The 62381-nt window shown below is 42.6% G+C and overlaps 2 protein-coding genes and 1 non-coding gene across 6 annotated transcripts; all 3 read right to left on the reverse strand.

Moving 5' to 3' along the window:
• Positions 1–5420: 5420 nt before the first annotated feature.
• Positions 5421–12024, reverse strand: LOC109876609 (40S ribosomal protein S17). Its single transcript, XM_020469010.2, has 5 exons — positions 11973–12024; positions 11018–11169; positions 9086–9191; positions 8481–8546; positions 5421–5805 (listed from the first exon to the last, which is right to left on the reverse strand). Exons 1-5 carry the CDS (start codon positions 11973–11975, stop codon positions 5728–5730), a joined length of 405 nt encoding a protein of 134 aa, XP_020324599.1. The 5' UTR covers positions 11976–12024; the 3' UTR covers positions 5421–5727.
• LOC116359684 (small nucleolar RNA SNORA71) lies at positions 8638–8765 on the reverse strand. The gene has a single exon (XR_004206741.1). It is a non-coding gene; the product is annotated as a small nucleolar RNA SNORA71 (small nucleolar RNA).
• Positions 12025–12959: 935 nt separating the features above from the next.
• Positions 12960–53504, reverse strand: LOC109876610 (casein kinase I). Of its 4 annotated transcripts, XM_031812716.1 has the most exons (14): positions 53460–53504; positions 42796–43160; positions 39622–39662; positions 35819–35888; positions 26847–26998; positions 26248–26482; positions 25778–25863; positions 25606–25690; positions 25214–25362; positions 25007–25114; positions 22624–22731; positions 21457–21563; positions 19293–19316; positions 12960–17198 (listed from the first exon to the last, which is right to left on the reverse strand). In XM_031812716.1, the coding sequence occupies exons 2-14, from the start codon at positions 42968–42970 to the stop codon at positions 17144–17146; spliced, it is 1395 nt and encodes a 464-aa protein (XP_031668576.1). In that variant the 5' UTR covers positions 42971–43160; positions 53460–53504; the 3' UTR covers positions 12960–17143. The 4 variants fall into 4 exon arrangements, with proteins under 4 accessions (XP_031668576.1, XP_031668579.1, XP_031668578.1 ...); XM_031812719.1 differs by lacking the exon at positions 22624–22731 and having other exon boundaries at positions 53460–53503; XM_031812718.1 differs by lacking the exon at positions 19293–19316 and having other exon boundaries at positions 53460–53502.
• Positions 53505–62381: the final 8877 nt, after the last annotated feature.

Genomic DNA, 62381 nt, shown 5'->3' on the forward strand with positions numbered 1-62381 from the left:
GCATGTATGGAGAAATTGACAATTTTAGCTAGCTAGCCACTGGAGAACACAATTTTTCCCCATTTATTAAATACATCAATTTACATTTACATTATACAAAACAGAACACAGGTATTAACGGAAAAATACTAAACATATCAAATAAAACTATTAGTGCAATATTAATCACGCAGTCTTTTGATTCAGGAAAATGTTATTCTTTACTATGGTTAATGTTTTAATAACAGTTACATTCAATCAAGAAAGTGTAATTTTGGCCACAAAAAAAAATCACAATCATTTCAATGGTCTTATTGCAATAGCAACATATATCCTTCAGATCAAAAACATGGGTAATGTTCATAATGGTGAATAAGTATTTTGCAATGTTTTCCCAAAATTCGGACAAATTTACATTCAAAGAACAAGTGTGAGAATGAATGAACAAGAATGAAGATTTTCATATTTATTGCAACATGATTTCTCAAGTAAGCCCACACCTTCCAATCTGAGTTCTGGATAAACTTTGATCATTACCAAAGCTAAAATGAGTTTTCATTAGTGTAGTTAGACCACTGGGAACGGCATTGATCACAGAAATGAACTCTCTGAAAGGTATGAAATTGTTCATATGTGAGAATATTACCCCTGTTGCAGAAACGCCAAGAACAAAGTCAATATTCCTCTCATGCCAACTGGGGTAGAACAATGACTTACAGTTGTCTGAATTATTCCACAAAAGAGCTTAATTTGGGGAAAAATTGTGCGGGAAACATTTTCCAGGCCATTAAGGCTTGTTGGTGAAACCTATCCAATTTAGAGGGTCATTTTTCAGGAATATAATTACATTTCAGTCAATTGAAGACCACCCTACTTATTAAACACATTATTTGGAATGAAATACCATATATAATTAGTATTGATCAAACATCTTTTCAAACAGTTGATCTTGAAAGTGTTTGTCAACATAGTCCAACACTTCCAGACCGCCTTCAGCTCTTTTATTAGAAAGGACTGACTACTTTTAGTTTGAGACTCTTTGATCCAGATGAAGTCAAAGGTCTTGTTTATCTTTACAAGTAGCAGGATTTACAAATAAAGATAATGAGCGGTACAGAAAAGGAGACAGTCTCTCTGCCTTGGACAGAAGTACTCTCCCAAGTATAGAAAGATCTCAGCCAATTATTAAATATATTTCATTTTAGAAGAGAAATTCATGTTTAAGTGTGTTTGACAGATTTATTCCTAAATATTTAACACTTTCTATTTATCATAGTCAATCACGTAAGACTGACATTTAGAAACATTGAGTTTTAATCCTGATGCAGTTAGAGCATTAAGGACATGGGAGACCTGGTCTTCGTCTCTTAAGAAAAGAGTATCATCAGCCAGTTGGGAAACTTTGATTTCTTTGTTAAAAAGGGTTAAGCCATATAAATTTGCATTATTCAGAATATCTAGAGATAGAAGTTCCACAACCAAAATGAATAAAAATGGTGAAATTGGGCAACCCTGTCATAGACTTAAGTTGATATGGAATCTTTTGGAACTATTAAGGTTTAGTAACAACTATTTATCTTTGTAAACATGCAAATGACTTTGATAACATTTTTGGATTCTGTGAAAATTTTAAGTGACCTAAAGAGATTCATGTTCAATTGTGTCAAAGGCTTTACAGAAGTCCCAACAAATATTACATCTGAATAATCTATAAGGTCCAAGGCTAAACGAATGTTAGAGCTTTTGTGACGGCCATTCATAAATCCTGTGAGTCTCATTAATAATGGTATCTATTCCTTTCTTTAATCGTTTGGCATAAACCAGAGCAATTAATTTGTAATCAATATTTAAAGTAATTGTTCTCCAATTGTCAATGAGAGAAGGGTCTTCATCGGGCTTCGGAATCAATGAAATAAGGCTCTGTTTCATAGTGGAGACCATTTCCCCACTTTTGATGCATTCTTGAAACATATTACAAATCAGGTATTCTAGTGACTCCCAAAACGGTCTATAGAATTCAACTGTCAGGCCATAAGGGCCAGGTGATTTCCCTTTTTTCATTGAATTCAGAGCCTCTCTAATTTCTCCAATTGACACAGGTGAATTGCAAGCTGAGTGGATATCATCCTCAATTACAGGGACATAATTCCGAATGTGGCAAATGTAGCTTTTACAACCATCTCCCTGAAATTGAGAGCTGTAAAGGTTTTCATAAAAGGAATTGACAAAGGATGTTATTGTAATGGGATCTTGCACAAAACATTGTTAATTTTGAGTGCAGTTATAGATTTTCTTTTGTAGTTTCTTTTCAAGTGCAAAAAAGTAACTAGTATTTCTTTCCCCCTCTTCATTCCATTTTGCTCTTGACCTTACAAAGGCACCCTTTACCATCTCTCAAACCCCTAGCATTCAGACTTACGATATTGAGTGAGTTGAAAACGAACTATTGCATTGAAAAGAGAAAGAACACAAATGACATAACAGAAGTAGTAACGTGAACAATAATAAAACAGTGAACCTTGAGGATGCTTTCTCCTGTGAGATATTCAGCCTCTTGTGAACTGAAGGAAAATGATGAAACAGAACAAAGATACATTTTTGGGGAAGCCTGGCATCACTTGGTATCCATGACTACACAAGAGCTGTGCCTGGTTTTGGAGCTTTGCATTGAGGCCTAAGTGTTACATTGGTAGTCTCAGACCAGTCTTTTGCCTTATGAGCGGTCTTTCATGTGCCTTTTTCTCAGGAGTGACTTGTCTGGCCACTCTCCCATCAAGCACAGATTGGTCAAGTGCTGTAGACGTTCTCCCATCTCAGCCAAGGAACTCTGTAGTGTTGTCATTGGGTTGTTGGTTACCTCACGACCAAGATCCTCCTTGCTCGATTGCTCAGTTTGGTCGGACAGCTAGGCAGTCTGAGTAGTTCTATTTTTTTCAATTTTCCAATTATGGAGTACACTGCTCTTGGAAACTTTCAACACAATAGTTTTATACCTTTCCCCAGATATGACTCATCACAATTCTCTCAGATCTAGGGACAGTTCCTTGTACTTCATGGTAGTTTCTGCTCTGATATGCACTGTCAACTGTGGGACCTTATACTTGTACAGACAGGTGTTACTTTATAAATCATGTCAAAACAATTGCATTGGCTACAGGTGGACTCCAATCAAGTTGTAGAAACAGCTCAACTAGGATCAAAGGAAATTGGATGCTCAATTTGGAGTGTCATCGTAAAGGGGTGTGAATACTTACATAAATGTGAAGACATTTCTAAAGACATGTTTTCACTGTCATTATTAGTTAGTGTGTAGATGGACGAGGGGAAACACTTTAAATTCAGGCTGTAACAATGTGGATTAAGTCTGAAGGCACATCCTCTTCTAGATAATGAGATGGATCCTCTGAGGGTGTTTTCACATAGTCCTCTTCAGAGGACTGAGATCGGTTCTTTTAAAGTCAACTCTTGAGGGGGATTTTTTGGGGAAAATAGCTGTTCTCTCTTCACACTGCCCCTGACTTTGAATGACAACTCTTTTGCCAGTTCACTTTGTTTTTAGGTCAGTCCTCTTTGCATTCACATTGCTATGTTTAGAAAGGAACATGCACTCAATGCACTCGTGGTTTATACAAAGTGCAGGACAAGTCATTCCATCAGAACGTGTTATCGGACAGCTATATATATTAACCTACTTATGTTGCAAGCTAATAGATTGCATTTAGTTAAGATGCAACAATTGTAATCAGAAGATACTATTAACATTGGCAACAAATATAATAACTGCAGATTCAATAATGCTGTAATTGGGTGTACAATTTTCAATCTAGGCTACTGCCCCTTTAAGAGCCTGAATTGATTTCGTACCCTAAGTTCTGATTCTCACCAAATATATGTTGTCTTCTCACACTATTCAAACCCTACAATCTAATCAGCTTATGAAGCTCTCAGCCTATATATAAAATATTCAAACCATTTTGGACAACAATTCTGCGTGTGAGGGGTTATGGCAGGGAAAACAGTAGTCTAGTGTGAGGGGTTATGGCAGGGGAAGCAGTGTTACAGTAGTCTAGTGTGAGGGGTTATGGCAGGGGAAACAGTAGTCTAGTGTGAGGGGTTATGGCAGGGGAAGCAGTAGTCTAGTGTGAGGGGTTATGGCAGGGGAAACAGTAGTCTAGTGTGAGGGGTTATGGCAGGGGAAGCAGTAGTCTAGTGTGAGGGGTTATGGCAGGGGAAACAGTGTAGCAGTAGTCTAGTGTGAGGGGTTATGGCAGGGGAAACAGTAGTCTAGTGTGAGGGGTTATGTCAGTAGTCTAGTGTGAGGGGTTATGGCAGGGGAAGCAGTAGTCTAGTATGAGGGGTTATGGCAGGGGAAGCAGTAGTCTAGTGTGAGGGGTTATGGCAGGGGAAGCAGTAGTCTAGTGTGAGGGGTTATGGCAGGGGAAACAGTAGTCTAGTGTGAGGGGTTATGGCAGGGGAAACAGTAGTCTAGTGTGAGGGGTTATGGCAGGGGAAACAGTAGTCTAGTGTGAGGGGTTATGGCAGGGGAAACAGTAGTCTAGTGTGAGGGGTTATGGCAGGGGAAACAGTAGTCTAGTGTGAGGGGTTATGGCAGGGGAAACAGTAGTCTAGTGTGAGGGGTTATGGCAGGGGAAACAGTAGTCTAGTGTGAGGGGTTATGGCAGGGGAAACAGTAGTCTAGTGTGAGGGGTTATGGCAGGGGAAGCAGTAGTCTAGTGTGAGGGGTTATGGCAGGGGAAGCAGTAGTCTAGTGGGTGGTGCGGGAATAATGACAAGCCAACCTGGGGAGCTGTGTGTTCACATTGCCCTAAATAGGGGAACTGGACTGAGGAATTCAAGTGAACCGAACTCGAGATGGTCTCAGTTCGGTTCACTTTTGAGAGGTCTGAGTTCCTTTGACTTGTTCACACTGGACAAAAAAATTAAGGGAACCGGCGGAGTTCACAAACTGTCTGAAAGGGACCCAGTGTGAAAACACCTTTAGACAATATTGAGATGGAGGCAGGCTGTGTGATTGTTTTAGCCTGGGATTCAATCCGATCACAGGTAATAGACATTGCAGCTTTAAGGTAATGTATCCACGGAAAACGCTGCATAGGTCAGTTCAATGGGAAATTACCTGTAAAAGCTGCAACGTCTATTACCCACAATCGGATTGCATCCTGACCCTAGGGCTGTATTCAATCAGATCCGCATTAGCCGACATCCACATAGCGGTTGTTGTGGCAGAAGTGGAACTGCTTTAGAGCTGTCAAATCCACAAACGGACATGGCTATCGGCCTCTATGGAGTCGAATGAAGAGAAATCCCATGCAGCTCGATAATCTATACATCCCAATTTTTCTATATATCCTACACTTTCTCGTTCTGAACTTAACGCTAGTGGGACGAAGCTGCTCAATGATTTGACGGCTCCAACACACTTCTTCCTCCCGACCACTTTATTTGTATTATATTTGAGTCATTTAACAGACACTTATCCTGAGTGCATAATGATTTGATTTCCCTTTTCATACTAGTCCTGCGTGGGAATCAAACCCACAACCCTGGCATGGCAAGCACCATGCTCTACCAACTGACCCACAAGGGAGATCTGCTATTGTTGGTTAACATTTGATGTGATTGAATCCCAGGCTTCGAGTAAGATAATGTGTGATTGTGACCTTGCAAAAGAGACCGCTACAGTGTTTCCTTTCCACTTGTCTTTATTGACAGCGATATGAAACGTGTCTAGACTCCCCTGGGTGTTTTGAAGTTCATTCCAACGGTAGGCTGGGTGACCTGCAGGTTCGACAGGTTGCCGAAGTCCTAACAGAGGAAAGATTTCAGATTTAGTCAAACAATTCCTCACCTAGCTTTAATGAGCATTACATTCTGAGGTCCATCATAGGAAGATAACACTGACTGTGCCCAGCAAAGAGGGGAAAGCTTTCCAGTGCCCTACTTGTCCTCAGTATTGGGAAAGCTACCAATTACTTGGCAGCAGAAGTAGTTGAGCTACAGTAATACAGAGCAATATGTGATCAACTATTAGACACTATCAGAGAAACAGTGCTTAACTAAAGTAGCTCACTACATCAAAACTAGTGTGGAAAATGATCATATCTAAATCTGATAGACGCATTTCTATTGCCCACGGATGATATTGTGAAATCTCCCTTGTAGTGGTGTTAAAACAGCAGGAAAAGCAGTCTTTAGGTCGGAAGCGATTTATTAACGTTCCAATGCTGCACTAATCACTATGACCAACCCAGTGTGTGTGTTTACATTCTGCCCAGTGTGTTTACATTCTGCTCTGTTATGCCCAGTGTGTGTGGTTACATTCTGCTCTGTTATGTCCAGTGTGTGTGTTTACATTCTGCCCAGTGTGTGTGTTTACATTCTGCTCTGTTATGCCCAGTGTGTGTGTTTACATTCTGCCCAGTGTGTGTGTTTACATTCTGCTCTGTTATGCCCAGTGTGTGTGTTTACATTCTGCCCAGTGTGTTTACATTCTGCTCTGTTATGCCCAGTGTGTGTGTTTACATTCTGCTCTGTTATGCCCAGTGTGTGTGTTTACATTCTGCTGTTATGCCCAGTGTGTGTGTTTACATTCTGCTCTGTTATGCCCAGTGTGTGTGTTTACATTCTGCTCTGTTATGCCCAGTGTGTGTGTTTACATTCTGCTCTGTTATGCCCAGTGTGTGTGTTTACATTCTGCTCTGTTATGCCCAGTGTGTGTGTTTACATTCTGCCCAGTGTGTGTTTACATTCTGCTCTGTTATGCCCAGTGTGTGTGTTTACATTCTGCTCTGTTATGTCCAGTGTGTGTGTTTACATTCTGCTCTGTTATGTCCAGTGTGTGTGTTTACATTCTGCTCTGTTATGCCCAGTGTGTGTGTTTACATTCTGCCCAGTGTGTGTTTACATTCTGCTCTGTTATGCCCAGTGTGTGTGTTTACATTCTGCCCAGTGTGTGTTTACATTCTGCTCTGTTATGCCCAGTGTGTGTGTTTACATTCTGCTCTGTTATGTCCAGTGTGTGTGTTTACATTCTGCCCAGTGTGTGTTTACATTCTGCTCTGTTATGTCCAGTGTGTGTGTTTACATTCTGCTCTGTTATGTCCAGTGTGTGTGTGTTTACATTCTGCTCTGTTATGTCCAGTGTGTGTGTGTTTACATTCTGCTCTGTTATGTCCAGTGTGTGTGTTTACATTCTGCTCTGTTATGTCCAGTGTGTGTGTTTACATTCTGCTCTGTTATGTCCAGTGTGTGTGTTTACATTCTGCTCTGTTATGTCCAGTGTGTGTGTTTACATTCTGCTCTGTTATGTCCAGTGTGTGTGTGTGTTTACGTTCTGCTCTGTTATGTCCAGTGTGTGTGTGTTTACGTTCTGCTCTGTTATGTCCAGTGTGTGTGTGTGTTTACATTCTGCTCTGTTATGTCCAGTGTGTGTGTGTTTACATTCTGCTCTGTTATGTCCAGTGTGTGTGTGTTTACATTCTGCTCTGTTATGTCCAGTGTGTGTGTGTTTACATTCTGCTCTGTTATGTCCAGTGTGTGTGTGTTTACATTCTGCTCTGTTATGTCCAGTGTGTGTGTGTGTTTACATTCTGCTCTGTTATGTCCAGTGTGTGTGTTTACATTCTGCTCTGTTATGTCCAGTGTGTGTGTTTACATTCTGCTCTGTTATGTCCAGTGTGTGTGTTTACATTCTGCTCTGTTATGTCCAGTGTGTGTGTTTACATTCTGCTCTGTTATGTCCAGTGTGTGTGTGTGTTACGTTCTGCTCTGTTATGTCCAGTGTGTGTGTGTTTACGTTCTGCTCTGTTATGTCCAGTGTGTGTGTGTTTACATTCTGCTCTGTTATGTCCAGTGTGTGTGTGTTTACATTCTGCTCTGTTATGTCCAGTGTGTGTGTGTTTACATTCTGCTCTGTTATGTCCAGTGTGTGTGTGTTTACATTCTGCTCTGTTATGTCCAGTGTGTGTGTGTTTACATTCTGCTCTGTTATGTCCAGTGTGTGTGTGTTTACATTCTGCTCTGTTATGTCCAGTGTGTGTGTGTGTTTACATTCTGCTCTGTTATGTCCAGTGTGTGTGTGTTTACATTCTGCTCTGTTATGTCCAGTGTGTGTGTGTTTACATTCTGCTCTGTTATGTCCAGTGTGTGTGTGTGTTTACATTCTGCTCTGTTATGTCCAGTGTGTGTGTGTTTACATTCTGCTCTGTTATGTCCAGTGTGTGTGTTTACATTCTGCTCTGTTATGTCCAGTGTGTGTGTTTATATTCTGCTCTGTTATGTCCAGTGTGTGTGTTTACATTCTGCTCTGTTATGTCCAGTGTGTGTGTTTACATTCTGTCCAGTGTGATATAGGAGGCTACATTGTTGCTGGATGAGGTCAGAGTACTCAATCCACAAACACGTCCTAACAAGAAAACATCACATTTAGACTAAGACTATAGGTAGGCAGTGAGATCTGAGAAGTGAGGTATTGAACATACCAACAGCTTCAGCATCTCCTTGGTGTCGGGATCCACCTCGATGATCTCCTGGTCCAGAGCAGACACCTACAGACACGAACAAAGACCATCAGCTTTACAGTGGATCTCATAGGAACCTATCAGGAGCCAGTGTTCTCAAGATAGACCCGAGCATGAGTGTCTGAAAGATACAGGGTTTGAGAGGGATAGACGGCCCAACAAACACAGGGAAAATCTGTCAGTTCCATCTTCCTGCATTATCAATGACCTGACAACAACCATGCCACAGCCACTTTCGATACAGGTAGGCCCAAATTACAACCTTATAGATATCATCACAATCAGCAAGGACATTTCTCAAGTTATCTGAAGCAAAATGAAGGACCAAACTGCAAGGTAAACCTGAGCCATATATTCAGAGAGTTGGGACAACTGTTCTTAATTGTAGACATTCAGTTAGATAGTATTGTTTAAACATCCCTCATGTAATATTATTAAAGCGGAGGCTAACGTGGCTACCATAGAATGTTGTAGTGTCATGTAAATGCATCGTAACGCAGGAACCTCAATGTCCCAACTCTCTAAATGCACGGCTTGGAGGTAAACCACCGAGGAACCCCACTGACCTCTGGGACATAGTTGTCCCTCCTCTCCCTCTCCTCCTCCTGCAGCTTGATGGAGATGCCTCTGACGGGGCCCCTCTGGATACGCTTCATCAGATGGGTCACATACCTAGGGAGGTGACACGCATGGGAGAATTACAGACCATACAAAAGGGGAATTTTACACAGACGATACAGTGAGATTTGGGCTCATATATGACTCTATTTATGCTTAGGAATACTTGGGAAAAGATTTCCTAAATAAATAAATAAATCACTGAGCTGATTTCCTGGTGATTTTACAACCTGTTATGTCCAACAATGACAGAGATAAGCACTTGAGGGTGTACTGTACACAGATGGGTACTTAGAACAGAACAGTATAGAGTAGATGGAGGTCAGTAAACTAGCGCATGGATTTAGGGCATCTTTTTATTTTACCTTTATTTAACAATGGAAGTCAGTTAAGAACAAATTCTTATTTACAATGACGGTCTACCAAAAGACAAAAAAGGGATGGGGGCTAGGATTAAAAATACATTAAAATATAGGACAAAACACATCACGACAAGAGACACAACACAACACTACATAAAGAGAGACCTAAGACGACAACACAGCTTAATTCCTGGCTTTGAAAACTTTGAAAACAATACACATCTGACTCTAATAATCCCTTAATCATAGTTTGACGAGTGACATAACTAAGACCGAGTCCGTAAAACAACCTGAACATGTTTCATGATGTTTGATTAGACAGGGAGGCCTTGCAGTGGTTTACTGACATTGTATCAATCAGCTTTGAAAATGATCTGATGTGAAAAAGACCAATTAGTGGCAAAAAAAGATCAGAATTGGGTTGCCCAAGTGGGCACCAACAGACACTACAATTTGAGAGTCTCTTTCCAATCCCTTTTATTGGTAAGTGGCAAAGATCACCGACTATGGTCAACAGCCACTAGGTCTACACCTACAGCACAGGGACAGTTCTCAAGCAGATGAGGAATGAGGCACAGGGTCTCATGTTGCCAAGGCAACCTCTCACCCCAGAAGCAGGCTGGGTCAATTTGAGAAAAACAAACAAAACAATGCCACAAACACTCAGATAATCAGAATGAGACTTCAATCAGAAAGGCTTTTACCTACTTGTATATTTGCAACAAGAAAAAAAGCCAATTTCTGCATGACGGCTCAGGAAGCAAATAACCTACATTGGGATCAGACAATTATTAAATGTGCAACAAGCCCAATATTGAAAAAACTTGTCTACAGTCAGGCCAAATATCTCCGACTTTGACATGGAGACTAGAGGTCAACTATCACTGAGAATGAAGTGAGCACAAGTGTTCAACTATTGAGCCAATACTAGTCCTTTAAATAATAGGACTACACTTATAAACATCTTAAACCACTGAACAACCGATGTGCACAAACATACAGGAACACAACACATCTATTACAAAGAGTTCTTCAAAGCAGTTCACAACAAGTATATTATGTTTAAGATATCCATGCAGGAACTGAATCCAGTCTTTCAACCTTGACATTGCCAGCATCACGCTCCAGCTCCAACCAACTGAACCAAGAATAGCAGCTTACTCTTTCTTTACATTATTCTGTCTGTAAGACAAAGCAAAAAAGTCCCTGATTTAACACAGGAATGTTGGACATGGAGCTAAGAAGCCTGCCGTGGTTCAGCAACACAAGCTCCTTGAAGCGACAAAATAGTAAGCCTTCATTTGGTCAGACTTGCACCCTTCTAAAAGTACTGCACTGGCCTGGTTATGGATACGCCAGACGCTGGAACTGTGCTGGAAACTACAATGTGTTAAGAAAATATCTGAGCAAGCGTAGTACGATTTGGGTCAGCAGGATCATGTGACAGAGGTATTAGGTGGTTATTGGGTGGTCTGAGGCCTGAAAGTGACCCAAGTTTGTATTGGAGCATTCACTCACCCAGAGATCTTGTTGCGCAGCTTCTTGCTGGGGATGATGGCTATCTCCTCACATACCCTCTTGTTGACGTGGAAGTCACTGCCCAGCCGGGTGTAGTACTTCTCAATGATGACCCTGGCGGCCTTTTTTACCGTCTTGGTCCTGACTCGTCCCTGTTGGGAAGACCATCAGCTTGTTAACGGCAGAATCACACCAGTTTCTTGAGACAATACCTCTAAATTGCATATCTGTAACTACTACACATCATCACTGCAATTATTCATGTTCACTTGGAATTGTTTCAACCTGACAACTGGTAGCTTAATGCAAACTAGCCCAGCAAAGCACAAATACAGGAACAATATTCAACAGAATATGCATAGCTAGTTAGCTAGATGCATAGTGCCAACTGTTTCTTCTGGACAGCAGAGAGCTAGCTAGAACTCCTTGAGTGACAAGTAACTGAATTTGACATCAACCAACATTAATTCCTGGCTGGCTAGCAGACCACCACAAGACAATTGACATAAAATAACTTTAGTTAATAACTACACGGGTATGAATGGCAAGATAGCTAGCTAAGCAGCTAGTTAGCTAATAACATTTCTAGCTAAACAATCTTAGCTATATCCAGCTAACTCATTCTTACCAGACGCGAGGGACAGATAGACTACGTACTACACGACCCGTAAACACAACTTGCCAGCTAGTTGATATAGTGGTGCCGCTCGCTAGCAGACCAGTGACTAGATTGAAAGATCTTGTGCTAGCTACCTACCGGCAAGCTAGCTTGCTACATTTACAAGCTAGGCTACACAATAAACTGGTAAATAAAATGCAACAAATCACAAATAAATATCTGTGAAAATATGTCGTATTTTAATTAACATTTGATATGCTTGTAGACGTCTCTGGAAACGATAAGAGACAAGGATTGAGACAGATTGTGATGTATTCAACTTTGTTAAATACCCACCATGTTGGCTTGGGCTGGCGGAAAAGAACTGGGGAAGTTGTGACCGGAAGTTTATCTACGAAGCAGGAAGAAAATGCTGCAGACATTTGTTTTTGTAGCTTTGCAACACTGCCCGCTACTGGTTGTCTACCTTTGACACACAAAAACATTTTGTGCATTGAATTTTATACAAAATGTACTGATCCAGTCCACTTCGTAGTACAATAGGCTCCCGAGTGGCGCAGTGGTCGAAGGCACGGCATCTCAGTGCTAGAGGTGTTACTACAAAACCCTGTTTCGATTCCGGCCAGTATCACAACCCGCCGCTATCGGCGCACAATTGGCGCAGCGTCGTCCGGGTTAGGAGAGGGTTTGGCAGCGGTAGGACGTCATTGTAAAATAATTATTTGTTCTTAACCGACTTGCCTAGTTAAATCAAATTTGTTTTAATGGAATTTAAGATTCACTGAGTGTAACAATGTATTCTTACTGGTGTGGAAGTAGTAGGCTGGCTATACATTATGTTCAACGTTTTGTCAACACTTAATGATTACGTGAATCACATGTTTTCTCAGGTTTAGGCCTACATAGCATGACATTGCAGGAACTGTTGCAAAAATGTTCTGTATTAAATTATACAGCGTAGTAGTCATGTATGATCAAGGGTATGGCCCATGAAACCTTGAAAGCTGAAGCAGTGTAGCTGCAACCTTGCAGGGAAAAGTCACAGGGAGATTCAATTGTGAGTCCTCTCTCCTCAAACCCCATTGGAGAAAGTCGGAGGGGATGAACCTCTGGCTCTCTCTCATTCAATAGGTTTTAGAGGAGACGAGAGGATGTAAGGAGTACGCAATTGAGATTATCCCATAGGTTGAAAGTGACCTGAGAAGATGTGACCATAAAAATATTATTTTCTATAGGTGACATGCTTTCTCAGCAATTCTAAGATTGCTCATTATAATGTAATGTGACACTGTACTGGAAAAAAAAGACCCACACTCACAAGAAAAAGGTTAAGAGAGATTTTTTTATTTAAAAAAAAAAGGAAAAAAAAAAGGGTGCAAACTTGTGTTTCCCCTTTAAAGCGGAGGGAATAAAAAGTGAATTTGTCAGGATACACATGTGACACGTCTCACACGAATCCCTTGGAAAATAGGCCTTTCAGATAAAGTCTGGTCATTTATCTTTCTGTACTTAAAATTAAATTATAATAAAAAGAAAGAAATCAAAAGATGGGTCCTTCATTCATGAAGCCCTTAACCTAGGTTAAACCATTCAAATAGATTTGAAGTAACATTCATATTTCAACACAATATTCATAATACAGTTGTAGGATTCATTTCTTAAATCATAGTTTTGAAAATAAATTGCCAGAGCAAGAGTAGGGGGATAAACTTGTGGTACTGTACAATTCTACTTTCCACAGTTTGAAAGAAAAAACATCTTTATATTCTTTAACAGAATCCAACTGACAAAAACAAAAAATATATAATGGTGAACTCTGTAAAACCTAAAAGAATTAAAACATTGCAGTCATGTGTCACACCCAACTTCTCTCCCAGACATATACAACCAACCCAAGACAACTCTACAGTACAACGACAGGAAGAAAGTGCCAGAGAACCCCCCCCCCCCCAAGAAAAGACTCGCCATCTCTTTCCATTCATCCTCCTCTACGCTGCTATAAGGATTTACATGCCATTTGGACATGCAGGAAATAAGATGGTGAATAACACAAGACAAGTCAATTGAAAGCAATGAGGTCTGACTGACAGGCAAGGTGTAGTACTGTATAAGCAATGACACCTGAAATTGGAATGTGCTCTGGGTAGGACTTATCAAGCCAATGGGAGGACTTTGTAGAGCTCCATTATGCCCAGAGAGAATAACTTTGTACGGGTGGCTTAGCTTCATACGTCCACCTCAGGAAGCCTTGCCATTAAAACAGGCAGACATCTGCTCCAGATAAGCCATGCAAATACACACTATAGCAAATATTCCTCATTCTAGACAGGCTGTGGAAAGGCTTGAGGAAACTAGAATGCGCATATCAATTTGTAGTATTCATGTTTATCAGCTGTAAAGCCAAAATTGCAGGAAGGAAATGAATTTCAACAGTGATACAACACCTGCATTAAGACCACTGTTAACAGTAGGATTTACAGATACATCAAAGTATACAAGTGACGTTCCACTCAAAAATAAAATGGTCCACTGAAATGGAAATGTACGGTTGAGGAGTTAATTAAAACAATTATTAATTGACAAGTGGTTCAATAATTATGGTATTACTCTCAGCCACCTTAAGAACACAATATAGACTTTAAATCGCGAGCTCCAAACCACAATGTTCACTTTCAACATTACAGACGGGTGAAACTAATATATAAAAAAAGGGCGGTGGGACACGAGGTGTTCGAGGAGTTCTAGTTGACATTTTCCTGGCACAGGTGACGGATAGTAGTCCATAGGATGGCATTAGGAACAGAAGGGACCATTCAAGGCCTTTCTCTGGATGTCTGTCTCACTAGATTCAACAATACCTTACACTTTCAAAGTGAACTGGTATGTCACAGTGTAACTGTAATGGCTAGTCTACTGTGGGTCAACTAAAAGTAGTGCTTCTCAAAACATCCTCAGGAGACAGCCAGAGGATGCACATTATTGTTCCAGCCCTGCACTAACACACAATGACTCCAATATTCAAGGAGTTGGTGATTGGCTGAATGAGGTGTTAGCGCTGGGCTACAACACCCCACCCCCCACCCCGAGAACAGACTGAGCAACACTGGATTGAAGTCCTGACAGAAAAGCCTTCATACACCCAGCAGGTGGAGCCATTCTGCTGTCATGCTCGACATGAACCCCCGACCCTGTTGTGCAGCAGCGACTGATGTCCCTGAACGACAGAATGCCAATCCAACCCTAGGCTAAACCACGAACCCAGAGACATCCAACAGAGGCAAGTTAGACAGCAATGCTAAACCCCTCCCTCAAAACACCCATTCAAGAGGCACTATGAGGAATATCCGTCATTCAAAAACACCTTTTCCTCACCAGTTATTCCCTCAGACATCTCAGAGGAATACCATACTGACCTATAAAACATAAAAGACAACAGAAGAAGTCCAATAGATGTATCATATTCGAGTACTCTCAACACAATAACTTACACCCCAGAGGAACGAGCTCAAGTCACAATGGTGAAAAACAAAAAATATATATATATACACAATATCATTATGCACATACAAGCATGCCTGCTCATAGAGGTCTGTAGAGCCGGTTGGCATCCCCTCAGGCATTGTGCCTCCATATGGGACGACCAACCTGGGTTATGTTCAGCAGGGAGAAAAAAACGTTTGCCAAAACGAGAGGTACTACCTGACCTTGTACAATAACACAGCTTATTGATTACGGTTGCAAAACGTTTGGCAACAGTGTGCCCTACTGAACATAACCATGGTCACTAGGACATCAGTATCCAACACCCCACCAGGAGGCGACATCACATAATACATTAATGTCTAGGGTGTGTATGACTGTGTGGGTTTACATATGTCATGGCACAGGGGTTAAACAAGGAGGGGGTTTAAAGACAGAATTGGTTAAGTGTATTGTTAGAACAGACCTAGCACACAAGGCCGCTACAATTAAGTATATTGAGCACATCCATCAACACAGTACGGGGAATGCAAGGTCTTAGGTCAATAACAGTGGGTCAACAAATGTAGTGCAGTCAAAAGTCTAGCTTTTTGTCCCCCTCTGTCCGTTTCTCATACTTCATGGCTATTTGAAAGAGAAAAATACATTTGCTCACATTTGAAATTCACATTAGCTATATATTTAACAAAAAATCTACATAATTACATAAAACCCAAAAGTCACTCCTATGGAATTAATGCTGTGAAGAGGATAGGCATGGTGACATTGTCGACATCCAGTTTGTTTGTTCAAGGCAATCCTCCATGACACTTGCAAGGAAAAACAAAAAGTGATATTGAACAAAAACACCATATAGACAGACTTTTTTACCAGGTACTTCTTAATATCCTTTTGAGGCAATCCCATGTTTTCCATTTGGGACTTGGCATTTGGGATCAATCATCATTAATGGTCTCACAGATTATGCTTTGCAGCACAGGGCAAATACACTGGAAACAGAGGGCCAGAAAATGTGAAAGAGCATTCCCTCAACAACACAGAAGAGGAGATCATTCTACGAGACCAGGGGCTTACACAGTGTGTTGCAGCGTTATTAACATTGCAGATAGAGATTGAACGCACAAAGCTGACATGGCACTGAATTACATGACAGTTCACTGACAAACATCCAAATTAACCCTAAAAGTGTTGCCCCTAGTCAACATTATTTCTGAATCACCCATTGTATAGATACTGTACCACCAGTGAGGAACGGAACTCCACATAGGGTGGTATGTTATGTCATTACATTAAGCAGGGACCATAGATATCCTCTCAGTATGGAGAGCCGGGCCTCCTGCGTCACCCTCTCCTGGCTCTGTGGGGTGCTGGTTTGATTAAGGCATTGGACAGTAGCAGTAAAGACAACACTCAAGCCACCACCTCCCTCTCTTCTCTCCTTAGCGTGCAGTGTGAAGTAAAGCCCACTCGGTTGCTACCATGTGGACATTGTTACGCTGAAGTCCAAAGCGTTTATCGAAGGGTACCAGTTCCAACTGATATTGGTCCATTATTTACATGTAGTCAGTCAGTAGCCAACAAGCTTTCCTCTCCCAGGACTTGTCCCATCTACTAAATTCTCCCATAGACATTTAACTTCCCGCCCATACATTCAGTGTGTGTTTATGAAAGAGCAGGAGGCTGACAGACCGTCTGTTGTGTTTCCATTGTCCAGCCCATCAATCAAGCTTAAACTAATTGCAAAAGCCAAGATCCCAATCCCGGCAACAACGGGGCCCTGCCAAATACTCCCAAGCACCGTGGAGGAAAAACGACTCAATTCAAAAAGGAATTCCCATCAACAGACAGCCACACTTGTTTGGGTGTGTGTGTGTATGTGTGCACGCACATCGCCTCTCATCACTCTCCCGTGGTCTTCTTCGTTGGTCTGAATGGGACTTAATTGAATTTCTCGATTAAGAACCTTATCGAGCAAGACTTCTGAGCGATCTAGGGCAAGACTTTGAGCGATCTAGGCGTGCTGCTGATCATTTGTGTCGCGGGGTGTTCTTCTTCCGTTTTCTTTTGAAGAAGCAACAGCACCTTTAGATGGGGAGAGAGACTGGTTAGAGGCAAGCCAACACCGGATACTATGACTGGGTCATGTCCATTAGGCACCAAATGGAAGAAAACAGACCAAAGCAGTGATGGGTCTAATATAAACTTGTCCAAAACGTTGTTTTAAAACGTGCCCTAAGGAACACCACCCTGGTAAACTGTTAAAGTGAGAAGTCATTTCATTTCAACATCTAGAGGACAAGAGGAGAAATGTGTTAGACAATAGCTGTGTTTACACAGGCAGCCCAATTCTGATCTTTTGCCCAATTCTTGGCAAATATCTGATCTGACTGGTCAAAAGACCAATTAGTGGCAAAAGATCAGAATTGGGCTGCCTGTGTAAAGGCAGCCAATGACCATCAGTGTACACAGATTATACTGGCCTCAAGGGTTAGCAACAATAGCCTGGTCCCATGCCTGTATGTGCAACAATAGCCAGGTCCCAAGCCTGTATGTGCTGTCTTCTGACTAGCCTTGCCATGCCTGAATGGAACACTGGAAATGGCATCGCTAGACAGAGGAACTGACCTGAAGCCAGGTTACAAGAACATAGATGAGTGGATGGATGCTATGAGATGTTAATTTGTTAGATCCGTTCCTTCTAGCCAACATCAGAACATCTCTAGGAGTAGAATCAACATGAAGAGACTGACTCGGGGCATTAGAAGAAATAAGAACTACGGTGATGGTAGAGGAAAAACACATTATTGCCAAGATCCCCGACAGAGTGGAGTCAAAACAGTTCTAAGAAGAACCTACAGGGGGCGTCTGAGGTAAAAGGACAAGTGTGTTTAGTACAGTGGTGTGATTAACAACAGTGGTGGAGACACAGAGCACAGGACAGAATGAGCCTAATGAGATGATTATTACAGCATGCAGTGAGTGGCCATAGGTCAGCCACAGCTCTCCAAACAACACAGTGACTGGCTACAAAGAAAAAACATGGATGTCTTTTTAAAAAGGCACAGCGTTGAGATGAACCCTAAGGAAGTCATTTGCTATTCTCAGGTGCCCTGTCAGTAGGTTTTAGTAAATATTTAAGGTGCCCTGCTAGCTAGTAGGTATTAGTAAATATTTAAGGTGCCCTGCTAGCTAGTAGGTATTAGTAAATATTTAAGGTGCCCTGCTAGCTAGTAGGTTTTAGTAAATATTTAAGGTGCCCTGCTAGCTAGTAGGTATTAGTAAATATTTAAGGTGCTCTGCTAGCTAGTAGGTTTTAGTAAATATTTAAGGTGCCCAGCTAGCTAGTAGCTCTAGTAAATATTTAATGGTCCCCTGCTAGCTAGTAGGTATTAGTAAATATTTAAGGTGCCCTGCTAGCTAGTAGGTTTTAGTACATATTTAAGGTGCCCTGCTAGCTAGTAGGTTTTAGTAAATATTTAAGGTGCCCAGCTAGCTAGTAGTTCTAGTAAATATTTAAGGTGCCCTGCTAGCTAGTAGGTTTAAGTAGATATTAAAAAGGTGCCCTGCTAGCTAGTAGGTATTAGTAAATATTTAAGGTGCCCTGCTAGCTAGTAGGTTTTAGTCGATATTTAAGGTGCCCTGCTAGCTAGTAGGTATTAGTAAATATTTAAGGTGCCCTGCTAGCTAGTAGGTTTTAGTAGATATTAAAAAAGGTGCCCTGCTAGCTAGTAGGTTTTAGTAAATATTTAAGGTGCCCTGCTAGCTAGTAGGTTTTAGTCGATATTTAAGGCTGCCTCCATAACAGAAAACAAGGAATTGGCAGCATTTCCAAATGTATATACTTTTTAAAAGAAAGTACTCAATAGCCTATATTCAAGTCAATGTATGAAAAGCACAGTTTTATTTAAAGAATGATATCATTAGATATTACCTAACCCATACAGCTGATCTGTAGCATCACTATCAGTGAGGAGATAGACTGCCTGAAAATGATTTTATAACCCACTGGCCTATATCAGTAGTGGATATATGGATCACTCTTTTTAATCTGTTTTTCACAGTATAAGAGCAGGGTCCTTTCACAGTGTGTACTAGTCAACTACACTAGCAGCCTAGGCTGGTCCACTCCGTGTCCTGTCCCATGGGTATGGTATGGACTAGGAGAGAGGGACTCACCACAGGTTGAGCATTTTCACGCAGCTACAGAGAAGAAAGAGTGTAGAGAGAAAAGACAGATTAATACAGCAGTTGATGGGACAGACCATGCCACACACACATACACAAGTGGACACAGGGGGCAGGGTTCAAAAGGTTGAAGACTCAATGGCTCCAACTCTTAGGTTCTAGAGCTACCTACACCTGTTTAGTTCTAACGAGTTCTAAGGACACTATTCAACTGATGTATAACCTCACTCTACTTCAACATACTGTATCACGGACGGTCATTACCACAAGCAAGACTTCCAAAATCCTTTCGTAACGGATGTAGAAAGGATTACCAGAGAGCGAGGGAGGGAAGGAGAGAAACAACAAGAGAAAAACGAAGCTTTACGCCTCATTGATATGGAAACCCTGTTGTCACATTAATTGAACTGTCTTCTGGGGCCCTGGCTTTCAACGCAGTGGGATCGTATCAAAGAGGAAGTCTATTGACGACGGGAAAATCAAAAGGCCAGCGGAAAACATATCAAAAGGGTATATGAATGAACAAGTGGGAGACAAACCAATCACCTAACAATTTCAAAACATATTTTATAAAGCCCTTTATGTCAGCAATGCCAAAGAGCAAGCAATGCAGACGCACGGTGGCTAGGAAAAACTCCCTAGAAAGGCAGGAACCTAGGAAGAAACCTAGAGAGGAACCAGGCTGGGGGACAACAGACACTGGTGGATAAGATTATATTATATCGAAGGACAAAACACTCAATGTTGTCATTCACTATGCTGGGTATGTTACAGGTATTTCATTCACCAAAAAATGTCAGTAGGTAAATCTAATTTTGGGTAATGCTAGAGATGATATTGAATGATATGCACTGAGTTTTGATATGCTCATTGCATTCTATGAGTTTTAATTTGTTCTTCTCTTGCTGCACTGAGCTTATGGGAAGTGAGAGGATATCTGATGGGGGGGGATAAAGGAGCAGTCCCAACCTTACCAAGACAAAGGATTGTAATAGGGACACGCAGGACACAGGCTTAGAAAGTACACAAGCAGGAAGCAACACACACAGAGGGGACAGTGTAGGGAGAGAGGTAAAGCAGAGGGAGTAGGAGAGAGAGAGAGAGAGAGAGAGAGGGAGAGAGAGAGATGAGGAGGACGAGAGGTGAAGCAGAGGGAGTAGGAGATCGAGAGAGATGGAGGAGGAGAGGTGAAGCAGAGGGAGTAGGAGATCGAGAGAGATTGAGGAGGAGAGGTGAAGCAGAGGGAGTAGGAGAGAGAGATGAGGAGGAGAGGTGAAGCAGAGGGAGTAGGAGAGAGAGAGAGCGAGAGAGAGCGAGAGAGATGGAGGAGGAGAGGTGAAGCAGAGGGAGTAGGAGAGAGAGAGATGGAGGAGGAGAGGTGAAGCAGAGGGAGTAGGAGAGAGAGAGATGAGGAGGAGAGGTGAAGCAGAGGGAGTAGGAGAGAGAGAGAGCGAGAGAGAGCGAGAGAGATGGAGGAGGAGAGGTGAAGCAGAGGGAGTAGGAGAGAGAGAGATGGAGGAGGAGAGGTGAAGCAGAGGGAGTAGGAGAGAGAGAGATGAGGAGGAGAGGTGAAGCAGAGGGAGTAGGAGAGAGAGAGAGATGGAGGAGGAGAGGTGAAGCAGAGGGAGTAGGAGAGAGAGAGATGAGGAGAGGTGAAGCAGAGGGAGTAGGAGAGAGAGAGAGATGAGGAGAGGTGAAGCAGAGGGAGTAGGAGAGAGAGAGATGGAGGAGGAGAGGTGAAGCAGAGGGAGTAGGAGAGAGAGAGATGAGGAGGAGAGGTAAAGCAGAGGGAGTAGGAGAGAGAGAGATGGAGGAGGAGAGGTGAAGCAGAGGGAGTAGGAGAGGGAGAGGTAAAGCAGAGGGAGTAGGAGAGGGAGAGGTGAAGCAGAGGGAGTAGGAGAGAGAGAGAGATGGAGGAGGAGAGGTGAAGCAGAGGGAGTAGGAGAGAGAGAGAGATGGAGGAGGAGAGGTGAAGCAGAGGGAGTAGGAGAGAGAGAGAGATGGAGGAGGAGAGGTGAAGCAGAGGGAGTAGGAGAGAGAGATAGATGGAGGAGGAGAGGTGAAGCAGAGGAAGTAGGAGAGAGAGAGATGGAGGAGGAGGGGTGAAGCAGAGAGAGTAAAGTTGGAGAGAGATGAGGGGTGAGCTGATACATACTTGGCCTCATCCACCACCTCCACCTCAGCCTGGACTGTGATTGGTGCGTTGGAGTGTGTTGCCAGAGGGTCATCGGCATTCAGCTCCCCATTGGTTGAACTGACCACCTGTGGCACACGGAGAGAGGGTTGATTCAGATGGAGTCAATGACCGTTTCCACAACTTCACCGCTCAAAAACAGTGCCAGTCCATGACGCACGCACGCACACGATGTATACTGCAAGTAATCCCATCTATTGTGTTCTGTATCAAAACCGTATTTATTGAAATATTATCAAGCTTTGTCAAGCAGTTTTAGCTTTTCAAATTTTAAATAAATCAATAAACTTTTCAATCTTAAATGAACCTCTCCAAATATTTATCAAGAGGTGTGAGTAAAATGTGAGGCATAAATGTATTACACCAGCCATTAAATCACACTATACTGAAGCCCTAAAATGCAGGGGCATTATTTGATGAAGATTTACCCTATTTAGGATTATTTAATCGAAAACATGCATTGCTAAACCAAGTCAACGCAACCTGCATTCTTATCACTGCACCAAACACAACAAGGATCAATCTGGTTGTATAATGTCAGTTCGTCATGGTTATTAGGTTATTTAGTCATTTCATCTGAGCTCCTAGAGTGTGGCTCTCCTTATCTTTTTCAAGTGTTCTACTCTTCTAGTCAGCCAGCCAGCCAGCGCCTCTCATAAACAGGTGTTCTACTCCGCCAGCCAGCGCCTCACCTAATAAACAGGTGTTCGACTCCGCCAGCCAGCCAACGCCTCACCTAATAAACAGGTGGTCTACTCCGCTAGCCAGCACCTCACCTAAACAGGTGGTCTACTCCGCTAGCCAGCACCTCACCTAAACAGGTGGTCTACTCCGCTAGCCAGCAGATTAGTTTGTCATAACCAGTCGTCACCTGTTTCGAAGCTTGTCTTTCTAAAAACACAGGGAAAGAAGACCAAGGGCTATCAGCTGTAGGACAAAAGATGTGTGAGCACACACACAACAAATCTAACTCTGTCACACACACCTCCACACTCAAGTATGCCACTGATGTGTAACATATGCCATGGACATATTTGTGGTGGACCCCGGCACACCATGTGAGGAAACGGGGTGGAGGGGGAAGTGGACAACGGACTGATGGGTCAACGTGGAGGTGTAGTAGTGTACCTGCACTGAGCCCCCGTGCCTGTCCGATGCCAGGTGGGAGGCCATGTAGGAGGAGTTTGTCCGACTGGGCTGCACTTCCCATGCTCCCCTCCGGTCAGAAGCTGCCGTCTGCTCAGGGAGTTGTGGTGGTGATGGAAGGGAAAGGGAGTGAGGGTGGGAAGGGTCGTTGCGAGTTTGGGTGGAATGGGTGGGGGCGGGGTTTAAGTGTGTGGGGGCGTGGCCAGGTGTCATGCAAAGCAGCACGAGAAAGGAAAGGGAAAAAAAGCAGAGATGAATAAAAAAGGCGAAGCAGGAAACTGCATTAGTGACCGAGGGCCGGATACTAACTTGGCGCTACGCACATTCCACTCAAACTTCTGCTTAAATCTCCCCCACTGAAATCAGTGGGTGCTCTACACAAAACTAGGTTATAGTAAGGCGTGAGCTTCACAAGTTGGGATTTGGCCCTGAGTGAACCAGTCATCACACGACAGAATAAACACAGGGCAGTTGACTACATAAAGGATTCAATCAACGGGACTGTAATACATGAACTACAGTGGCAAGAAAGTATGTGAAACCTTTGGAATTATCTGGATTTCTGCATGAATTGGTCAAAAAATTAGATCTTTATCACCTAAGTCAACACAGACAAATACAGTCTGCTTAAACCAATAACACTCAAATTATTGTATTTTTCTTGTCTATATTGAATACATAATTTAAACATTCACAGTGTGGGTTGGAAAAGGTATGTGAACCCCTAGCTAATGACTACTTCAAAATTGAGATGCTGTGGCATGACCTCAAAAAGAGCAGTTCACACCAGTCATTCCAAGAATATTGCTGATCTGAAACAGTTTTGTAAAGAGGAATGGTCCAAAATTCCTCCTGACCGTTGTGCAGGTTTGATCTGCAACTACAGAAAACTTCTGTTGAGCTTATTGCTGCCAAAGGAGGGTCAACCAGTTATTAAATCCAAGGGTTCACATACTTTTCCCACCCTGCACTGTGAATGTTTACACGGTGTGTTCAATAAAGACATGAAAATATAGAATTATTGTTTGTGTTATTAGTTTAAGCAGACTGCGTTTGTCTACTGTTGCAACTTAGATAAAGATCAGATCAAATTGTATAACCAATTTATGCAGAAATCCAGGTAATTCCAAAGGGTTCACATACCTTCTTCTTGCCACTGTCTCTTTTGGCCGTTTATTTAAAAGAGTAAGAATGATAGAAGTGTCTGCATATCAACTAGCAATATTCAGCATGTGAGCTTGGTTCAGACTGAGATTTCCCATTGTGATGTGACTGTGGTGAGGTGATGGTTAACTTCCTCAAAGCCTGATTTCCCTCTCTGGTATTTGGCCAGTGTTGAGGAATGCATGCAGAGGTGGCATGTGCAAAAGGTTAAGGTAGCCCCTTATGAATCAAATGCTTGTCAAAGGGTTCAAAGCCACAGTGCACTGGCAAATAAAGTTAGCATTAAACTTACTTTTGTAAGGAACACCATTTTATTTAAACCAGGAAATACAAAAAAGTTAAATCCTTTAATGTTCCGTTAAATATCAGGAGGTTTATACACATGCATCTTTGCCATTATGTGCGTCAAACAAGCCCCGCAGTCTTGCATGCTTAATAAGCGTCGCAGTTGGCTGCAGCTGTGGGATCCAACCACCATTGTTTATTTAACAGAGTAAGAATGATGAGTCTGACTCAGTGGGTTATGGCCTGTAGCTGCTGTGGTACCTCCCCACCACACCCAAGGGACCCACTCTGTAAACTCCCCCCACCACAGATTGTAAAACGTGCTCTTCAGTAAGTAGGTGGAGGAGGAGGGTTCAGTGTTGGAGGATGTAGGTTGCTCTAATCAAATCAAGCTTGATCTAGATTGACATGGATGCAATGCGCTTCACAGAAAAAAAGAACAATGGTACAAATTAAATATTTATAACAGAGGATTAAAAAAAACTAAAAGGCACCCTAAGGAAAAGGCACCCTAAGGAAAAGGCACCCTAAGGAAAAGGCACCCTAAGGAAAAGGCACCCTAAGGAAAAGGCACCCTAAGGAAAAGGCACCCTAAGGAAAAGGCACCCTAAGGAAAAGGCACCCTAAGGAAAAGGCACCCTAAGGAAAAGGCACCCTAAGGAAAAGCAGTCAAATGTGTTTCAAGATCCCTATTAAATATGTCCACAGTCTCGGTCCCCCTCAGGTTCTCCGGCAGGCTATTCCAGAGGCTAGGGGGATAGTAACTAAAGGGGTAACCTAACAGCCGTTAGGATCCTTGCGCCTTAATTGAAAAACACTGTGGTTAGGGCACTCCCTTGTCAAATCATCAGTGTGGATCAGGGGTTTCCAGAGCCAGTTGAACTGGCAGCTCTGGGAAAGTGGAGGTCCAGCTTACCTGATTCCTCATGGGTTGGTGCTGCGAGGGCCGGTCTCTGTGCGGGTGGCTCTCTCTCGTGATGGCAGATGCCCCAGAGTCCATGTTGACAGTCCCCACTGGTGTTGGCTATGGGGTACAACAGTAAACCAGTGTTATATTGTAGCTAAAATACTTAGGCCTGCTCTGTTTCCCCCCCAATATTAGTCAGTGAGTGGAGTTACATACTATCTGCCTGCCGACCCAGTCGTAGGTGTAATCGAAGGTGTATCCTTTCCGTTCAAACAGCTCTGTAAACAGGGTCCTCAGGTATTCGTAGTCAGGCTTTTCAAAGAAATCCAACCGTCTTACGTAACGCAAATAGGTGGCCATCTCCTCTGTAACAGCAAACACCCAATGTAGATGTAGATTTGAATGAGTCATCTGCACCATTGTGTAATGTGAGGAAAAATACAACATCCTGAAGCATAGTCATGGGGCTCCAAAAGTACTCTGGCCTACAACTAGCTAAATTACCATCATCACTTGTAAAATAAATCAATAAATCAATAATAATAATACCGAACGTGTTGCATTGAAAACAACTGTAGATTTGGATGAGAGAAATGGTCAGGCTGTACCTGGGAAGCTCTCACAGAGAACCTCAACTGGAGTATTTCTTTTCGTGTCTCCGATCTTCTGGTATCGTTCTTTCAGTGTATCAGCCTGTGAAAGAACCACATAAAGTTTAACATCTGTACGTTGCTACAAACACAGCACAAGTGGGAAATCTCAGAGGACCTGCTGACATACCTTTAGTCCTTGCCACGGTAGACTCCCACGGAGGAAGTACATGAACATGTGACCCAAGGCTTCCAGGTCGTCTCGACGACTTTGTTCTATTAATAAAAACCAGTGAGAGTCACTTCAAAAAGGAAGAAAACGCAGTGAGCCATGATTAGAATTTCCTTAACTTGATTTAACCCCAACCCTTTTCTGGGAAACTGCCTCCCTTTTTGTGATAACAGTCCAAGAGCCCTAGTCACTCATAAACCCTGGCTAAGTTATACTTAGTATTTGCAACCTTACCAAACTTAAATGAAAAAAAGAAGAAGTCCATGCCAAGAAATGTTGCCTACTCATTGGCCAAATCCAAGCAGACATGATTTATCGAAAAGTATGAACACCTCATAATCAAGTTTCACAACACTAGCATGCTGACAAAGCAGTGTCTAACATTTACGTAAATCACCCCTCCGAAATTCTTGGCAAACCAGACATACCTTTTCCCAAATGTGTGTTGATGGACATGTATCGGGCCGTCCCGGTTAAGCTCTTGTGCTCCCGGTACGGGATGTGTTTTTTGGTTTCAGGGTCGATGTACTCTTTGGCCAGGCCAAAGTCAATGATGTGGATAATGTGGTCTTTTTTGCATCCTCCGCGTCCGATGAGAAAGTTTTCAGGCTTTACGTCTCTGTAGATGAGGTTTTTAGAGTGCACATACTCCATCCGGGAGATCTGAATAGGAAAGTCACAGGACAGTCAGTAACAGAGTGGCCTACTGAACTATGCATGGGTACACACAGACTAGACCAATAAGTTCATCAATCAGGGTTCAATAAGAAAACAGAAACTCGACCCAAAAATCTGATCTCAGCAGGATTGGGGACATTTATAATCTAATTATTTTCCGGGGATGAATTCATGATTTTAAAAAAAGAAGCCCCTTTCCAAATCATGAACTGGGAAAAACATTTAATTACAACATTTTAAGTTCTCTTAAAAATTGTCTGAATTACATGAAATTGAGCTCAACCTTTGAATTGCAGACCAGTTTGAACACATCTTGTAAATATAGCATTATTTGATGTTGGGAACTCACCAGCTGAATGGCAATCATTAATACAGTCTTTAGTGAGAAGGTCCTGTCACAAAGGTCAAAGAGGTCTTCTAAACTGGGGCCCAGCAGCTCTAGAACCATGGCATTATACTTCCCACAGGGCCCAAAGTAGAACACCTGGGGCAGGCCTTCCGCTGAAAGAGACCGAGGGAGAATAGGACTATTAGAATAATACAAAGGCAACTTCTAGTTATTGCCTTGTTGCCTGCTGACATAGTAAACCACATGTAGGTCGGTCTGACCAGTTTCAATAGACCATTTGAATTGTGTTACACTCCTGTGGACCCATGCACTGAAAGCAGCATTGAAGTCCTGGGAATGAGAGGAGCTGTAGAGTGACCTTGTGGGGGGAAAGTCTTGCATGTTATTTCTGTCTCATCTAACAATGATGAGAGAGGTTGAACCCAGGGCAGCCACAGGCATCATGGATCTCAGATCAGCCAGATGGGAGGAGTAGCACAGACACAGAGGTTCAGAGGTCAGAGACCGATGCCTGCCAGGTATGCACTAACCAGAGGAAAAGGAGTAGTCTAAACCCAAACAGCCTGCGGAGATGGATGGCACTGTTCAAACAGGGTCAACTGACTGCAGTGTGTTGAGACTAATGCTCTATGTAGGCTACAGATGTAGGCTCTTAAATTTGATCATCCTGTTGCAGGAGAACTTTCCCACAATGTAGGAGATTTAAAATGTCTAGTGTATTTGATGTTTAAAAAGGCATCTAAAGTTTGCAATTTCCACTTTGACATTTCAGACTTGATTTTACCTTATGAAAAACATATCAACCACTACAAAAATGTCCATTAATAATACTATCATAATAATAATAATTCACACTTCCCATTGCTGCAGGATAATTTGTCTGCTTTAGCAAACTGGCTCAAATTAAGATTATACACCTGTATGTAAAGGTTGTGAACCTAATACAGTATATACTAGGCAGTAGGTTTTGTATGAAGGTGGTTCACAAACTGTGTTTGAAATAATAATAACTCAGTTATGCTTTCAACTTACTCTTGAAAGTTGTCATAGTAGAATGCAAAAGGTTCAATTTAGAAATTGGGTAGTGCCATCATCAGTTTTCCTCTTGACATGTCAGGCATTTTATACCTTAGAGAGATATTTAAACAGGTAGGAAATATGCAACAGCAGCATTTAACATGATCTTTGAATGACTACCTCATCTATGTACCCCACACACACAGATAATTGTAAGGTCCCTCAGTTGAGCAGCGAATTTCAAACAGATTCAACCACAAAGACCAGGGAGGCTTTCCAATGCCTCGCAAAGGGCAGATGGGTGCAATTAAAAATGGTGAAGTTATTAATTACACTTCGGATGGTGTATCAATACACCCAGTCACTACAAAGATACAGGCGTCCTTCCTAACTCAGTTGCCATAGAGGAAGGAAACCGCTCCGGGATTTCACCAGGAGGCCAATGGTGACTTTAAAACAGTTAAGAGTTTAATGGCTGTGACAGGAGAAAACTGAGGATGGATCAACAACATCCACAATACTAACCTAATATAGTGAAAAGGAAGCATGTAATGAATCAAAAATATTTAAAAATGCATCCTGTTTGCAACAAGGCACTAAAGTAACAATGCAAAAAATGTGGCAGGGCAATTAACTTTACGTCCTGAATCAAAATGATACATTTGGGGCAAATCCAATACAACACATTACTGCGTACCCCTCATATTTTCAAGCATAGTGGTGCCTGCATCATGTTATGGGTAAGCGTGTAAACGTTAAGGACTGGGGAGTTTCAGGATAAAAAAAAGAAACTGAACGGAGCTAAGCACAGGCAAAGTCCCAGAGGAAAACCTGGTTCAGTCTGCTTTCCACCAGACCCTGGGAGATAAATTCACCTTTCAGCAGGCCAATAACATAAAACACTAGGCCAAAATCTACATTGGAGTTGCTTACCAAGAAGACCGTGAAGACTTCAATCTGCTTGAAAATGTATGGCAAGACCTGAAAATGGTTGTCTAGTAATGATCAACAACCAACAGGGCCTAAAATGAACACCCACTACCTGCGGGTAGATTTTGACATTGGCGGGTAAAGAGGTCTATTTCACCAGCCACGTTAGCGGGTGGTCAGGGTCCACCGTGCGAGCATTTCACTCGTATTTGTCAATAAAAATAGTTAAGTACGATCACATTTACAGTAGAATATATGCTGCAGCAGCTGTTTTCAAAGTATTTCTGCTGTTTAGTATCATAGCTGGTAAATTAATCGCACAAAGTCAAAGAACTACAAATCCTATATAGCCTATTCCATCTTGCGCAGCAACACTGCCTGGCTGGCGGCTATGCGCACGTGAAGATCTGCGAAAAGGCATAAACCGGATGATGTCTGCTGAAGTGAGACTTTGTCCTTGTGTTTCTTGGCTAATTAAGTTGTTTTACTCACAAGCTAGGTTGTTTTTCTGTTTGCATTTCAACTGCTAGAGAAGAGAAGACAATGCTTCTACTAAGACTAAATCTCACAGGCACAAACATGACTGGAGGTGTGGAAAGCTCTTAGAGACTTTCCCAGAAAGACTCACTGCTGTAATCACTGCCAAAGGTGATTCTTATGTATTGACTCAGGGGGTTGAATACTTATCGAATCAAGATAGTGTTTGATTTCAGTAATTTATTACTAATGTTAAAAAAAATCCCCACTTAGACTGACTACTTTTGGTAGATCATTGATAAAAATGGACAATTAAATCCACTTCATAAAATAACACAATGTGGAAAAAGTCAAGGGGTGCGAATATTTTCTGAAGGCGCTGTACACTAGGGGGGAATAAACAGCTGGAACAGGTTCTATTCTGTGCTGTGTCGGGGGCCAATTAGCCTGTTCTGTAGGTTGCCAATTGTGAAACAGGAGTAGGCATTGACATCTCGGGTGCTCGCGGGGAGCCAAGGCAGGAGTGAAAAACCAAGTGGCACCGTGGGGATGAGCTGTGAACAAGGGCTAATAAGAGGCTTCAAACAGGACCTCCCATGTCACTGCCAAGAGGCAGAAGATGCATGGTGGAATAGATTTAGCTAACTGGGACATTTTGATCCTGCTGTAGACTGATGTTCAGTTCTGTCAATGACGAATCATAATCAGGGAGACAAAGGGCAGGTTTACCTCACCAAATCTAGTTTGTCAGGCCTAAAATACGAGCGACACAGGTGGCCAAACAAGTCATTACTGGAGCGGAAGCAGACTTCATCCATCCCGGACAGATGACTGAGCAGCCTGGGCCTTACGGTAATAAAACATTCATTTATGGGAAGGATTGGCTGGCGGGAGAGCGCTTTGATGAACCATTAGTATCCACTTTCAAGCCATTGTGCACATCAGATATTCTCATCTCATAACACTGCAGCACTGTGCTTATAATTCTGAACAAGGTGCTTCTGTACTCTACTCATGGTATTGAGATGTTGTACGAACCAAATAAAAATGTTTCAACTGTTGCACCATTTTAAAAACTACTACCATATGCCAACCTTGCCTGACAACTCAAACTGAATTCTTCCACTGCTCTTTGTTCGCTACAGTCTGAGATTGCTATCATTAAAGTTGTTTGTAGGGGATGTCAGAATGAGGGGTGTTGTACAAAACAGTCATCAGCCATTAGATAATTTCTAACCAAATCAGAGTATCAAAGCCAGTGACACATTCTCAAAACGCTGCTTTAGCCACGTGTGTTCTGGCTCTGGTCCAACCCATCGGTTTCTGGGACCAATCCGAACGGTTAGAATGTGTTTGCGTTCTATAAATCATTGGGGAGGTGCTTAGATCCAGACTCATTGAGGAGAAGCAACTAATGTCAGTCGGCGTGTCGTTGCGTTTGGCCAGAGAAAGGAGTTTGGGTAGCCTGGAAAATGCCAACCACCAATAGCTGACAATACAAGGAAACACTTGTTCTCTCCGAAACAAGTCCAGGCATGCCCACAGGGATTTTCTGATATGCAGGGGAATTTCCAAACTTACTGAACTCCTAGAGAGAAAATACATTCACACTGTGAAGATGTAGTAGGCCTATATCAAGCAGCGTTGTGTGTTATTACAGTCAATATTTATTAAGTAAATAATATTTAAGCAACCCTAGTAAACCCTCACTAGGGTTGGGCAATATCTGGATACATCCAGCCGTCCACCGGTCCAAACATCGTTGATATACGACGGTATTACCTTTCTTTTTGTTTCCCCCCCCGGGGCTGGGGAGAGCACGTCATTGCAACTCTTACCCTCACAATTAAATATTAAGTTGAAGCTGGTACTTCTTTGGAGACAAAGGAAGATATTAAGGGCACATACTAAGTATAACTAAAACATTCAGTATTTTGAGAATCACCGTAGAAACGATCCCGTGTTTAAGTCCTGTGGTGAATGAGCGAGAGGAAGATGGGCAGAACAAAATCCAACTTAACAGCAACCTGTCCCTGTCAACCTGTCCCTGTCAACCTGTCCCAGTCAACCTGTCCCAGTCAACCTGTTCCAGTCAACCTGTCCCAGTCAACCTGTCCCAGTCAACCTGTCCCAGTCAACCTGTCCCAGCCAGTCAGCCCTAGAGCCCCATTGACTGCCTGCAGACGCCTACAGAGCCGTCATGTGACTGATCCATCTATGCCGGTGTATGACACGCCTACAGAGCCGTCATGTGACTGATCCATCTATGCCGGTGTATGACACGCCTACAGAGCCGTCATGTGACTGATCCATCTATGCCGGTGTATGACACGCCTACAGAGCCGTCATGTGACTGATCCATCTATGCCGGTTTATGGGAAAAGGGCTATACATAATGTTGCTCTGGAACAAAGTTCTTTCAATAAACACATGAGAGGACGGGGGAGGTCTCTCCTCTCATCTCTTCTCTGAGAGCAGTGGTGCTTGTAAGACGAGGTCGGTTGGAGGCTGCAGCTAAGAGGCAGTCATGCTGAAAGCCATAGGAGGAACACATCATGGATATTTCTGGAAATGACAAATGAGTAGCCCAACCCTCCCACGCTACAAATGTTCCCAAGCAAACATTTACTTGACAACACTTTGGAAAATATTGTGTTTGAGATTGTTTGGACAAGTCTAATAGAATCGGGGTGCTTTTCACCTGCAATTTCTCCTTGCACAGCACCAATTGACATGGACTGGGTGGGTAGAGAGTAGGTTTTGCTGTACATCTCAGTGGCAAGTCTTGATCCTCTTCTTACTACATTTAGAACCATCCACCCAGAAACATTAGGTGTACGGCGTCACTGTGAAGGACCTCACAGCAAGATGATATGGCAAAGGGTTTAGTCTTCTATAGAAACAACAACCGTACACAGCCCCAATCTGAAAGGGCACAGATTAAGCTGCTCTCTTTCCTTAAGAAGAACAGCAGCTTTCCACCAAACAGGATGCTTCCATTCATCTCAATTAGATGTGGTTGAATCATTAATCCATCTGGTTATCCCTCACATCTAGAGCCAACATCTGCCCTCAATGGGAGCAAGATAATGATCCTGATGGGAGTCAGGATTTAAATGTGCAAGTTGAGACTTATGCAGAGCTATACAAGTTAACTCATTTTCCCATAAATCCCTTGACATTCAAGTCAGTAGGAACAAAAGGGACATATTTTAGTGAACAAATTCAGCTCTGTTTAAATTTCATTGAACTTTTCTGCTGAGTCACATTCAGATGATAGGTCGGTTGGTTTATGGGCTAGGTGTCTCCTGGCCTGATCCAATCAGAGGTTGTAGTGGTGACCAGACAGCCAATCAGAGGCTGTAGTGGTGACCAGAGCACTGGTGTAGTGGTACAGTGCTTGGCCTGGCTCCTGCCAGGGCCTTTACTTGGCACGCTGGATGAAAAGCAGAAATGAGTGTGACATCATGGCATTTGGAGCATACAACAATTTCACATACCCAAAAAGCTTGGGTAGGAGGTAGAAAAAAGCGGAATTTGTCGTCTCCCCACTAGCACAGACTTTGCTGATAAAGGGAAAATGTACTACGATTGCAATATGTTGTCTCACCTAGCGATCTTAGGATAAATGCACTAGTTGTAAGTCGCTCTGGATAAGGTCATCTGCTAAATGACTCAAATGTAATATGAGGTAAGTTGGTGTTTAGACAGGCAGTCCCACTAAATAATGAATGAGTTTCCGCATGGATGGCTTTTCCCACTCTTTACGTCTGCGAGCGTGACAGTAGAAGCGGCATGCTCTTTGTTGGACTAGCACCAGGGGTGGGCAACATATGGCCTTGCTGTCCAGATCCCATTCAATCTGGCCTGCGGGAGGTTATTTTAGGGGGGTGGGGGGAATGATTATTTTGGGTAAACAAAAACATCAGGCCACTCGATTGTCTAAAACTAGATCGAAAGTATGTAGGAAAAAAAATGGACCTGTTCGTTTTCAAATAACTTCCCCTTTTCTGGTCCGCAAATTACTTTTGACTAAATAAATATGATCCGAATGTGGACATCACGATGGGGCCCTTGAGCCAAAATTATTTCTCACCCCTGGACTAGACAATACTCACACCAACCGGTCTACTCTGTAGGGCAAAGGCACTCGACAGCATCTTCAGAGAGCTGTGACCTGGGCAAAAGAACAAGACGTACCTTCACATTCCAAGCCAGATGCAAGAATTGGAGAGCAAACTGGTTTTTACATCTCAGCCACTCTTGGAAGATGATGGAAGTCTAATAGGAAGTGGTTCTGTACTTGAAAGACAATGGAAGTACAATAGGAAGTGGTTCTGTACTTGAAAGACAATGGAAGTACAATAGGAAGTGGTTCTGTACTTGAAAGACAATGGAAGTCTAATAGGAAGTGGTTCTGTACTTGAAAGATAATGGAAGTACAATAGGAAGTGGTTCTGTACTTGAAAGACAATGGAAGTCTAATAGGAAGTGGTTCTGTACTTGAAAGACAATGGAAGTCTAATAGGAAGTGGTTCTGTACTTGAAAGACAATGGAAGTCTAATAGGAAGTAGTTCTGTACTTGAAAGACAATGGAAGTACAATAGGAAGTGGTTCTGTATTATTAAAAACTGACGTGTTTCAGCTTTGAAGCTTAATCTTAAAACACCTGATTATGAAACAAAAAGCAACCTACTCCTCAGTTGCAATTTATGTTGTTGTCTGATGCACTCGTCTGCTCCATAGTTGGCTGGCGTGAGTCTGACAAGGACATATCCTATCTCCATTTCTGGAAGAATGACCTTTGGTAGTTTTACTGTTTTCCCAACAAACAAAAAAGCACCAATGAAAAAGCACTGTTTTCACCATGGTTTAATAGGAGCTTCTTAGAGCAGCTATTAAAAGATCCCTTCATTTCTATTGTATCTCAGCGTGTGGGTTTCCACCCATTTCCTCAGATACTCGGGGAGGGGAAAAAAAGTAGTGTTTCCCATAATCTAATGCTCTATAATGATCATTAGGTCTTCACAAGATTCCTGACAGTGGCTGGTGTAAGGGGGGTGAATACTATTTGATGGGACCTTGGACCTTGCATTAACTAGTAACTGTTCTACACAGAAATGCAACAGCAGTGAGCATCTTTTGAATGTTTAGGCAAGTTTGAACAAACTCAAATTCCACCTCTTCTGAAGTTGATTCAAGCAGTGTGAAACATATAAGCATCAAGGCAGGCACCAATGACTATGGGGGAATTATTTTTTTGTCTGATGTCCAAATCGTTAAGGCCTATTTGCTTAAAAACATAAACATTTTTTTATTTAAAAAAAAATAATGTTATCTGTATGCAGAACTTGTTAAGTGGAGACCTCTAGACAAAAACAGGCAATTCATACAATTCCAGATTTTGTTGTATTAACAGGTCTCAGCCCCCCCTTTCCATGGTAATAATATGAAGGCGTCACACAAAAAAGGCCTCCATGGCAGCAACCAGAACCGAGAGCTCAAATTCGTCCTCAGTATCGCACACTTTCTCTCTAAACATTGAGATAATGACCCACAGCTAGCACAGCTGGCATTTAAACGTGACCCCTGTAAACTGTAAAGGGTTACATCTCTGCTAGGTGTTGGCGGTGGCGAATGACAGCACTTCCTGTATGGGGGGATGCAAATGCCGAGATCAAACACCACCGGCGGCTCACACAGACAAAGGAGAGGGCTTGTCGTAGCTATACATCCACGGTAACTTATCTTCCTCCCCAGAGAACAGACACACAAACAACCAGGGCAGTTGTTCCCAGGAACATTAGGCTAAAGGAGTCTTATCAGCACTGGGGAAAGGAAGTTGCTTTCTGCTGCCTGGTGGTGGGGGGCTTCAAGTTGTATGAGCGAGAAATACGGGGATAGCCTTTCCTTCCTGTTGTGGATTCTCCCTCCCTGGTAAACCAACATCCTAGTGTCAAAACCAACATGAGGTATAGTGGTAGCCTAGTGGTTAGAGCGTTGGGCCAATGACCTAAAGGTTGCTGGATCGAATCCCCGAGCTGACAAAGTAAAAATCTGTCGGTCTGCCCCTGAGCAAGGCAGTCGATTAAGACAGCCCCCCGCACCTCTTTGATTCAGAGGGGCTGGGTTAAATGTGGAAGACACATTTCAGTTGAAGGCATTCTGTTCTAAAACTGACTAGGTTTCCCTTAGTGCCGGTCTTGCAAACATCGTCTGTTGTGCTTCATGTGTCATACAAGCCCATTCAACTAGGTTAAGATCATAGTCTCAGCTGTAGAAACCAACCACAATGGATTTTAATCATTTATATTTGAGATGTCCAACCAATTTACAGGTCAAACTAGTCCCTTGCATGAAATGAAGCCAAAATATTCTCAAAATTAATGTCAAAGCTTATCGTTGTCATCTAGAGCGAGTAATCACTTATTGTGGATATGGGGTAATCTTTTTGTTAAATCAACCAAAAACAGTTGAGTGATTGTCATGCAGCAAACACAAGAACACCAGGGAACAGGAATGAAGATAATCCAGAGCGTGACCTTACCTGTACTTCCTAATGTTTTGTAGAACCGGTACTCCAAATGTAACTGTGGTGCCCTCGACTTGACTGGTTCCTGCGCGACAGGGTACAACAAAGCACTTCAATTAACAATGGGGGGGGGATACACTTTTACTGACTGGCAGTTTCCCCCACAGCATTTGGGTTTAAATTGCTAACTTAAATTGTAATGAGACTTTTGCGAGCTTCATATTTTTTGGTAGTACAGCAATTTATAGCCGTCTGGAGAGCTATTAGAATGGCATGAGTCATTTCCCGTGCCACAGCTTTTAGAGGCACACCTAAGCTGGCATTTCCACCAGCTACTATTATCTGCTTGTCCAGAACAGTCCTGCCAGGCAACCATTGTGCCACACATATCCCAGCCTAGCTTGTGATGTATGAAGAGCATTAGGACTATTAACTTCAATACATGTTAGCAGGTATCCTTTACAGGGGTCGCGTTAAGAGCTCAGAAATCTGCATTTTCAAAAAATATCTGTTTAAATAATTTCACCTGCGTTTTATATTGAAAGTCAAGTGTTTGGTCTTTCAATATAGATAAACTGGTCCGGGGAGGGCAACTATAGTTCTCCTTCACCAAAAATACATTCATGCAACACATTTGGCAGAAAATAGCTTCATTTTCATCAGATGACAACAGAAGTGCAACGCTATTTGGCTGGCAGCCACACAAGTAAATGAGCTTACAATGAATAAGCTAGTTATTCCTGTGTTGCAAAAAACAATGCATGGCCATCAAATTTCTAATGTTTACTATAGAAAGAATGCAGCCAGCTACATTTCCTAATGTTTTGCTTGAAGTTAATCTGGCATTTTACCAGAGAAAAGTAGACTACACTGAGAAAAGTACCAGAGAAAAGTAGACTACACTGAGAAAAGTACCAGAGAAAGGTAGACTACACTGAGAAAAGTACCAGAGAAAAGTAGACTACACCAGTCAGAGCGTTGGACTAGTAACCGAAAGGTTGCAAGTTCAAATCCCCGAGCTGACAAGGTACAGATCTGTTGTTCTGCCCCTGAACAGGCAGTTAACCCACTGTTCCTAGGCCGTCATTCAAAATAAGAACTAGTTCTTAACCGACTTAAAGGTAAAAAAAAAAAAAAATCATAATCACTAGTTAAACTAGTAATATCATCAACCATGTGTAGTTATCTAGTGTGTCCTGCGTTGCATATAATCGATGCAGTGCACATTCGCGGAAAAAGGACGTGGTTAGGTACACGTTGGAGAAATGACAGTCCTTTTTCCGTGAATGTGCACCGCATCAATTATATGCAACGGTACAGAGAGAAATTGTCCTATATATACTATATTAACTACAACCTAAAACCTCTTACCTTGGAATATTGAAGTCTCATATGAAAGTTGTTGGTTCCATTTAACATGTTCTCATGTTCTGAGCAAGGAACTTAAAAGTTAGCTTTTTTTTACATGGCACATATTGCATGTATTTTCTTCTCCAACACTTAGTTTTTGCATAATTTTTTTCACCAAATTGAACATGTTTCATTATTTATGAGGCTAAATGGATTTTTATTGATGTATTATGTTAAGTTAAAATAAGTGTTCAGTATTGTTGTAATTGTCATTATTACAAATAAAATAAAATAAAAAGTCGCCCGATTAAATCGGTATCTGCTTTTTTTGTTCCTCCAATAAATCGGTATCAGGGTTGAAAAACCCTAATCGGTCAACCTCTAGTTAACACCTATACAATTGGGATAAGTGCCATGGGATTATTAATGACCACAGAGAGTCAGGACACCTGTTTAATGTCACATCAGGAAGACGGCACCCTATGCAGAGCAATGTCCCCTTCACTGCCATGGAGCATTGGGATTCGATCTTAAGACCAGAGGGCCCTCCAACCCCACTTCCAACAGCATCTGGTCTCCCATCCAGGGACCTACTAGTGGCAACCCTGTTTAGCTTCAGAGGCAAGCCAGCAAGCAGTGGGATGCAGGGTGGTATGCTGGTATGCTGACAATTAGGCCTAGTCACTTCCACATAAAAAAGGACAAGTCTAATTTCCCTTTCAGTATCAACCCTCAGAAATCTTATTTTGTAAACAAAGACTTCAGTAGCCTACAATTGATATGCATTCATTCTGGCCCGATTCGAAGCATACAGAGCAGTGCTGCTGTCAAGTACCTCATACGACAGCCTCCAAACTCCTCTAGACCTGTCCTTTAGAGAAATTACTGCCAGGGCTCACCATGTTGACTGTCAACAACTTAAAGACAGTCTTCTGCTTCAAAGGCAGAGTCTGATGTTTTTCAGGCGATGTGTCCTCTGGGATCATTTTATTTATGTATTTATTTTGCCCCCTTTTCTCCCCAATTTCGTGGTATCCAATTGTTAGTAGTTACTATCTTGTCTCATCGCTACAACTCCCGTACGGGCTCGGGAGAGACGAAGGTCGAAAGCCATGCGTCCTCCGAAACACAACCCAACCAAGCCACACTGCTTCTTAACACAGCACGCATCCAACCCGGAAGCCAACCTCACCAATGTGTCGGAGGAAACGCCGTGCACCTGGCGACCTGGTTAGCCCTAGACCACTGGGCCACCCAGGTAGCCCCCTTTGCTCAATTATTGATGAGTGACAGATTATGCGTGTAGCCTTTGGGTCACCGCTAACTGTAGCCTACATAAGGCCTTTGGGTCACCGCTAACTGTAGCCTACATAAGGCCTTTGGGTCACCGCTAACTGTAGCCTACATAAGGCCTTTGGGTCACCGCTAACTGTAGCCTACATAAGGCCTTTGGGTCACCGCTAACTGTAGCCTACATAAGGCCTTTGGGTCACCGCTAACTGTAGCCTACATAAGGCCTTTGGGTCACCGCTAACTGTAGCCTACATAAGGCCTTTGGGTCACCGCTAACTGTAGCCTACATAAGGCCTTTGGGTCACCGCTAACTGTAGCCTACATAAGGCCTTTGGGTCACCGCTAACTGTGTTCGTAGCTTATGCCCGCCCATACCATAACCCCACTGCTACCATTGGGCACTGGTATACACGCTGTCTGCCATCTGCCCTGTACAGTCAAAACTGGGATTCATCTGTGAAGAGCACACCTCTCCAGCGTGCCAGCGTCCATCGTAGCTGAGCATTTGCCCACCGAAATCGGTTACGACCCCGAACTGAGCACACAGATGAGCTTCCCTGAGTAGGTTTCTGACAGTTTGTGCAGAAATTATTAGGTTGTGCAAATCCACAGTTTTATCAGCTGTCTGGGTGGTTGGTCTCAGACGATGCCGCATGTGAAGAAGCTGGATGGGGATGTCCTGCGCTGGCGTGGTTACACGTGGTCTGTAGTTGAGGCTGGTTGGACGCATTGCCAAGTTCTCTAAAATGATGTTGGAGCCAGCTTATGGTAGAGTAAATGAACATTCAATTCTCTGGCAACAACTCAATTCCTGCAGTCAGCATGCCAATTGCACGCTCCCTTAACTCGAGACATCTGTAGCATTGTGTAGTGTTACAAATTCGCACATTTTAGAGTGGCATTTATTGTCCCCAGCACAAGGTGCACCTGTGCAATGATCATGCTGTTTAATCAGCTTCTTGATATGCCACACCTGGTCAGGTGGAAGGATTATCTTGGCAAAGGAGAAATTCTCACTAAACGGGATGTAAACAAATATGTGAAAAAACACAATGAGAAATAAGCTTTTTATGTGTATGGAAAATGGCAGTGATCTTTTATTTCAGCTCATGAAACCAACACATGTTGTGTTTATATTTTTGTTCAGTGCATTTTTTTCAGGAGAGAGTACTTACCAGTTTAATAGCTACATACTCATTGGTGTAGAGGTTTTTACCTGAAACAAAGCAGAGAGAGAGGTGGCATTCAGATAAGAGCACTTTGGTTATTACTCAACCTACTGAAGGGCTTGCCTAAATAGAGTGTTTTGGTGTTTGGCTTAGTAGACAGCAAATGACCATCTCCAAAAGCAGTTTCAGAGCAGGACAAAAAAAGCATAGAAAAATAGTGAGCTTTGCGTTGCTCAGGGGAACTTCAGTCCAGCCTCAAGAAATGAGTGTGTATGCATCAATCTATCTCTAGACAGCGGTTTGTGTGTGACCCAATGATTCACAGTTGAAGTCGGAAGTTTACATACACCTTAGCCAAATACATTTAAACTCCGTTTTTCACAATTCCTGACATTTAATCAGAGTAAAAATGCCCTGTTTTAGGTCAGTTAGGATCACCACTTTACTTTAAGTGAAATGTCAGAATAACAGTAGAGAGAATGATTTATTTCAGTTTTTATTTCTTTCATCACATTCCCAGTGGGTCAGAAGTTTACATACACACAATTAGTATTTGGTACCATTGCCTTTAAATTGTTTAACTTGGGTCAAATGTTTCTGGTACCCTTCCACAAGCTTCCCACAAAAGTTGGGTCAATTTTGGCCCATTCCTCCTGAGAGCTGGTGTACCTGAGTCAGGTTCGTAGGCCTCCTTGCTCGCACACACTTTTTCAGTTCTGCCCACAAATGTTCTATAGGATTGAGGTCAGGGCTTTGTGATGGCCACTCCAATACCTGGAATTTGTTGTCCTTAAGCCATTTTGCCACAAATGTGGAAGTATGCTTGGGGTCATTGTCCATTTGGAAGACCCATTTGCAACCAAGCTTTAACTTTCTGACTGATGTCTTGAGATGTTGCTTCAATATATCCAATAATTTTCCTACCTCATGATGCCATCTATTTTGTGAAGTGCACCAGTCCCTCCTGCAGCAAAGCACCCCACAACATGATGCTGCCAACCCCGTGTTTCACGGTTGGGATGTTGTTCTTCGGCTAGCAAGCCTCCCCCTTTTTCCAGCTAACATAACAATGGCTATTATTGCCAAACAGCTCTATTTTTGTTTCATCAGACCAGAGGACATTTCTCCAAAAAGTATGATCTTTGTCCCCCCGTGCAGTTGCAAACAGAAGTCTGGCTTTTTTAATGGTGGTTTTGGAGCAGTGGCTTCTTTCTTGCTGAGCGGCCTATCAGGTTATGTCGATATAGGACTCGTTTTACTGTGGATATAGATACTTCACAAGGTCATTTGCTGTTGTTCTGGGATTGATTTGCACTTTTCGCACCAAAGTACGTTCATCTCTAGGAGACTGAACGAGTCTCCTTCCTGAGCGGTATGACAGCTGCGTAGTCCCATGGTGTTCATACTTGCGTACTATTGTTTGTACAGATGAACGTGATACCGTCAGGCGTTTGGAAATTGCTCCCAAGGATGAACCAGACTTGGGGAGGTCTACAATTTATTTTCTGAGGTCTTGGCTGATTTATTTAGATTTTCCCATGATGTCAAGCAAAGAGGCACTGAGTTTGAAGGTAGGCCTTGAAATACATCCACAGGTACACCTCCAATTGACTCAAATGATGTAAATTAGCCTATCAGAAGCTTCTAAAGCCATGACAATTTTCTGGAATTTTCCAAGCTGTTTAAAGGCACAGTCAACTTAGTGTATGTACACTTCTGACCCACTGGAATTGTGATACAGTGAATTCTAAGTGAAATAATCTGTCTGAAAACAATTGCTGGAAAAATTACTTGTGTCACACACAAAGTAGATGTCCTAACCGACTTGCCAAAACTATAGTTTGTTAACAAGAAATTTGTGGAGTGGTTGAAAAACAAGTGTTAATGACTCCAAGCTAAGTGTAATGTAAACTTCCGACTTCAAATGTCTATATACACTAGATTACTAATGCGTGGGCGCTGTGTTGAAGCCACCGCACTGACATTTCGGGCCTCCCCCACAATTGTAAAAAATATTTAGAAAGTTATAGAAATGCATTTATTAATGTCTACATTTTTTTTTACCTCATATTATATTACAGAAACCTTATGCAAACTTTCAAATTATATTACGTGAGCTAAACACAAAAGTAAAATATAACATTTTCCTTGGCATATATATTTTTTGATAAATTTTATGGACGAAAACAAAAGTTAAATAAATGTAATGTTATTTAAAAAAATGTTAAATAATGTAGAATTCCAGTAATTCCTATGGAGGACTGCTCTTAAATGAGGAGCGCCAATATGGCCGACCGGTGGTTTCAAAACCTCTCAATGACCAATACCAGGTTTTATAAACATCATTGGTGTGACCCCAGTATGCTCCATTCAGCAAGCAGGCCCCGCCTATGGCCATCACGTGTACTAGCTAATCTACTCAATTAAGAGAAATGCATTGATTATTGGTACAGCAGCATAGCAGAGTACCACATGTACTACTACAACGGAATTCTGTACACAGACACAACATTAGTGCCGATGGGTCTCAGAGACAGTGGTGTCGGTCTTGTGTTGCTGTGGGAGGTTATAATATAACCAGTTATAACAGCACACGTTGAAGCTGATAAACCTTCTCAGTCCTCCGTGTCATTGGATTGTCAGAATGTCATGAATTTAGCATCTGAAATATGGCTTTTATGTTCCTGGCCATGATAGGCCAAGCCACTGAAAGACTGTGCATTATTTATGTGATTACTATGAAGCAGGCATGAATAAATCACTATCAATATGCCTATCCCCGTGAGCCCAAAATAAAAGCACTATGGACAACATAAGGGATACTGGGTCTGGGAGGCTTGTGTGGCCAATAGTGATGCACGGTATTAAAAAAATATATATATAAAAAATAATGATTTCACCTTTATTTAACCAGGTAGGCTAGTTGAAAACAAGTTCTCATTTGCAACTGTGACCTGGCCAAGATAAACCACGGTAATATACTACTCAGTATCGTGATACTTGGTCTGGTATTGTAAGTAATATGTTGGTATCATGACAACACTAGTGTCCAACACATCGTATGAAATCATCAACACAACAAAGAGCAGTTCATGTTACCACATGTAAACCGAGTGTCCTTGGGTGGATCAATATGAAATACAGTCCTACCATTATAAAGATTACATTAACTCCTCTTACCGAGCTTCAGTTCTCCGAAGTTGCCGCAGCCGATCTTCTTGCCCACGCGGAAGTTAGGTCCCACCATGAGAACCCCGGAGGAGGCTGAGGAGCTGGAGGGTCTGGAGTGCCCGCTGCGCCCCTGTGCCACCTTGCTGCTCCTCGCCGGCCGCTCACCCTCTTTTGGATGGTCCATGGCACTGCGGGAACCGCCGGGCGGCTGCTGCTGCTTCGAGGGATCCAGTTAGAGGCCTCGGGCCGTGCCCACCACAGCCCGTCACTGGCACAGGGCCGCTGGCTGCCCCTTCGCCCCCCCTCTACCACTCACTGTGGTGGCTGGCCGATGTGCTCGACATCGGGGTCGGAACAGGGAAGAGATAGGAGACCTAGGGAGCAAGCAGGAAGTAAACACGTTAGGAGAAGTCCCTCAGTACAATGTCATTGAGTGAATGAGGACAATGGTGGTTTAAAGAGGTGATCTATGACTCAGCACTTTGGTTTCACCAGCAGGCCATCAATAAATCTAGACTGACTGTCCTACGAGGCACCTGGCCAATATGGGCTCCCGAGTGGCGCAGTGGTCTAAGGCACTGCATCTCAGTGCTAGAGGCGTCACTACAGACCCGGTTCGATTCCAGGCTGTATCACAACTGGCCGTGATTGGGAGTCCCATAGTGCGGCGCACAATTGGCCCTGCGTCGTTAGGATTAAGCCGGGGTAGGCAGTCATTGTAAATAAGATTTTGTTCTTAACTGACTTGACCAGTAAAAAAAAAAGAAAAAACATAAATAAAATGAAAATATAGCTACTGAGATCTTTTGTCTGGCTGAACGGGACATACTTTAAATCAGAGCATGCTGGACTGTTAGCTACCATGCTTATTAAAGCTAGGAATCCTTACTTGCTACAGCAATGTTTTTAACTTAATGATTTTTACCCATTGAATTGATGACTATAAATGTTTAAATGCAGTGTTTAGATCAACTGTCAATACCCATCCAGAACACAAAATAAACATATATTTTACTGTAAATAAACACCATATAGCCTCAATTTAAATATAATTTTGATATCATGGATGGTCAGGTCTTGCATACATAGCTCTGCCTTTGAATTTGAGTTAACATTTCTCTAGGCTCATCCCTAAGCTTTTACCAAAACAGAGGCAGGGTAACACCTTATTATTGTTTTAACTAAGGATTCTAGCCTTAAGGAGACAAATATGTTGAGTAGGACAAAGTTGAGCACATGGACTACAGTCAATTTCTTATCATTGTCTACTAGAAAGGTAAACAGAACAACATTGTTGTACGTCTCGCTCTACCACCAAAGACTTGCTAGAGAGATACTAACCAACATGAAATGTAGTCAAGAGGTTTGACCCTGGAGACAAAGTGAAAGTCGTGATTTTAATCATCTTAGATTACACCCACTGGCTGTACTCAAGGATGTGGGTAGTGAGATTATTATGTAAACCATTACATAAAGTTGTCTCACAGCAGGGAAACAAAATAACCACTTTACACACAGCCTGGACTTCATCAACAGAATGTCTTGCCCATGAGAGTGTGTTAACAGGCCTAATCATTGTAAACCCGATCACACTGTCTTGAGACTGCCTGATTGTCAGTAATGATTTCTTGCTCATTAATTACAATAGCACACCAGTGGTGTGTAACAACTTCATAAAATGATCAGTTAGGAGACAAAAGTAGTGAAAATAGATGTAGCCTAGGACTACTTTCAATGGACCTACAAAGCTAGCTCCCTTTCCCAAGAGCCACCAGTGCGACCTCAACCAAATGATGTTTGCACATCGATAACTGCTCAAAGTATTTGTTTTATATCAACACAATGAATCCTGAAAAGCATAGATGATTTGCTGAGACATGGAGGCATGGGTGAAGCTGGAGTAGTGTGTGTGTGTGCACGCTCCGGTGACTCATGTTCAGTATCTCAAATTCTATCTCAGCGTCAAAGACAGCCAGTCTCTCCCAAGGGCAGCTCCACAGCCTTCCCATTACATAAACCCCCAAAACAGTGCATGACTACAAAACAGGGAGAGCACAGCACAGCAAAGACAGCAGTGGTGTTGGTGAGGTGACAACTTATCCAGTCCCAGCCAGAGGCAATCATTTCCATCTATCTGGCTGCACAACAGTCATGCTGGATCTTGTGTGCATACATGGTTGTATTAGACCTAAATGACTAGTGTTATTGCCTTAGATGAATGAGTGTGCTACTTTTTTCCAGTCCAATAATCAAATTGGAAAATTGGCCTTCATGTGTGTTTTTAGGGGGTCGATATTTACTACATGCTGCTCACCTAGTGGTGGGTATAACATTAACTTGCATTAATACTGTCATCTAATAAAGTTAGATAACAGTGTAGGTTACCTTACTTTAAGTCTATATGACCTTAGCCATATGTTAAGCCATCTGTGCATTACAACCATTAACTTCAACACAGGATTTCCCACATCCCGGTATCTGAAATGCACTTCTGTTGTCATGCACACATGATGCCAAAAAAACATAACATTGATGGCTTTCCTGCTAAGTAGTTTTTTTTGGCATGTGTGTGCATGACACCATCAGAAGTGTTTTTCAGACACCAGGCAGTGGGAAATCCTGTAATAGGAGTATATAGTATATTCTTACTCATAGCCATCAGTCTTTGAATGTGATGATTTATGATTACGTCCATGATACAAATGTTATTGCTCGTTTCCCCAGAAAAGGATAGACAAAAGCATTTATTAGCTAAAACAAAAAAAGGACTCTCTTTTAATGGTCCTGAGGTGCAGTTGTCTTAATATCAGTTAATCATTATGTGTAGGCTGTAGTATTGATACTTGTCTGTGGTGATAAAACATTTTTCCAAGTAAGGGATCAATAAAGTACTACTCTACTCTCTAGTAGGCTATACAGTTGAGGTAGCTCAGACAACAGGCCGCATTATCTCTCTAGTAGGCTATACAGTTGAGGTAGCTCAGACAACAGGCCGCATTATCTCTCGTAGGCTATACAGTTGAGGTAGCTCAGACAACAGGCTGCACTATCAAACTGAGTGTTTGGGTGTTTAATGATCAAGACTGGTGACAAATAGCTACAATATCACTGCAGTGACAGTGTGTGGACAGGGTTAGCTCCAATATCACTGCAGTGACAGTGTGTGGACAGGGTTAGCTACAATATCACTGCAGCGACAGTGTGTGGACAGGGTTAGCTACAATAACACTGCAGTGACAGTGTGTGGACAGGGTTAGCTACAATAACACTGCAGTGACAGTGTGTGGACAGGGTTAGCTACAATATCACTGCAGCGACAGTGTGTGGACAGGGTTAGCTACAATAACACTGCAGTGACAGTGTGTGGACAGGGTTAGCTACAATAACACTGCGGCGACAGTGTGTGGACAGGGTTAGCTACAATAACACTGCGGCGACAGTGTGTGGACAGGGTTAGCTACAATAACACTGCGGCGACAGTGTGTGGACAGGGTTAGCTACAATATCACTGCAGTGACAGTGTGTGGACAGGGTTAGCTACAATATCACTGCGGCGACAGTGTGTGGACAGGGTTAGCTACAATATCACTGCGGCGACAGTGTGTGGACAGGGTTAGCTACAATATCACTGCGGCGACAGTGTGTGGACAGGGTTAGCTACAATATCACTGCGGCGACAGTGTGTGGACAGGGTTAGCTACAATATCACTGCGGCGACAGTGTGTGGACAGGGTTAGCTACAATATCACTGCGGCGACAGTGTGTGGACAGGGTTAGCTACAATATCACTGCGGTGACAGTGTGTGGACAGGGTTAGCTACAATATCACTGCGGCGACAGTGTGTGGACAGGGTTAGCTACAATATCACTGCGGCGACAGTGTGTGGACAGGGTTAGCTACAATATCACTGCGGCGACAGTGTGTGGACAGGGTTAGCTACAATATCACTGCGGCGACAGTGTGTGGACAGGGTTAGCTCCCGACTGTCCTCTACAATGAGTTTGTCACAGGTGTCAAACTCATATGCAGGGCCGAGTATCTGTGGGTTCACTCCTCTCTTGTACCTTATAGATCAACTAGGGTCCCTGATTGGTTCAAAAAATATATATAAAAAAATAAAATAAACTCACCCTGTCGTCTAGGTCTTATTTGGCCAAATGAAAAGGAACTAACAAAACTAGCAGACACAGTCCTCCATGGACTGAGTTTGACACCCCTGCTCTAAAAAGGAGTCATTAACCTTCAGTGGAAAGATCAGATCTGGGGGGGTGGGGCAATATGGAGGGATTCCCACTGTGGCAGTGCCAGCTAGCAGCTGGTTCTCCCACTGTCTTCTCTCATGCACTGTAGCTTGAGGCAATTTCTCAGCCCCATTGACTTCCTTTCAAAGTTCCCCACACAACAACACAGGCCAACTCAACTTTTCCAAGCAGGCCTTCAAAGAAAACTTGTCGGGACACGGGCTGACCTAATTAGAGTTGTCACAATACCAGTACCGCGATACTAGGAAGTAAAGAAGCAAAGGCAACAAAACATGAAGCAGACTTAATTTCCTGAGGTTAACAGTCCTAATGTTTGAGGAAAAAAATCTTATGCTGTCAGTTTATTTATTTATTTATTTTACCTTTATTTAACCAGGTAGGCAAGTTGAGAACAAGTTCTCATTTACAATTGCGACCTGGCCAAGATAAAGCAAAGCAGTTCGACAGATAAAACGACACAGAGTTACACATGGAGTAAAAACAAACATACAGTCAATAATGCAGTATAAACAAGTCTATATACAATGTGAGCAAATGAGGTGAGAAGGGAGGTAAAGGCAAAAAAGGCCATGATGGCAAAGTAAATACAATATAGCAAGTAAAATACTGGAATGGTAGTTTTGCAATGGAAGAATGTGCAAAGTAGAAATACATTTTTTTATAAATAAATTAAAATTAAATACAGTTGGGAAAGAGGTAGTTGTTTGGGCTAAATTATAGGTGGGCTATGTACAGGTGCAGTAATCTGTGAGCTGCTCTGACAGTTGGTGCTTAAAGCTAGTGAGGGAGATAAGTGTTTCCAGTTTCAGAGATTTTTGTAGTTCGTTCCAGTCATTGGCAGCAGAGAACTGGAAGGAGAGGCGGCCAAAGAAAGAATTGGTTTTGGGGGTGACTAGAGAGATATACCTGCTGGAGCGTGTGCTACAGGTGGGAGATGCTATGGTGACCAGCGAGCTGAGATAAGGGGGGACTTTACCTAGCAGGGTCTTGTAGATGACATGGAGCCAGTGGGTTTGGCGACGAGTATGAAGCGAGGGCCAGCCAACGAGAGCGTACAGGTCGCAATGGTGGGTAGTATATGGGGCTTTGGTGATAAAACGGATTGCACTGTGATAGACTGCATCCAATTTGTTGAGTAGGGTATTGGAGGCTATTTTGTAAATGACATCGCCAAAGTCGAGGATTGGTAGGATGGTCAGTTTTACAAGGGTATGTTTGGCAGCATGAGTGAAGGATGCTTTGTTGCGAAATAGGAAGCCAATTCTAGATTTAACTTTGGATTGGAGATGTTTGATATGGGTCTGGAAGGAGAGTTTACAGTCTAACCAGACACCTAAGTATTTGTAGTTGTCCACGTATTCTAAGTCAGAGCCGTCCAGAGTAGTGATGTTGGACAGGCGGGTAGGTGCAGGTAGCGATCGGTTGAAGAGCATGCATTTAGTTTTACTTGTATTTAAGAGCAATTGGAGGCCACGGAAGGAGAGTTGTATGGCATTGAAGCTTGCCTGGAGGGTTGTTAACACAGTGTCCAAAGAAGGGCCGGAAGTATACAGAATGGTGTCGTCTGCGTAGAGGTGGATCAGGGACTCACCAGCAGCAAGAGCGACCTCATTGATGTATACAGAGAAGAGAGTCGGTCCAAGAATTGAACCCTGTGGCACCCCCATAGAGACTGCCAGAGGTCCGGACAGCAGACCCTCCGATTTGACACACTGAACTCTATCAGAGAAGTAGTTGGTGAACCAGGCGAGGCAATCATTTGAGAAACCAAGGCTGTCGAGTCTGCCGATGAGGATATGGTGATTGACAGAGTCGAAAGCCTTGGCCAGATCAATGAATACGGCTGCACAGTAATGTTTCTTATCGATGGCGGTTAAGATATCGTTTAGGACCTTGAGCGTGGCTGAGGTGCACCCATGACCAGCTCTGAAACCGGATTGCATAGCAGAGAAGGTATGGTGAGATTCGAAATGGTCGGTCAGTCACATTTGTTTATTTGTAAACTACAAAACACAATATTTACATAACGTAGGATTTTAAAGGACCATCGAGTTTAAAATCTGGTTTCGGAGTACTGGAATCGCGATAACACTGGACGGAACAAAAAGAATGTGTTGCATCCTTAAACCCACAATTCATAGTGTGGTCATTTTTTCAGTTTCTGACAATTAACAATCATTTCCAGTAATCGTACACATTTGGTGGAAGGGAGTTCTGTCATAAATAAAAGGATAAAAGAAAGTGGTTTGAGAACAAACCCTGGCACCTTGCTGGGCCTGGTGCCTCCTACAGACCTTGTGGTTAACCTGAGACCCTGGCACCTTGCTGGGCCTGGTGCCTCCTACAGACCTTGTGGTTAACCTGAGACCCTGGCACCTTGCTGGGCCTGGTGCCTCATATACATCTTGTGGTTAAACCAGTGACCCTGGCACCTTGCTGGGCCTGGTGCCTCATATACATCTTGTGGTTAACCAGTGACCCTGGCACCTTGCTGGCTGGTGCCTCCTATACATCTTATGGTTAACCTGAGACCCTGGCACCTTGCTGGGCCTGGTGCCTCCTATACATCTTATGGTTAGCCTGAGACCCTGGCACCACATCACACCTTCTCTTCCATGCTTCACGGTGGGAACCACACATGCAGAGATCATCCGTTCACCTACTCTGCGTCTCACAAATACATTGCGGTTGGCCCAAATAATTCAAATTTGGACTCGGTCTAATGTCCATTGCTCATGTTTCTTGGTCCAAGCAAGTCTCTCCTTCTTATGTGTCCTTTAGTAGTGGTTTCTTTGCAGCATTTGACCATGAAGGCCTGATTCACGCAGTCTCCTGAAAAGTTGATGTTGAGATGTGTCTGTTACTTGAACTCTGTGAAGCATTTATTTGGGCTGGCAATTTCTGAGGTGCAGTTACCCTCTTATGAACATATCCTCTGCAGAGAGGTAAACTCTGGGTCTTCCTTTCCTGTGGGCGGTCCTCATGAGAGCCAGTTTCATCATAGCGCTTGATGGTTTTTGTGACTGCACTTGAAGAAACTTTAAAAGTTCATGAAATTTGTTAGATGGAAGTTAGTCAATCTCTTAAACTTCTTAGAGATAGGGGGCAGTATTCGGAGGTTTGGATGACTGAGGTGCCCAAAGTAAACTGCCTGTTACTCAGGCCCAGAAGCTAGGATATGCATATGCATGGTAGTATTGGATAGAAAACACTAAAGTTTCTAAAACTGTTAAAATAATGTCTGTGTGTATAACAGAACTGATTTGGCAGGCGAAACCCAATGCTTTTCTATGGGGAAGCCAAATTATTAGGACACAGATTGCAGTTCCTATGGCTTCCCACTAGAAGTCAACAGTCTTCAGAAATGTTCCATGTAAAAAAAAAAAATGGAAATGAAGAAGTAGTCGTATTGTTTCTAAGTGTCACTCAGGTGGTGTTTTTCGCCGGTATTGAAAATGATTATTTACATTTTAGGGTACCTGAGGTTGGATGAGAAACATTGTTTGAAATGTTTGGACTAAGTTTACAGGTAACTTAGATCCTTTGTAGGCATGTTGGGCGAGTTGGAACCGGTGTATTCTGAATCAAACGCGCCAAATAAACATTTTTAGTCATTTTTGGGATATAAAGAAGGACTTTATCGAATTAAACGACCATTCATTGTGTAACAGACCTTTGGGATTGCAAAAAGATGAAGATCTTCAAAGGTAAGCGATTTATTTTATCGCTATTTCTGACCTTCGTGATGCATCTGTTTGTTTTTTGATGCTTTTGTATGCGGGGCGCTGTCCTCAGATAATCGCATGGTATGCTTTCGCCATAAAGCCCTTTTGAAATCTGACTGGATTAACAAGAAGTAACTCTTTAAGCCGATGTATAACACTTGTATTTTTATGAATGTTTATTATGACTATTTCTGTATTTTGAATTTGGCGCCTCTGCAATTTCACCCGTATGTTGTCGAGGTGGGTCGCTAGCAGAACGCCTGTGCCAGAAAGGTTAAAGTAATGGACTGTCGTTTCTCTTTGCTTATTTGAGCTGTTCTTGCCATAACATGGACTCGGTCTTTTACCAAATAGGGCTATCTTCTGTATAGGACCCCTACCTTGTCACAACACAAATGATCGGCTCAAACGCATTGAGGATAGAAATTCCACAAATGAACTTTTAACAAGGCACACCTGTTCATTGAAATGCATTCCAGTAATGATGTGCACAACTGAGAGCATCCTATTGGACTGTATCACCACCTGGTACAGCAACTGCACCAACCACAACCGCAAACCTATCCAGAGGTGGTGTGGTCTGCCCAACGCATTACCGGGGGAAAACTTCCCTGCCCTCCTGGACACCTACAAGCACCCAATGGCATAGGAAGGCCAAAAAGATCATCAAGGACATCAACAATCCGAGCCATTGCCTATTCACCCCGCTAACATCCAGAAGGCGAGGTCAGTACAGGTGCATCAAAGCTGAGACCGAGAGACTGAAAAACAGCTTCTATCTCAAGGCCATCAGACTGCTAAACAGCATCGCTAGCACATCAGAGGCGGCTGCCTATACACATAGATCAGGAATCCCTGACCACTTTTAGAAATGGATCACTAGACACTTTAATGTTTCTGTTCATTACTCATCTCATATGTATAAACTGCACTCTATAATAGAGGTCGACCGATTAATCGGAAATGGCCGATTAATTATCTGCCTTATCATAACAATCGTAAATTGGTATTTTTTGGGGGGCCGATTTTCGATTATGTACCTTTATTTAACTAGGCAAGTCAGTTATTAAGAACACATTCTTATTTTCAATGACTGCCTAGGAACTGTGGGCTAACTGCCTTGTTCTGGGCAGAATGACAGATTTTCACCTTGTCAGCTCAGGGGTTTCAAATCTTGCAAACTGCACAGTTAACTAGTCCAACGCTCTAACCATTGCACTCCACGAGTAGCCTGCCTGTTACGCAAATGCAGGTAGAAACGAAGGTAAATTGCTAGCTAGCATTAAACTTATCTTATAAAAAAACAATCAATCATAATCACTAGTTATAACTACTAATCCAGTTTAGTAGGCAATATTAACCAGGTGAAATTGTGTAATATCTCTTGCGTTCATTGCACGCAGAGTCAGGGTATATGCAACAGTTTGGGCTGCCTGGCTCATTGCGAACTAATTTGCCAGAATTTTACGTAATTATGACATACATTGAAGGTTGTGCAATGGAACAAGAATATTTAGATTAGGTATTTTATCTAACGGGTGGCATCCCTAACGGTTCCGTATTTCACTGAAATAAACATTTTGTTTTCAAAATTATAGTTTCCGGGATTCGATCATATTACTGACCAAAGGCTCGTATTTCTGTGTGTTATTATGTTATAATTAAGTCTGATTTGATAGAGCAGTCTGACTGAGCAGCAGCAGAAACGTAATCATTCATATAAACAGCACTTTAGTGCGTTTTGCCAGCAGCTCTTCGCAAGCACAACGCTGTTTATGACTTCAAGCCTATCAGCCTAATGGTGGTGTAACCATGTGAAATGGCTAGCTAGTTTAGCTGGGTGTGCGCTAATACTGTTTCAAACGTAACTCGCTTTTAGATTTGGAGTAGTTATTCCCCTTGCGCTGCAAGGGCCGTGGCTTTTGTGGAGCGAGGGTAACGATGCTTCGAGTGTGGATGTTGTCGATGTGTTCTGGTTCGAGCCCAGGTAGGGACGAGGAGGGGGACGGAAGCTATACTGTTACACTGGCAATACTATAGTGCCTATAAGAACATCCAATAGTCAAAGGTATATGAAATACAAATGGTATAGTGAGAAATAGTCCTATAACTACAAACTAAAACCTCTTACCTGGGATATTGAAGACTCATGTTAAAAGGAACCACCAGCTTTCATATGTTCTCATGTTCTGAGCAAGGAACTTAAACGTTAGCTTTTTTACATGGCACATATTGCACTTTTACTTTCTTCTCCAACACTTTGTTTTTGCATTATTTAAACCAAATTGAACATATTTCATTATTTATTTGAGGCTAAATAGATTTTATTGATGTATTATGTTAAGTTAAAAATAAGTGCTCATTCAGTATTGTTGTAATTGTCATTATTACAAATAAATAAAAATAAAAATCCTCAGATTAAATCGGTATCGGCGTTGAAAAATCATAAATCGGATCGACCTCTACTCTATACTAGTTCAATGCAACTGACATATCTATATATATTATTAATCCATTCCTTACTTATTTTTTATGTGTATTGGGTATATGTTGTAAAACGTAGATAATACTTGTTAGATATTACTGCACTGTCGGAGCCAGATGCACAAGCATTTTTGCTACACCTGCAATAATCTGCTAAACACGTGTATGTGACCAATACATTTGAAAAATTTGATTTGATACCTCATGAAGCTGGTTGAGAGAATGCCAAAAGATCCACAGATGATGCAATCTATTGCACTCCACAGGTACCCTTTCCCACCTGGACAAAAGGAACATGCTATTAATTGACTACAGCTCAGTGTTCAACACCATAGTACCCTCAAAGCTCATCACTAAGCGAAGGACCCTGGGACTAAACACCTCCCTCTGCAACTGGATCCTGGACTTCCTGACGGGCCACCTCCAGGTGGTATGGGTAGGTAACAACAAATCTGCCACGCTGATCCTTAACATGGGGGCCCCTCAGGGGTGCGTGCTCAGTCCCCTCCTCTTCACCCATGACTGCATGGCCAGGCACGACTTCACCATCATTAAGTTTGCTGACAACAACAGTGGTAGGCCTGATCACCGACAACAATGAGACAGCCTATAGGGAGGAGGTCAGAGACCTGTCTGTGCCAGGACAACAACCTCTCCCTCAACGTGATCAAGACTAAAGAGATGATTGTGGACTACAGGAAAAGGAGGACCCGAGCATGCCACCATTCTCATCAGCAGGGCTGTAGTAGAGCAGGTTGAGAGCTTCAAGTTACTTGGTGTCCGCATCACCAACAATTACCATGGTCCAAACACACCAAGACAGTCGTGAAGAGGGCATGACAAAGCCTATTCCCCCTCAGGAGCCTGAAAATATTTGGCAAGGGTCCTCAGATCCTCAAAAAGTTATACAGCTGCACCATCCTGACTGGTTGCATCACTGCCTGGTATGGCAACTGCCGGCCTCCGACCGCAAGGCACTACAGCGGGTCGTGCGTACGGGCCCAGTACATCACTGGGGCCAAGCTTCCTGCCATCCAGTACCTCTATACCAAGCGGTGTCAGAGGAAGGTCCAAAAAAAAAGTGTCAAAGACTCCGGCCTCAATTACCTCGACTAATCGGTGCCCCTGCATATTGACTCTGTACCGGTACCCCTGTATATAGCCTCACTACTGTTATTTTACTGCTGCTCTTTAACTATTTGTTATACATTTTTTAGGGTAATTATTTTTCTTAAAACTGCCTTATTGGTTAAGGGCTTGTAAATAAGCCTTTCACTGTAAGGTCTGTCGTATTCGGCACATGAGACAAATCAAATTTGATTTGAAGCTGTCATAAAGGCAAAGGGTGGCTACTTTGAAGAATCTCAAATATATTTTAATTTGTTTAACACTTTTTGGTTACTACATGATTCCATCTGTGTTACTTCATAGTTGTGACGTCTTCACTATTATTATACTATGTAGAAAATAGAAAAATAAAGAAAACCCTTGAATGAGTAGGTGTGTCCAAACTTGACTGGTACTGTATGTCCATATATACTGTAAATAACGTCATTTATATTATATACACGTCAATATATTTCGTCTCAGATAGCCAGATTAACATCAAATGAGTAATCATTCTACTGTAGGTCTAATCTTTTTCGCCAAAAAAATAATGGCTATATCTAGGCCTACACAATTTAATAACAAGACATAACGTTACCTAGCTAACAGGGACAATACTGATTTAACGTTAACTGCAGAGATGCTTTTCCACAAGCTAAAAAAACGATGCCAGCAGCGACGTTTGTTATTATAGGCTTCTTCCATAGACAAAAGATACTTACTGACAATGTGGACATATCGATTAGCTAGCCACCTACAGTAACGTTAGATGTGTAAATTGACCTTAGCTTGCTAGTTACTTAGCCAATGATGGGAATGTTTATAACGTTAGCTAGCTAGATAGATAGCGTTTATTTTGTCAAAAGCAACCACCACCACTTTTAGCAGCAACCACAATTTTATCCAACCATAACTTTCATATATCCAGCCAACAACTAGTTAGCTAACGTTAGGTTATACAAAACAAACTGAATTGGATGAAAAAGCAATAACGTTACTTGCTTGGATATGTTAGCTAGCTAGCAGGCCAATTAATAGCGCCATTTATTTCATTGGTATTTAGCTATAGCAGTCTCATTGACATGGAACTACATTTATTTCAGGGGGAACGTAATTTCGGTTAACCCAAATTAGGTGGAACGAGGAAATGGAAAATAGCTAACGTTCGCTAGTAGTTATCGTCATTAGCAACGAGGCTAGCTATCATCATGCAAACAACCACCGACTTACCTTTAGCTGTGGTACTCCTGCTGTTGATTCGGCCGCTTCTTGCGATTCACCTAAGTGTTCGAGTGTATTTAATTCTATCAAATATAAATATTGTATAATTATCAGTCAATAGAGACAGACAAGCAACCCTTTCATAATTTTCTTATTCTTGCTGTTCGTGAAAGGTTGACGTTCTCCGGAAGTACAGGCAGTCGCACCATTGAGCTTTGAACGACACACCCGCTTGCGTCAACACTTCCAGGTTGCACAGGCTCGATACATTTCTTGGGGGGGACCAAGTTTAATTTTTTTTTTAACATAATGGTGATGATTATGAGTAAATGACTTCAAATGTTCTAACTCAATGGTTTAACAATGCAATGATACAAGCTCAGTTATTTAAAATGTATATTATGTGGATAGAATGTTTGAAACCATGCACCAAATAACCTCAATTTGATATTCCCTGTCCTACATTTTGGATACTGATAACATTTTATGGACAAAAAAAAAACTGCCTCAAACATTAAACAAAGTTCAGTCAATCATCTTTATTACTCACTTCTATATAATTTCAGGAATATCTTATCTAAATGCGAGTGGTTACAAAAATAAAAGCACATCTCGAGGAAAAGAACAGACACTTCATATAAATGTTGGGTAAGAACAACTAAAGGAGTCAACACTTGTTATCACTTTGCTTTCATCATCATTACACCACTGCTAGTCAGTGCTGGATTTGGGTATAACCCCAACCGGAACTGAATAGCGGCACCTAATTTTCTACTGCTCGAGTTCCTGCACCTTATATAGAATATTTAGTTCAAAAGTATTATGGACTTCCTGCACCTTAACAGTACCGCACACAAAATGAGTACTGACACCTATTTCAGTCCAAGTCAAGCACTGTTGCTAGTTTATCAAAATTGCGAGGAAACTTGACCATTGGTTTAAAGTACTGAAGAAAAAAATACTTGGGTATGTGTACATTACATTACTATTTATATTTGACTACTTTTACTCCACCACATTCCTAAAGATATGTACTACTCCCATACATTACCCCAACACCCAAAATAACTTATTACATTTTGAATGCTGAGGCAGAATAGAATTATGTGCCACAGTCTGTCTGTAAATACATTTAAAAAAAGAAAATCATGCCATCTGGTTTGCTTAATATAAGGAATTTTATGTTAGCATTGACCTTTACTTGTACTTTTACTCAAGTAGGACGATTGAGTACTTTCCCAACACTGAACATGACATATTTCACAATCACATGATTCAATGAGGCTACATGTTTGAACACAGATGTAAAAATATACTGATGGTCAGTTCAGAAGACTGTTGTTGATCATAATTATTTGAGGTTACAGATGTATATCAACTGATGATCAAACAATGGTGAACACGCACAGACACAGGCAGGCACACTCATCTGATGGTCACCATAAACAAACACTCCATGCTTCCATTATTTTGTCCCTTCACTGTAGGTCTGCAAATGCACAAATTGAGGACAGTTGGTATTAGTCCGTCTATCATTTTGAATGAGCTCTCTAGTCAAAGTGGTATTTCACACGACACCACAACAATTTACTACATTCCCCTCTATGCTTTTGTGGATCCAAAGTTTTTCATGAGCTTTTGTAAACAGTTATGAACTGCCCTCCACTGTAAACAAACCTACACTACTAGGGAAGTACCTCAAAACGTGAACACTTTAGACTTCGTCATTATGGGTATTGTGGTAGATGGGGGGGGACCTGAACTAGAGAATGGAGACACTTCGTCATTATGGGGTATTGTGTGTAGATGGGTGGGGACCTGAACTAGAGAATGGAGACACTTCGTCATTATGGGTATTGTGTGTAGATGGGGGGGACCTGAACTAGAGAATGGAGACACTTCGTCATTATGGGTATTGTGTGTAGATGGGGGGGGACCTGAACTAGAGAATGGAGACACTTCGTCATTATGGGGTATTGTGTGTAGATGGGGGGGGACCTGAACTAGAGAATGGAGACACTTCGTCATTATGGGTATTGTGTGTAGATGGGGGGGGACCTGAACTAGGAATGGAGACACTTCGTCATTATGGGGTATTGTGTGTAGATGGGGGGGGCCCTGAACTAGAGAATGGAGACACTTCGTCATTATGGGGTATTGTGTGTAGATGGGGGGACCTGAACTAGAGAATGGAGACACTTCGTCATTATGGGGTATTGTGTGTAGATGGGGGGGACCTGAACTAGAGAATGGAGACACTTGTCATTATGGGATTGTGTGTAGATGGGTGAGGACCTGAACTAGAGAATGGACACTTTGTCATTATGGGGTATTGTGTGTAGATGGGGGGGGACCTGAACTAGAGAATGGAGACACTTCGTCATTATGGGGTGTTGTGTGTAGATGGGTGAGGACCTGAACTAGAGAATGGAGACACTTCGTCATTATGGGTATTGTGTGTAGATGGGGGGGGGGGGGGGGGGGGGGACCTGAACTAGAGAATGGAGACACTTCGTCATTATGGGGTATTGTGTGTAGATGGGGGGGACCTGAACTAGAGAATGGAGACACTTCGTCATTATGGGGTATTGTGTGTAGATGGGGGGGGACCTGAACTAGAGAATGGAGACACTTCGTCATTATGGGTATTGTGTGTAGATGGGGGGGGACCTGAACTAGAGAATGGAGACACTTCGTCATTATGGGGTATTGTGTGTAGATGGGGGGGACCTGAACTAGAGAATGGAGACACTTCGTCATTATGGGGTATTGTGTGTAGATGGGGGGGGACCTGAACTAGAGAATGGAGACACTTCGTCATTATGGGGTATTGTGTGTAGATGGGGGGGGACCTGAACTAGAGAATGGGACACTTCGTCATTATGGGGTATTGTGTGTAGATGGGGGGGGACCTGAACTAGAGAATGGAGACACTTCGTCATTATGGGGTATTGTGTGTAGATGGGTGGGGACCTGAACTAGAGATGGAGACACTTCGTCATTATGGGGTATTGTGTGTAGATGGGTGGACCTGAACTAGAGAATGGAGACACTTCGTCATTATGGGGTATTGTATGTAGATGGGGGGGGACCTGAACTAGAGAATGGAGACACTTCGTCATATGGGGTATTGGTGTAGATGGGTGGGGACCTGAACTAGAGAAGGAGACACTTCGTCATTATGGGGTATTGTGTGTAGATGGGTGGGACCTGAACTAAGAATGGAGACACTTCGTCATTATGGGGTATTGTGTGTAGATGGGGGGGGACCTGAACTAGAGAATGGAGACACTTCGTCATTATGGGGTATTGTGTGTAGATGGGGGGGGACCTGAACTAGAGAATGGAGACACTTCGTCATTATGGGGTATTGTGTGTAGATGGGGGGGACCTGAACTAGAGAATGGAGACACTTCGTCGTCATTATGGGTATGTGTGTAGATGGGGGGGACCTGAACTAGAGAATGGAGACACTTCGTCATTATGGGGTATTGTGTGTAGATGGGGGGGGACCTGAACTAGAGAATGGAGACACTTCGTCATTATGGGGTGTTTTGTGTAGATGGGGGGGGGACCTGAACTAGAGAAGGAGATACTTCGTCATTATTGGGTGTTGTGTGTAGATGGGGGGGGACCTGAACTAGAGAATGGAGACACTTCGTCATTATGGGGTATTGTGTGTAGATGGGGGGGGACCTGAACTAGAGAATGGAGACACTTCGTCATTATGGGGTATTGTGTGTAGATGGGGGGGACCTGACTAGAGAATGGAGACACTTCGTCATTATGGGGTATTGTGTGTAGATGGGGGGGGACCTGAACTAGAGAATGGAGACACTTCGTCATTATGGGGTATTGTGTGTAGATGGGGGGGACCTGAACTAGAGAATGGAGACACTTCGTCATTATGGGGTATTGTGTGTAGATGGGGGGGACCTGAACTAGAGAATGGAGACACTTCGTCATTATGGGGTATTGTGTGTAGATGGGGGGGGACCTAACTAGAGAATGGAGACACTTCGTCATTATGGGGTATTGTGTGTAGATGGGGGGGGACCTGAACTAGAGAATGGAGACACTTCGTCATTATGGGTATTGTGTGTAGATGGGGGGGACCTGAACTAGAGAATGGAGACACTTCGTCATTATGGGGTATTGTGTGTAGATGGGGGGGGACCTGAACTAGAGAATGGAGACACTTCGTCATTATGGGGTGTGTGTAGATGGGGGGGGACCTGAACTAGAAATGGAGACACTTCGTCATTATGGGGTATTGTGTGTAGATGGGGGGGACCTGAACTAGAGAATGGAGACAACTCGTCGTTATTATGGGGTATTGTGTGTAGATGGGGGGGGACCTGAACTAGAGAATGGAGACACTTCGTCATTATGGGGTATTGTGTGTAGATGGGGGGGGACCTGAACTAGAGAATGGAGACACTTCGTCATTATGGGGTATTGTGTGTGTAGATGGGGGGGACCTGAACTAGAGAATGGAGACACTTCGTCATTATGGGGTATTGTGTAGATGGGGGGGGACCTGAACTAGAGAATGGAGACACTTCGTCATTATGGGGTATTGTGTGTAGATGGGGGGGACCTGAACTAGAGAATGGAGACACTTCGTCATTATGGGTATGGTGTGTAGATGGGGGGGGACCTGAACTAGAGAATGGAGACACTTCGTCATTATGGGGTATTGTGTGTAGATGGGATGACAACAGAAGTGCAACGCTATTTGGCTGGCAGCCACACAAGTAAATGAGCTTACAATGAATAAGCTAGTTATTCCTGTGTTGCAAAAAACAATGCATGGCCATCAAATTTCTAATGTTTACTATAGAAAGAATGCAGCCAGCTACATTTCCTAATGTTTTGCTTGAAGTTAATCTGGCATTTTACCAGAGAAAAGTAGACTACACTGAGAAAAGTACCAGAGAAAAGTAGACTACACTGAGAAAAGTACCAGAGAAAGGTAGACTACACTGAGAAAAGTACCAGAGAAAAGTAGACTACACCAGTCAGAGCGTTGGACTAGTAACCGAAAGGTTGCAAGTTCAAATCCCCGAGCTGACAAGGTACAGATCTGTTGTTCTGCCCCTGAACAGGCAGTTAACCACTGTTCCTAGGCCGTCATTCAAAATAAGAACTAGTCTTAACCGACTTAAAGGTAAAAAAAAAAAAAATCATAATCACTAGTTAAACTAGTAATATCATCAACCATGGTAGTTATCTAGTGTGTCCTGCGTGCATATAATCGATGCAGTGCACATTCGCGGAAAAAGGACGTGGTTAGGTACACGTTGGAGAAATGACAAGTCCTTTTCCGGTGACTGTGCACCGCATCAATTATATGCAACGGTACAGAGAGGAAATTGTCCTATATATACTATATTAACTACAACCTAAAACCTCTTACCTTGGAATATTGAAGTCTCATATGAAAGTTGTTGGTTCCATTTAACATGTTCTCATGTTCTGAGCAAGGAACTTAAAAGTTAGCTTTTTTTTACATGGCACATATTGCATGTATTTTCTTCTCCAACACTTAGTTTTGCATAATTTTTTCACCAAATTGAACATGTTTCATTATTTATGAGGCTAAATGGATTTTTATTGATGTATTATGTTAAGTTAAAATAAGTGTTCAGTATTGTTGTAATTGTCATTATTACAAATAAAATAAAATAAAAAGTCGCCCGATTAAATCGGTATCTGCTTTTTTTGTTCCTCCAATAAATCGGTATCAGTGTTGAAAACCCTAATCGGTCAACCTCTAGTTAACACCTATACAATTGGGATAAGTGCCATGGGATTATTAATGACCACAGAGAGTCAGGACACCTGTTTAATGTCACATCAGGAAGACGGCACCCTATGCAGAGCAATGTCCCCTTCACTGCCATGGAGCATTGGGATTCGATCTTAAGACCAGAGGGCCCTCCAACCCCACTTCCAACAGCATCTGGTCTCCCATCCAGGGACCTACTAGTGGCAACCCTGTTTAGCTTCAGAGGCAAGCCAGCAAGCAGTGGGATGCAGGGTGGTATGCTGGTATGCTGACAATTAGGCCTAGTCACTTCCACATAAAAAAGGACAAGTCTAATTTCCCTTTCAGTATCAACCCTCAGAAATCTTATTTTGTAAACAAAGACTTCAGTAGCCTACAATTGATATGCATTCATTCTGGCCCGATTCGAAGCATACAGAGCAGTGCTGCTGTCAAGTACCTCATACGACAGCCTCCAAACTCCTCTAGACCTGTCCTTTAGAGAAATTACTGCCAGGGCTCACCATGTTGACTGTCAACAACTTAAAGACAGTCTTCTGCTTCAAAGGCAGAGTCTGATGTTTTTCAGGCGATGTGTCCTCTGGGATCATTTTATTTATGTATTTATTTTGCCCCCTTTTCTCCCCAATTTCGTGGTATCCAATTGTTAGTAGTTACTATCTTGTCTCATCGCTACAACTCCCGTACGGGCTCGGGAGAGACGAAGGTCGAAAGCCATGCGTCCTCCGAAACACAACCCAACCAAGCCACACTGCTTCTTAACACAGCACGCATCCAACCCGGAAGCCAACCTCACCAATGTGTCGGAGGAAACGCCGTGCACCTGGTGACCTGGTTAGCCCTAGACCACTGGGCCACCCAGGTAGCCCCCTTTGCTCAATTATTGATGAGTGACAGATTATGCGTGTAGCCTTTGGGTCACCGCTAACTGTAGCCTACATAAGGCCTTTGGGTCACCGCTAACTGTAGCCTACATAAGGCCTTTGGGTCACCGCTAACTGTAG

This window comes from Oncorhynchus kisutch, unplaced genomic scaffold, assembly GCF_002021735.2.
Source record: "Oncorhynchus kisutch isolate 150728-3 unplaced genomic scaffold, Okis_V2 Okis03b-Okis08b_hom, whole genome shotgun sequence".
NCBI classification, from domain to species: Eukaryota; Metazoa; Chordata; class Actinopteri; order Salmoniformes; family Salmonidae; genus Oncorhynchus; species Oncorhynchus kisutch.

What these genes read in the sequence shown, in the direction of transcription:
- LOC109876609 (XM_020469010.2), bottom strand. An exon ending in CTGCGCAACAAGATCTCTGG is followed by an intron (nt 9,192 to 11,017) that starts GTGAGTGAATGC and finishes TCACCTCCCTAG; the next exon opens with GTATGTGACCCATCTGATGA. An exon ending in AGGAGATGCTGAAGCTGTTG is followed by an intron (nt 5,806 to 8,480) that starts GTATGTTCAATA and finishes TTCCTCTGTTAG; the next exon opens with GACTTCGGCAACCTGTCGAA.
- LOC109876610 (XM_031812716.1), bottom strand. Translation starts at nt 42,970, where the DNA reads ATGGACCATCCAAAAGAGGGTGAGCGGCCGGCGAGGAGCAGCAAGGTG. An exon ending in ACTGGGTCGGCAGGCAGATA is followed by an intron (nt 25,115 to 25,213) that starts GTATGTAACTCC and finishes TGTACCCCATAG; the next exon opens with CCAACACCAGTGGGGACTGT. An exon ending in GGCACGGGGGCTCAGTGCAG is followed by an intron (nt 21,564 to 22,623) that starts GTACACTACTAC and finishes CGTGTGCCACAG; the next exon opens with GTGGTCAGTTCAACCAATGG.